The sequence below is a fragment of the Quercus robur genome, chromosome 9, assembly GCF_932294415.1.
Source record: "Quercus robur chromosome 9, dhQueRobu3.1, whole genome shotgun sequence".
Taxonomy (NCBI): Eukaryota; Viridiplantae; Streptophyta; class Magnoliopsida; order Fagales; family Fagaceae; genus Quercus; species Quercus robur.
Genome location: NC_065542.1, coordinates 32,476,428 through 32,542,631, shown reverse-complemented (window position 1 = coordinate 32,542,631; position 66,204 = coordinate 32,476,428). Strand labels below are relative to the sequence as shown.

General features: G+C 36.0%; 5 protein-coding genes across 7 annotated transcripts; 4 read left to right on the top strand and 1 right to left on the bottom strand.

Annotated features, from left to right (window-relative positions):
• The first annotated feature begins 5,649 nt into the window (after window positions 1–5,649).
• Window positions 5,650–17,123, top strand: LOC126701264 (putative wall-associated receptor kinase-like 16). Its single transcript, XM_050399383.1, has 6 exons — window positions 5,650–5,909; window positions 6,415–6,479; window positions 11,146–12,084; window positions 12,177–12,347; window positions 14,495–14,578; window positions 15,848–17,123. Exons 3-6 carry the CDS (start codon window positions 11,232–11,234, stop codon window positions 16,840–16,842), a joined length of 2,103 nt encoding a protein of 700 aa, XP_050255340.1. The 5' UTR covers window positions 5,650–5,909; window positions 6,415–6,479; window positions 11,146–11,231; the 3' UTR covers window positions 16,843–17,123.
• A 13,683-nt stretch (window positions 17,124–30,806) lies between these two features.
• Window positions 30,807–34,704, top strand: LOC126701263 (pentatricopeptide repeat-containing protein At1g77360, mitochondrial). The gene is made up of 3 exons (XM_050399382.1): window positions 30,807–31,005; window positions 32,562–34,160; window positions 34,345–34,704. Exon 2 carries the CDS (start codon window positions 32,594–32,596, stop codon window positions 34,034–34,036), a length of 1,443 nt encoding a protein of 480 aa, XP_050255339.1. The 5' UTR covers window positions 30,807–31,005; window positions 32,562–32,593; the 3' UTR covers window positions 34,037–34,160; window positions 34,345–34,704.
• Window positions 34,705–39,658: 4,954 nt separating this feature from the next.
• LOC126701262 (uncharacterized) lies at window positions 39,659–43,754 on the bottom strand. Its single transcript, XM_050399381.1, has 5 exons — window positions 43,594–43,754; window positions 42,888–43,048; window positions 42,234–42,285; window positions 40,977–41,043; window positions 39,659–40,005 (listed from the first exon to the last, which is right to left on the bottom strand). The coding sequence occupies exons 2-5, from the start codon at window positions 43,041–43,043 to the stop codon at window positions 39,915–39,917; spliced, it is 366 nt and encodes a 121-aa protein (XP_050255338.1). The 5' UTR covers window positions 43,044–43,048; window positions 43,594–43,754; the 3' UTR covers window positions 39,659–39,914.
• A 1,723-nt stretch (window positions 43,755–45,477) lies between these two features.
• On the top strand, window positions 45,478–49,045 carry LOC126701261 (dolichol-phosphate mannose synthase subunit 3-like). 2 transcript variants are annotated; one of them, XM_050399379.1, is made up of 4 exons: window positions 45,478–45,787; window positions 46,390–46,525; window positions 46,628–46,735; window positions 48,723–49,045. In XM_050399379.1, exons 2-4 carry the CDS (start codon window positions 46,427–46,429, stop codon window positions 48,780–48,782), a joined length of 267 nt encoding a protein of 88 aa, XP_050255336.1. In that variant the 5' UTR covers window positions 45,478–45,787; window positions 46,390–46,426; the 3' UTR covers window positions 48,783–49,045. The 2 variants fall into 2 exon arrangements, with proteins under 2 accessions (XP_050255336.1, XP_050255337.1); XM_050399380.1 differs by having other exon boundaries at window positions 45,479–45,711.
• Window positions 49,046–51,454: 2,409 nt separating this feature from the next.
• Window positions 51,455–58,613, top strand: LOC126701260 (uncharacterized). 2 transcript variants are annotated; one of them, XM_050399377.1, is made up of 7 exons: window positions 51,466–53,224; window positions 54,340–54,395; window positions 55,576–55,845; window positions 55,935–56,171; window positions 56,727–56,846; window positions 57,088–57,216; window positions 58,182–58,613. In XM_050399377.1, exons 1-7 carry the CDS (start codon window positions 51,613–51,615, stop codon window positions 58,200–58,202), a joined length of 2,445 nt encoding a protein of 814 aa, XP_050255334.1. In that variant the 5' UTR covers window positions 51,466–51,612; the 3' UTR covers window positions 58,203–58,613. The 2 variants fall into 2 exon arrangements, with proteins under 2 accessions (XP_050255335.1, XP_050255334.1); XM_050399378.1 differs by lacking the exons at window positions 56,727–56,846; window positions 57,088–57,216; window positions 58,182–58,613 and having other exon boundaries at window positions 51,455–53,224; window positions 55,922–56,146.
• The last annotated feature ends 7,591 nt before the right edge of the window (window positions 58,614–66,204 follow it).

The following is a 66,204-nucleotide window of genomic DNA, read 5'->3' as shown; positions in this document are numbered from 1 at the left end:
ACATAATAGTCAATTTACATAAGTTACATTTTCCATCCTCTCCTTTTTCTCTCCAACCAAACAAAAAAGTTTTCCACCCTCCTACTTTTCCACCCCTCTAACCAAACACACATGAGGGAAAACCAAATATTTTCTATCCTCCCACTTTTCCATCCTCCCGCTAATTTTCCATCCTCCCACTTTTTCATTCCTCCAACCAAACAGACCCTTAGTATTTTTCTACTACTACAAAATTCCTTTAACGGTGAATCACAAAAATAAGTTAAAATATATAAAATATGCTTTAAGACTGTTGGATATATTTCAACAATTTACTTTTGTGATTAAGTAAAATGAACAATATACAGATATAAATATAAGCAATAACACAAATACATATGATAGGCAAAAGTAATAAACAAATATTAAATATATATAAGAAGAAATTTGCAAATAATTAAAAATTCACAAACCAAATACGTGAAGGATAAATGATTCAAATCAAGTCTTGTGTTTGACACGGTCTCCTTAAAGTAGATTTTGCCTCTCACACAATCATTGTGGTGCTTTAAAACTCACGGATGTCTGCCTCCCAGGATAAAATGATCCACAACACAAAAACGAAGCACACAAGATCGTGCTCTGCGAAATACTCAATGTCTCTTTCTCTCTCTTTGACACAAAATGAATGTACAAAATATTCTCACTAGTAGAGTTTTCTGAAAAAGTTGTTTTTATGAATGAGGGACTATGAATTATTATACTTACTGAATAGGCATTCTGTTTCAGTAATAACTACTATGTACAGACTAACTGACTCAAAAATTAAAATAATAAGTTGTGCACAGACTAACTGACTCAAAAATTAAAATAATAAAATATTATTATTTGGACAAGTAGGCTTAGTCCACATATGTCAAAAGCCCAACTCAATGTCCAACTCATGAGCATATAAACTCATATATTATCTATTTCCTTTCCTATGTGGGATTCAGAATTTTTACCACTTTTAATAACATCTAAGTGATCATAGAAAACATCAATTTCTTATTCACTCCATGCTATTTTTCCAACAAATAATTTTATTTTTTAGAAATTGCTTGTGTGATGTGATAATTTTTTTTACATAGAAAATGATGATATAATTTTTAAAAAATAGCTATTTATATAAATTTTCAAAAATTGTTTGCATTGCTCCTGTTGCTTGTCTTTATTGCTTTTTTTTTTTTTAACTTTAAAAATAACCTTAATTTAATTAACTTATCATTATTTCTTAAATATAAGTGCTTGTAGGATGTGGGGATGGAGGGTAAGAGCCAGGGTTCAGATCTCTAGAAGAAAGTTTCACACACATATACACTTAGATTATACTAGAGTAGAATTTTCATCTTGTTTCCATAAAAATATATATAAAAAATAGGTTAAAATTGTAAATAGAAAAATTAAAATATAAAAACCTATGCAACAATAATTGAAACAAAAAATTCCCACTGCCCCACGTTCTAAAAGAAACACCATCCCACCCACGTTCTATAAATAAATAAAATAAAAAATCCATTAAAAAAAAAAAAAAAAAAAAAAAAAAAAAAAAACCTACCAACAAAGTTAGTTTCCACTATACACGGTTCCTATCAAGAAAAGACCATCCCATTCGGTTAAAAATAAAAATAAAAAAATAACTACCGACATCATCTATAAAAATAAATAAATAAATAAAAACCAATTACCACTTTTTCGAAATAACTTATCCTTTCACTTCTCTTTTTTTTTTTTTTTTTCAACGTTGTGGAATGCAAAAAATTCTAATTACATTAGATCCCACAAACTCCAAACCCACAATATTCCTTTAGTTTCTCATTTCATCCTATTTCTAACCGACACCATTTTCTTCCCCACTCATTGTTTCATATATTGAATTCTTCACAATGGTCAAGCATTTTCCTGTCAAAATTGGTAAGCCTTTGAACAAAATTTAAATACTACTTTTTCAATTTAATCATATTTGTATCATACTTTCTGAACTACATATTTTGTTAATTTATAACTCTATGACATTCTGTAATACATGAACTATATAAAAGATGTTATGAAAAATTTGATTATGAATTGAAAATTATGACACTAAACCAAAAAAAGAAAAGAGCCTCTTCGATCGCACGCTTATTTATTGTATTAGACTATTAGTTTAGGATTTGGCTTACCTCTAGTATCTTCTAAACTGGAATCTCTTTTAAAAAGTAGAGATTAAAACCCACCACCACATCATTTTATCTTAAATAGAAACTAACTAGATGTCTAGTTGAAAAAGTATTGGAGATAAGTTAAACCCTTTAATTTATTTATGTACATTTGGTGGTAGTAATGATTTGGTTTATCACTCATTCGTCCTAAATGTTGAAATTTTAGATGTTATCCTATATATAATTATAGGACAATGAAGGAACATATAGCACAATTTTATTGTGTATTCCCTTATCTCATCCCTCTTCCCCTATATATATGTGTGTGTGTGTGTTTCTCAAAAAAATAAATAAATAAATAAAGTATTTATTTTAGATTATGATTTTTTTTTTACTCAATACATTTTTGGCAAAAAATATTTTTCGTCCCTACATATTGGCCTCATTTCCATTTTGGTCCATACTTTTTTATTTTACTGCTTTTAGTCCTTAAAATGAAAAAGACATTCTATTTTGGTCCCTATAGTCATCTCACTAACAAAAATTGTCTACGTGGCAGACGAGATGTACTATTGGCACACTAAATGTTAACATGGCCATTAAAATAATAATAATAATAATAATTTTATTTGGCATTTAAAAAGTGCCACGCCAGCATCTAAATTTAAAAAATCATTTTATCAATTTTAACTAAATAAAAAAATTAAAAACAGAATTAAAAACCAAAAATCACATGAATTGAGATTTTAGTGTATCTTGAATAAGAACGCAAACCCAAATTTAAACACAAGAAGAACATTTTCCTATATTTGACTTTTTTGTGTTTTCTTAGAAGACAAACACAAAATTAAGCACACACAAACCCAAAAAATATAAATTAAACCCACACAACACTCCCCCCCCCCCCTCCCCCCAACACACACACACACACACACACACACACACACACACACACACACACTCTCTCTCTCTCTCTCTCTCTCTCTCTCTCTCTCTCTCTCTCAACTACTCAGCCTCTTTCTTTCCTTTTCTTTTCCTCAACCCGATCCCAGCCTCTCTCAATCTCTCTTTTCCTCTCTCAGTCTCTCTTTTCCACTCTCTTGTCCTCTCTCATTCTCATTGAGCCGATCCCAACCATGGTTGAAAGTCATTCACCTTCTCTACCTTGTCCTCTCAAACCCACAACCCAGGCAAACATGAGCAACAAGAAAGCAACAGCGGCAGAGGTGGTTTTATTGTCAAACCTGAGGTTGATTTCCTTTAGGTTTGATAGTTTCAAATCTAAGGTAGGAGGTGATTTGATTGTCAGCTCTAAGGTTTGGATATGAGGTTTGTGTTTGGTTTCTTAAAAAAATATAAGAAAATTTGGGTTTATAGTTTTGTGTTTGGGGGCCAAAAATCTAGGTTTGAGTATAGTGTTTATGTTTGGGCGCCAAAAATCTGCGTTTGAGTTTTGTGTTTGATGCTTTGGTGGTGTAGGGGTTTGATTTTTCGAATTTGTTAATGTTTAATTTTGTATTGATGTGGATTTGATGTTAATTTTTTGAATTTTGAATTTTCTGGGTTTGTGTTCTTGTTTGAACATGTAATGTGTTCATGTTTAATTTCTTGTTCATGTTTTATCTGGGTTTTAATTTATTGTTCAAATTTTCTGGGTTTTGAATTTTATGTTCATATTTAATTTTTTATTCATGTTTAATCTGATGTTTAGTTTTGTGTTCTTATTTTCTGGCTTTGTGATTTTTTATTTTTTATTTTGTGTTCTTAAATCTAGGTTTGTGTTCTTATTGTTCTTGTTAAAGATAAATTTAGATCTTAATTCATGTGATTTTTGGTTTTAATTTTTTTTTTTTTATAGTTAAAATTGATTTTTTTAAAAAATTTAGATGTTGATGTGGCATTTTTTTTAATGTCAAATATAATTTTTATTCTTATTTTAATGACCACATCAGCATTTAGTGTGCCAATAGTGCACTCCATCTGTCATGTAGACAATTTTCTTTAGTGAGATGACGGTAAAAACCAAAATAGAATGCGTTTTTCATTCTAGGGACTAAAACCAGTAGCATAAAAAAGTATGGACCAAAATGGGAACAAGGCCAAAATGTAAGAATAAAAAAGGTGTTTCTGCCTACTTTTTTTATATTTAGCTTGGCCCCTCCTAGAAAAATTTTCTCACTCCACTATTGATTGTATGAATATATTACATTTAGTATGGTAATTTTAAAATCATGATGTTACTTGTCCATTTGTCATTATCTTTTTCTCTAAACTTTTAGCCTTTGTCTTTTATATATAACTTTTTAAAACTTAATATTTTCTCATTTTTTTCAAAATACAAGTATATTTTTAGCAAAAAATTGAATAAGTTAACATCAAACTAATACTACAAATTTGAGGTATTCCGTAGTTTTTTTTTTTAATGTGAAAGATAGAACTTATTGAATTTGAAAATTTGAGGTATACAATATTGTGAGAAATCCAAACTGTTTGATAGAGGAGTTTGAGTAATGTTGTTTATATTTTTTTTGAAATAAATATGAATAAAAAAATATGTAAAAATACATATAATATTATTTAAAAATTAAAAACATATTACTAAGATGCTCTATCAAACGCCCGATTTCCCTCAGCCAAGTTCGTGGGAGTAGCAAAACCCATTGCACGTCTCACCATGCTACAGGCAGCTACATTGACTTTACTCGTGATACGTGCTGAATGATACAGTTTACCGAAACAATTCTTCACCCTCATTTTCTTCTCAAAAAAAAAAAAAAAAAAAAATTATTAACCCTCATTTAGAAGATTGCACCATTAATTAGTTGTTAAGCAAATTTGGAAATAGATTACGAATTATGGCTTTTTATTATGGATTTTGTTAATGTATTTTATTTTTGGATAAGGTTTTTCTTTTAATTAAAAAAATATTGACAGTTTTTTCAATTTTTTAAAAAATATTTCTAAAAATGAATGGGTTGAACTGGAGACTTCAGTTCCTCTCATACCTCAACTACCTGGAAGTAGTTTATCTCCTATGGGAATTTGATTGGTGTGGCTTGCTCAGTCCTATAGACAAGGACTTGATCACACATTCAGCAGATACTTCATGTTCTTCTTTTTCTTTTCTTTTTTTCTTTTTCTTTTTTATTGAAACGATAGAATGTTATTGGTGTGGCTTGCTCAGTCCTATAGACAAGGACTTGACACAAAAAGTAAATACTTCATGTTTTTCTTTTTTATTGAAAACGATATAATATTAATGTTATTGATAAGAACACAATAGACCATCTATGTAGACAAAAATAAATAAATAAATCCGGTACATCTTTTTGACAAAAAAATAAAATTTCTGTTATATCCAATTAAATATTGATAGCACAAAAGAAATTTTAGTTTAAATAAAATTAATTATCTCAAAAATAACATTATTGTCCTCTAAATAAACTAAAATTCAATAAAATAAATTACAAATTCGGTACATTCAATAATCAAAACAAACAAAAAATCTCAAATCTCTAAAATATCTACATTTCTTTTTCTCATTCTTGCTCTACTTTTTTTTCTCAACTCCTGCTCTCCGCCTCTCTCATTCTTTCTCTCCACTCCCACTGTCAGGGCCGGCCCTAGACCAAGTTTCCTCCGATCTCATCTTTTTTTTTTTTTTTTTTTTTTTTTTCCGCTGCTGCGTTTGGGTTTTGATTCTGCAGAACTGAAGAATGGCTGAATTGGTTTTGAGTTTTGACTTTTGAGGTACTTGGATTTCTGATTTTCTGCCTTTCTGCCTTACTGTAGACTCTTCTTTAGATTTGTTAAAGACTTAAGTTTTGTCTGGGCAGTGGGCTGGACGTTTCACCACATCTGGGCCTTCAAGCTTGCTTCTCCTTCTTCTTCTTTTTTGGTTATAGGTGCAATAGGATTTGTTTTACGTTTTTTTGTGGGTGGGATTTGTTCTGGGCAGTGGGCTGGACGTTTCACCACGTCTGGGCCTTCAAGCTTGCTTCTTCTTCTTCTTTTTTTTTTTTTTTTTTTTTTGTTATACGTGCAATAGGATTTGTTTTACGTTTTTTGTGGGTGGGATTTGTTTTATGTTTTTTGTGGGTGCCACCTTGGCTGGGCTGGGGCGATAGGCTTGTACAGTGTTGTGTTTAATTTTTTTTTTTTTTTTAATTTTAAATCTTGTGTTTATATAAATATATATATATATATATATATTTTAGTTATTGGTAATATAATGAATAAATTTTTATTTATGCAGGTTGAGATTGCTAAAAACTTGTTATTATTCGGTGAAACTACAACAATACTTTCTATACAAATCAGGTTCTATTTCTCATTTGCTCTACATTTAAAAGTTATTTTTTATTTTAGTCTTTATTTTAGTCTTTATAAGTTATTTTAGTCTTTAGGCGAAAACATCATTTTAGTCCCTATATTTTGAGGTTACGGTCAATTTCGTCCCTACATTTTAGTAGCAATCAATTTGGTCCCTATTATTTTCAATTTATAGTCAATTTAGTCCCTACTGTTAACTTACTAACGAAAAATGCTTATGTGGCAAACGGTCTGCCTTATTGGCGCACATGTGGTTAACATAATAATATTAAATCAATTAATTAAATATTATAAAAGCCACATCAACATTTTAATAATAAAAGAAATTCATGTCAGATAAAAAAATTCTGAAAAGATTAATTAAAAGAAAAAAAATATAGAAAATGAAATTTTAAAAGAATCTTCACTTTCTTTTATTTTCTTTAGAATTCTTTCACTTTCTTATTTTCCAAACACAATATACCTAGCAACACCCAACCACAAGGATGCCACCTTTGCTATATTGATCTGCCCATCTTTCCTAGTGGTTGGTTCATCCCCTTAGGAGTGTTCCAAGGGCGTATTCGGATATTCCAAAATTCTATATTCCAGTGCCCTTGCTATTGCAGACTTCCAGCTCGTTATTGTCCTTATTGCGTCAGCGATGATATGAATTTTCTGTTTGGGAACTTGGGGATTACGCTAATGCAGGTACATGGTCACTAAAACACAAAGTTTACTTCAGGGACATACTTCCATAATATCCTATTTTCAAAATGAAAGGGGCGGAGCTCCTATGGCCTGTGAAATTCATAGCCTTCCACCCCAAGGATGGCGATATTGTCTTCTTATAGATACTTGAAAATTGCATTGTCTTGTGCAACATTAAGACAAGGGTGATCTGTTCCTTGCCTGGTATTGTGTCTATGGATGTGAAATCTGTAAAAAAAAACCCAGTGTGTAGTGTATATGTCCAAATTCATTCTAGAGTACTTTTTTAGTGCTGATGTCGGTATTGGGATTTTTTTTGGATAAACACTCGGTATTGGGATTTGATTTCATATTGTGGGTGTTGCTGGGTGTTGGGTGTTGTTGGGTATATTGTGTTTGGAAAATAAGAAAGTGCGAGAATTCTAAAGAAAATAAAAGAAAGTGAAGATTCTTTCAAAAATTTATTTTCTTTTAATTAATCGTTTCAAAATTTTTTTGTCTGACATGGATTTCTTTCATTATTAAAATGTTGATGTGGCTTTTATAATAGTTAATTAATTGATTTTATATTATTATGTTAATCACATGTGCACAATAAGGCAGACTATTTGTCACGTAAGCATTTTTTGTTAGTGAGTTAACTGTAGGGACTAAATGAACTGCAAATTAAAAATATCAGGGACCAAATTGACTGCTACTAAAATGTAGGGACCAAATTAATCGTAACCCAAAAATATAGGGACTAAAATAATATTTTTGCCTAGTCTTTATTTTAGTCTTTGTGGGTGGGATTTGTTCTGGGCAGTGGGCTGGACGTTTCACCACGTCTGGGCCTTCAAGCTTTTTTTTTTTTTTTTTTTTTTTTTTTTTTTTTTTTTTTTTTTTTTTTTTGGTTATACGTGCAATAGGATTTGTTTTACGTTTTTTGTGGGTGGGATTTGTTTTATGTTTTTTGTGGGTGCCACCTTGGCTGGGCTGGGGCGATAGGCTTGTACAGTGTTGTGTTTAATTTTTTTTTTTTTTTTAATTTTAAATCTTGTGTTTATATAAATATATATATATATATATATATTTTAGTTATTGGTAATATAATGAATAAATTTTTATTTATGCAGGTTGAGATTGCTAAAAACTTGTTATTATTCGGTGAAACTACAACAATACTTTTTATATAAATCAGGTTCTATTTCTCATTTGCTCTACATTTAAAAGTTATTTTTTATTTTAGTCTTTATAAATATATTGTTTGATTAGAAATGTCTAATAGAAATATGCATCTAGATATAAAAAACTTAAAAAAAGAAAAGAAAATATTAATTGAGTCTCAAAAATGATTAATGGATAAATTTGTTATTAGTAATAAACAAAATATAACACAAAATTTAGATGAAAATATCACAAATGAACAAGAAATTCACCAAAAAGAGTTTGAAGATAATGAAATGATGCAATTGCAAGATAACAATGATGTTCAATTTTGCAATACAACAAATCTTGATAATGAACTTCAAAAGAATTTAGAAGAAAATGAAAATAATGATGAAAATGTCACAAATGAACAAGTTCACTGTAATGATGTTCAACTAGAAGAAAATGAAAAAAATAATGACATGTTGAATTATATTCCGTCAAATATTTATGATCCAAGTAATTAGAAAATTATTGACACAAAATTAAGAGATTTATTAGTAGAAAGAAAAATAGATTTTAAATGAAATATATTATAATATAAAAATATTAAATAAATATTAATCTATATATATATAAAATCGAAACCTTTGAAACTCCAACAATTTTCCACATCATCATTTTAATTTAAAAAAATTTTTAATTTTTAAAACTAAATAGTGAGAGAGTCCTAACAGGAGTCTCTTATATATATATATATATAAGAGACAAAATCTTTGAAAACCCTAAAGCAATCTCCTCTGTCCGTCTCTGCTAAGAGAGAAAACCCTAAGCTTTAATTTCTTTGGTACGCTTGCTATTGATTTTTCTCTTTTTTGTGAATCAGTTTTTTATGCTTTTGTTTTGTGTGTAGTACTTTACAATATATAGTATAACTACAAGTATTGTAGTAAGTTTGCTAACTTTTTGTGTGGTTCAAAGATGCTATATTCTATATTATTTTAGATTATATAACCTTAAGTTTTACCTTATGGAGACGTATGTACAAGTTTTCAATTCCTTTTGTGTGGATATTTTCTCACAGCTGTGGAATAAGGTATATGCATTATATGTTATCTTATGTTTTCTATTATGGTGTCATGCTTCTTTGTTTATTAATTAAAGATTATGTTGGAAGCCTATATTATTTGCACCTTCAAAGTGTTCGACAATGTTTGAACCAAATTTTTCATCAATTAGGAAGAATTGGATAAAAAAAACTTAGAAAAGCTTTCCATCCTTACTGAAATTGTCTCGCAATAATGACTTTTTTTGTTTTGTTTTGTTTTTATAATTTGTAGGTTCTGAATGTTTTGATTTTTAATTTTATTGTCTTTTGAAAGTTTGACCATCTAAATTTTTGGGTTCAATTTTTTGCAATATTTGAAACAATTTAGCAAATTTCAACTTTTATAACTATGGATTATTCTCTTGAAGGTAACCTATCTTTCTCTTATATTTCTCTATTTGGTAGTCATATATATTTTGTTTTGTTTCAATAATTTTTAGGCAGTGCCAGTAAATTTTCTGATTTTTTTTCCCCTTTTGAACGTTTTAACATCAGAACTTTTTAGTTATTTTTTTTTCAATATCTAAATTTGGCTTATTTATCAAATTGTAACTCAAAAAGATAGGAGCAATTCACGCAATAGTATAGTTTCATAATTAATTTAAAATTTTATAAAATTATTTTAGTCTATTATAAATAGATAAGTTCCCGTGCGTTGCACGAGTTTCCGACTAATTTAATTAATACATAAGTATAAAAAATGTCTCATTTTAATTCTTGCCTTAGCCCAAAATGTCTAGAATCGCCCTAAATAGATGGATATCTAATAGGAGCAAAAAAGTTCTCAGGAGAGTCCGTGGCGGAACCTAGAATTGAAGGAGTTGTCACCATCCAAGACAAACTGACCTCAATGTGAATTGTAAAAAGCCAAGGCTGCTAACTCAAACAAGCTGCAAATATGGGAGGAGAGTGAATAGTAATATTCTGAATCAATCAATTTTTTTTTTTTTTTTTTTTTTTTTTTTGAGATTTGAATCGATCAACTCTAGATAATGTGTTGCACACTCACTGACTTTGATTGCAACAAATGCAGAGACACAATGAGCCATTGAATTCTTTCTTGTTGTTTGAGTCCTTTGCCACTTTTACTTTTGCCCCCACTTAATCAGATAGCAACCACTAAACAACAAAATAAGGCTTCCATCACAAATAAAATATCAAAAGGAACAAAAAATTTCACAATAGTTTGGTGGCCAATTGTTAATAGTAATCAGCTAGCCGCTATCTATTAAAGCCTCTTTACCTTGGAACAGTAGACCACTTTACTTTTTCTTTTGAGACTTTCTTTGTACTTATTAAACGATTGGATTCAAACTGAAACTGTTGAGACGTTGTCATGTGATAAACGTGTTAGCATCACAACAGATGAATGCTACTATGCACTGTAAACTACTTCAATGTAAACTGCTCAAAGCCCCTAGCACTAGGTTCACACGTGTACATTTTTATCCTTTTTTGCACATAAAAATTGCTTGGTGTGTTATTTGGGCAAATAATATAACATTGAGTAGACACTTGAATACAAATTAAGACGCAATTGCACGTCTAGCCATGCTACAGGCCGCTATACGTTCATTGTACCTGTGAGTTTGGACAGCAAATTAAAGTGATTCAAAATTCAACTTAAACAAGGATAGTCATAGCATCTTCGATAGTTTGGTTGTGTCCCTTGGTCCCTTCTATATTTTGTTTTCCTACTCCCGCTACAGGATATAATATTTTCCAAAGGTGCAGGACTGCTAGAAAGTTTCAGCACATCCAAACACAAAATAGAAAATAAAAGACTATTTTGCTGAGAAACAAAGTTGGAGGAGATGGACTTACATGGGATGCTCGTCCGGATATCACTGATAAGGCTGATAATATCACCAGTACTGGTGGCAGCAGCATCTCTAGTCAAGCCAGCTGATGGCTGCCCCAACAAGTGTGGAGATGTAGAAATTCCATATCCATTTGGCTTGACCAAAGGTTGTTCCCTGGATGACACATTTCTCATCAATTGCAGCAATAAAGTAGCAAAAACAGATACTCTCACTGTGACAAACATATCCATTGAGGCTCACGACTTGCATATCATGCAATTTGTAGCCCGAGACTGTTACAAAAAGACAGGTGAAGTACAGGAACAGATTAATGCCTCCCTCTCTACAGCCATGTACACCATTTCCAGGTTAAAAAATAAGTTCACCGTTGTTGGATGTGACACTTCTGCATACCTTCATGGGTTCCAGAAAGGAAAACCGTACACGATCGGGTGCACGTCTGTATGTAATAGCCTTCGCAATGTGGTCGATGGGTCATGCTCTGGTGTTGGGTGTTGCGAGGTAGCAATTCCTGATGGATCAGATTCTATATCAGTAGAACTAAAAAGTTTTAACAATCATACAAATGTATCAAACTTCAATCCCTGCGGCTATGCTTTTGTCGTGGAACAAGGAAAGTTCTGTTTCTCCCATCATCACCTCCGTAACCTATCAATTGACAAGCTCCCTATGGTGCTTAAATGGGCAGTTGGGAATGAGACATGCCAAGAAGCAGCTAAAAAAAAAAAGAAAATCGTATGTAAGGGAAATAGCGAATGCACAGACTCCCCTACCTTCTCAGGATACCGATGCAACTGCAAGTCGGGTTACAGAGGGAACCCATACCTTTCCCATGGTTGCCAAGGTTTGTTTTACTCCATAAGTTTGGTTTGGATGTATGTGTCTGCTCTCATGATTATAGTACTATGGGGTTCTTATTTTTGACTTGATTCGCAGACATTGACGAGTGTGAGAATCCAACTCTCAATGATTGCACAAAAGCAAAACATTGTGTCAACACAAAAGGGGGTTATAAATGTGGTTGTCCAAAGTTGTACCATGGGAATGGAAGAAAAAATGGTGAAGGTTGTATTGCGGATCCCCTACTCGTGCTTAAGATTGCCTTTGGTAAGTATATTTATGGAAATTTACTTCTATTGTCTGAGTTGCCCGCTGTGTTGTAATTTTCTTTCCTTGAAATAAAGGTTTTTAGTTCATAATTTTTTTTTTTTTTTAAATATTGTCCAAAATTTTATATATAGACTAAAAAGAAAACTATTTTGTCCCTAAAATTGGTTCAAATTGGATTTTTGTCTAAATTTAAAAAGTTGCAATTTCATCCTTCAAAATTTTAAAGGATATAAATCAACTTTAATTCCATTTGGCATTAAATTTAAAATAAACCTAGGAACACATCTAATTTCACTAGTGATCAACTTAGAGTATTGGACAATTCCAAACTACACTACCACATTTGCACAATTCTTGATGTAAATATTAGAACTTAGAACATTTCAAACGCTGAAAACCATTAAATTTACTATTTGAATTGTTCATTTTGAAATGTTTTGTGCAAAAGTAGAAGCTATAACATCAATTATTATGATTTGGGGCTAGCGGAAGCACGTTATTTATATGAACAAGAAAGTAAAATATTCACAAAAGACAGCAATATTTAATGTGATTCCGCCAACTTAAATAATCTACTATCATGCCTATATCCACAACCAATACCAACCAAAATATTTACTATCAATAATATGTATTACAATAACATTAATCAACACTCACATAACTCATACAAACAACACTCACAAAACGCACAAACCCAAAACTCTAATATACCCAATAGCTCTCTCACACTTACAAAATAAACAAATTCTCAACACGTACCACAAGCAAGGTTGTTAGACCGAGTATAAATCTAGCAAGGTTGTTAGAACTGGGGATTAGTAGGTCAAATACTAATACAATAACCAATAGGCTATGCTCCTTTGATGTGTCATTCTTGGCTTTAATATTTTATTTATTTACAGTTTAGATTATATTTTTCCAATTTATTATATTACCCCCTCTCAATCTATTATTATTTGATAATTTTATTAGAGATCGAAGATTTATGCTTTTTACATGTGAATATACAATTTATATTTATGTTGAAAATGACTTTATTTTAGATAATTTTTTTATTTGAAAGATTATTGAACACAATTTTTTTAAACTTGTTTATGCTTTATTATTTTCTATTAACCTTATAAAAATGGTGAAAATTCATTTGAAAGTTGTTTAATTTTTTAGACACATTTTTAGTAAAAAAATTGTTAATGTTTTCCATTTTAATACCTTTATTTGTATTTTATTATTATTAAATTAATTATGACATCATCATGGTTCGACCTTGGTTGAACCTCAGTCCGATCTTAAAAACCTTGAACCTCTCCATTTTCTGGTTCATTAAACGGTTCGGGTCTGAAAACCATGACTACAAGTAATCTTTCAACTCCAAATAATCTACTAACTACTCTTCAAAGAAACTCACTTATGTTCTTCTAGGAGCGTTTCTCCTCTCCCCATGTGGGAGGAACCATGGACAAAACCAACCAAACACTTTACAACAATGGCTATTTACATAGCATCAAACCTTTTCTTCTGCTTCAAGGAAATTCAAACCAAAACTAATTAGGAATTTAAGGCAATATTTAACAAAATAAATAAGTAACAGATGCCAACAATTTTTTTTTTTTTTTTTGGAAGTAGTGTCCTCTAAAATCATTAAGTATTGTATCTATCCATTATAAAATGAGTTTATTAGATTTTGTCACATTATTAATAATTTAAATAAATATCAATATAATGCTAGACAATTTTCTTTCAAAAAAAAAAAATGCTAGACAATTTTTGGTTAAATGTTGGTGGCATGAAAATTCTAATTTACTCATTTCATAATAAATAATTAAAATTTCATAACACCAATGGTAAAGTTATCCCTAAAAATCCTATCCAAAAATTGTAATATATATGTGTGTGTCTTCCCGTGATAAGCCACCTCAACCAACTAGCATGCTATTAGTATCCTAGACTCCTAGTAGATTTAAAAAAAAACTTTGGTTGAATTATATCTAAAGTTCCAAAAATTAATTTTATTTTTAATTTTTCTCCATCAAATTTAAGAATAATAGAAATTTAAATATTTACCTTATTCTATAAATAGAATTAGTACTTTTGATTTGCAACAAAATGAATAATGGATCAACTTCTTAATTTTATATATGCAGTTGCTGGAATAAGCTTAATTGCTATAGTTGTGGTTTGCTCTTGGTTGTACTTTGTAATCAAGAAAAGAAGGCTAGACAAGCTTATGGCCTGTTTGGAAGTTTAGAGAGGGAGGAGAGTAGAGGGGAGTAGAGGGGAGGAGAGTAGTGGGGAGGAGAGTAGAGGGGAATGGTTATCCTCCACCTTATTTGGATGTTTTTAAAATTAGTAAGGGGGAAGGGAGTAATTAGCCCTTCCTCTTGTTTGGATGTTTTAAAAATTAGGAGGGAGAAGAGAGGAAATGATTTAAATAGACAAATTTACCCCTATTTGAAAATGGACTTGCAACATTGGTCTATGATTAATTTGTTAGATTAAATAATTATGACTATAGTATGCAATACTTTTTTCGATATTTTTTTTTTCTAATGTGAATTAAATAATCAATATTGGTTTATAATTAAATATTTTTTCTACTTTTTTATTATACTAAAAAAAACCCTCCTTAATTGATAATAATTAAAATAAGAAAAAAATGTTTGGTTTGTTTGTTTGCTGAAAAAATCAACAAAATATTGAATTTTGAGTGTTTCTTTGATTTATTATCATTATTTTTAATATTTTTATATAAAATACTCCTCAGCCACCATGCCAACAAAAGACATCAAAAAGGAAAATGAAAACATGCACGGACCCATTCATAGAACCAGGTCTGATACGATTATTTTTTTGTTTTCTTCGTTGTATGGTCCTATACGATCTCGATTGGCTGAGCACAATAAAAAATTCGAACTCGAAAAGTCCATACAATCCAAACTCTTTTCTCCAGTACGTATGTTTTCTCAATCTCCACTAAGCTCTGTTTTGTTTTGAAAAATTCAGAGTATTCTCAAAAAATAGTCTTTCAGGTTAATAATGTTGTGTTGTTATGATTGGCTTGAATTTTGTTACGTTATTTTATTGTGATGAATTTTTTGACTGTTAATGCGTGAAGAATGAGTGTAATTTGAGGTTTATAATCTGTTTGGTTGTTGAGAAAATTGGTAGGAAAATATTAGGATTATATTTTGGATGATCATGTTTGATGCATTTTGATGCTTGAAGAAGTTGTGTGAGAGAGTTTGTAATTTTGTTAATTTAGAAAGGATAAATTGGGGAATTCATTTTGTGAACAATTTATCTACTCTACTCTTCCTCCAAATCTCTCCAATTTGGGGGAATTAAAAATGAGGGGTTAGAGGTAGTTGAAACCCCTCCAAACCCCTCCAAATCCCTCCCCCTCCTTCCTTAAAAAACTTCCAAACAAGGTAATTAAATTACTCTCCCTCCCTCTACTCTACTCCCCTTCCTTTTTTTAACATCCAAACATGCCATTAAAGAAAAATATTTTCGACAAAATGGAGGATTGATTTTGCAACAACAACTATCTATTGAAGAAGGATCTAGTAAAACATTCAAAGTCTTCACTGCTAAAGAGCTAAAAAAGGCTACTAGCTACTATGATAAGAGCAAGATCATTGGCAGAGGAGGTTATGGCACAGTTTATAAAGGATTTTTTCCAGATAATAGGATTGTTGCAATTAAGAAGCCCAAAACCGTAGATGAAAACCAAATAGAGCAGTTCATTAACGAAGTGGTTGTTCTCTCCCAAATCAACCATAGGAATGTAGTCAAATTATTAGGTTGTTGTTTAGAGACACGAGTTCCTTTATTAGTCTATGAATATGTCTCTAATGGTGCCCTCTTCAATCACATACATAAAGAAAGCATCGCATACACCATATCATTATCATGGAAAACTCGTTTGAGGATAGCTGTAGAAATAGCAGACGCACTATCGTATTTGCACTCCGCAGCTTCTATACCTATAATTCATAGAGATGTCAAGACTACAAACATACTGCTCGATGAAGATTTTATTGCAAAAGTCTCTGACTTTGGAACTTCAAGGTTGGTTCCCCAAGATCAAAAGCAATTAGTTACTATAGTACAAGGAACTCTTGGATATTTGGATCCTGAATACATGCAAACAAATCAATTGACGGAAAAAAGTGATGTTTATAGCTTTGGAGTGGTCCTTGTGGAGCTACTAACAGGACAGAAGGCACTTTCATTTGCTAGGCCTGAAGAACAAAGAAGTCTAGCTATGTACTTTCTTTACTCATTGAAAGAGAATCAATTATTTGAAATTCTTGAAAATGGTATAGTGGAACAGAGTAACATGGAGCAAGTCAAGGAATTTGCGAAGCTTGCAGCGAAGTGCTTAGAGGTAAAAGGAGATGAGAGGCCTACTATGAAGGAAGTTGCAATTGAGTTAGATGGACTGAGAAAGATGGAGAAGCATCCGTGGGATAATGTTGAATCAAATTGAATGGAGGAGACCGGGCCCTTGATTGGTGAATGTTGAACGGTGAGACATTTGGCGATTAAAAATATCGTGATCAACTCTATCATAGTATAATGAAACTATTGGGATTGATAGCATGTAATCCTATGTATAATTAGTGAGCTTTGAGAGGTAGATGAACATCTCCCACGATGTCATGCAACTATCTTTTATTATCGTTTTTTGATAACCTTAGTGTTCTCTTTATTATTGGTCCATGTAGAAATCTGGTATTGGTTTATGCCATCATGCCAAGCTTTGCATTATTTCCGTTGTTGAACATCCCTGATCCTTACATGGTGAAAATGACATACCAACACACTCAATGCAATCACATGATATAAGAAATTATGTGATTTGGCAATTTGCCTATGTCACAAAGTTGCAGTAATTTCACTATTTTCAAGGAAAAAACATACAAGATGTAATAATATAGTTTTTCTCTTTCAAAACAAAACAACAAATCCTAATTTGAAACAACAGCATATATATCCCACACAAAGGATTCTCAATGGCCAAAAAACAGGCCAAAAAATTTTCATCATGCATGGACCAAGCCTTAGAAAATCTCTCCTTTAAAACTAAAACACTTTTATATCAGGTCGAGTTATAATCTGGATCAAACACAAACTAGGTTCCATATAGCCCAACACCTTTTTAAGTTCTTTTATCTTGTTTTGATTCTTTTTCTTTTTATAAATATCCAAAACTCACCCTTAAAACATGGAACTTTTTTAGATTTTGAGTGTAATACTTAGGGCAAAACTTAAGCATATATTACATTCTTCAATCAAATTCAAACACGTTTTTGCATCATAAAGCAAAATAGTGTTCATTTTTCAAGGAAAATTAAATTCAATATAACTGTGTGTTTAAATATAATTGGGGAATCTAATGTATTGTACTTAAGGGCCTATTTAGTAACGTTGTTCTAGTAACGTTGTTTATATTTTTTGAAAATACGTGTGAGTGAAAAATTGTGTGGAAATACATATAATGTTATTTACAAACTGAAAACTGTTGCATAAAATGCCATACTAAACGGCCCCTAAGTTTTATCCAACGCTTTAACTCTTATGTTTTACTATTTTATAGGTAACTTGTTAATGCAACACTTAACCCCTAAGGTTTTTTGAGTGTAATATAAAACTAGGTTGTATGCGAGATGAGTATTAAAAGTTAGGACTTGTTTATTTAATTTTATTTTGAACACGAGCCAAGCTCAAGTTTATTACCAAACAAGGTTACATGTTTATGCCTAGTTCATTTTATAGGTAACTCATTAATTATAAAACACTTAACCCTTAAGGTTTTTTAGTGTAATATAAAACTAGTTTGAATATGAGTCGAGTATTAAAAGTTCAGACTTATTCATTTTATTGTATTTTGAACATGAGCCATGCTCGAGTTTATTACCGAACAAGATTATATTTTTATGCCTAGTTCATTTTATTATTGAATAAGCTTGAATTGTTCACGAGTTACTTAATTCATTTATTCTTTTCCTATATATAGTAAAAACATGACAAAATTGTTTTACCCCTTTACAAATCCATGAACTTCTGCTATGAATATATTGTTTATATTATCAATAAATTACAAATAATAATTTGATATTACATGAAGCTATTTACAAACTTATATAACACAATCTTAAGTCTATATAAATATATGGATAAAATGGAAACTACATCCTCTAAGTTTGACTGAAATTCATTTTAGTCATCTAACTTTACTTTATTTCAATTGAATCTTCTAAGTTTCAAATGTATTCAATTCAGGCATTTTATCCCATTTTGTTTAAAAAAATTGCAATTAAGCATACAATTAACTAATGAAAAAAATTGAATAAAAAATTCGTACATAAAAAATCTATAAAATATTTTTATTAATTTTATAGATGTTTTTTGTGGGGGTGAAGTTCGCCAGTAAACTGTGGGCTATGGTACTCGTACAAAGCCCAACCATAATAGGAAGCAAAAACACGGACAGAGGACCCCCAGCCCAACCATGTTGGGCCGGGCTTGTTTAAGGGGCGTCCAAGGAGGCACTCCTCCTCGGACGCACCAAACGGGAGTCCAATTCACACCCTTTACATGGTGAAAGGCCATCCAAAATCAAAGGAAAATGCTAGACGTTTAGGGGGCAACCACAACTGCAGCATTAAATGCAAGGAAGCTACTTTTCCAGCCGCATTAATGTGGAGAGGACAGGAGAACAGTATTATCTTGGCCAGTGCAACTCACAGAAAAGGAGGAGGATGTCCTATGGGACAGGCACTCAAGTAGAGGCCTAGATGATCAACAAGTGTAGGGTCATTATCATTCGAAGGATGCTATATAAGAGAAGAAAACCCCCATGATCAAGGGATCGGAGGGGGGAGAGCAAAAAGGAAGGAAAGGAAGAGAGAGAAAGAAAGGAATTCTGTAAACGAAACTTTGGGGTACAGCCCCCACGAACTGTTATCCCAGGAAACTTAATGAAGTATTCCCACGTTCAAATGGTTGCATGGCTTACTAACAATTACGTTTACTCTATCAAGACCTAGTTCTACGACCCACTCTCTACAAATTCATTGTTGAGGGTTTTTTGGGCCAGAATCGCTCGCTTGTTGGGCTTGGGCTTCAAAATCGGCTCTTACAATTGGCGCCGTCTGTGGGAAGAATTTGTGTCTTGACAAGTGAACAGTAAGAAATGGAAGGATCAGGCCCGCGCCAAACCGGACGTGCAGATTCTCAACGGCAGGACAATTTTTTAAATGTCGAACGAGGGAACGACCAAGATAACCAACGAGAGGGAAGCGTAAACACCTCTTACACGAGTAAAAGCCGTTCAAAGGGGAAGGATCATGCATCCCATGAGCAAAACGATCAAAAGGCTTTACGAAAAGAGATTGATGATTTGAAGAAAAAGCTGCGCCGAGCACAGCAGAAACGTCCTTCGCCCGGCTGGGCTCTAGCAGTGATGAGGATAACGAATATCGGCGAAGATCAAGAACCCCTCCGAGCGAGACCTTTTCCTATGAGGAAGAGAGGCCTCGTAAACGCCGCCACAAAAGCCCATCTTACCAAGGCCTGGCCAACGATGCCATGAGTAAGGCCCTGGATCGCATCTCCCAGTCGCCGTTTACACGTAGAATAGAGAGGGCAGTGCTTCCTCGGCGGTTCCATCAACCAACGTTTGCTATATACAATGGTCGGACCGACCCAGTGGAGCATGTGAGCCAATTCAATCAGAGGATGGCCGTCCACACCAGGGATGAGGCGTTAATGTGTAGGATATTCCCATCTAGCTTGGGACCCATGGTGATGAGATGGTTCGATTCCCTCCAGCCGAATTCCATAGATTCCTTTAAACAGCTGACGCAGGCTTTTGGTTCCCGTTTCATCACCAGCACTAGAGTCCCTCGGCCCCTCGATTCCCTCCTATCCTTGTCCATGCGGGAAGGAGAGACGCTGAAGGCCTACTCGGATAGATACTGGGAAATGTATAACGAGATCGAAGGGAAATATGATGACGTCGCCATCAGTACGTTCAAAAGGGGCTTGCCGACAGAACATGGCTTGAGAAAGTCCCTCACTGGAAAGCCAGTCACCAGCGTGCGCCAACTCATGGACCGAATTGACAAGTACAAAAGGGTCGAGGAGGACCAGCAGATAGGGAAGGGTAAAGCGAAGGTCGTCCCTCAGGAGAGGAGGGACTTCAGGTCGGAACGATTTAACAACAGTAATAGGCCGAGAAGGGACTATGTAGAGCAGTCCGGATCTACTGGGGCTCAGGCAGTCCATGCTGTGTTCCGAGAACCTCTTCACAAAATCCTAGAGAATGTGAAGTATGAGCCTTTCTTTCAGTGGCCGAACAAGATGGCTGGCGACCCTTTGAAGCGTAATCAGAACCTGTATTGCGCGTACCATCAGGAGTCAGGTCACACTACTGATGATTGCAGGAACTTGAAGAACTATTTAGACCGACTCATCCGAGAAGGGAAGCTGAGACATCTGCTACATCACCCTGAAGGATAGCAAGAACCGTCAAACAATGAAACCAGATAAAGTACGTTGAGGCCACCCATTGGCACAATTAATGTCATTCTCGCCGCACCTGGAAGAACAGGCTCTGTCCCCTTCAGGGTAATGTCAGTGAGCAGTTTCCCAACTAAGCCAGACGACAGGGAATCCAAGAGAGCTAGAATAAGCGCCACGCCATTAATCGGGTTCACGGAGGAAGACAAACAAGGAACTATCCAACCCCACGACGATGCCTTAGTTGTTACGCTCAGAATAGGAGGTTATGGCGTGAAAATGGTGTTAGTTGATCAAGGCAGCGCCGCGGAGATAATGTACCTTGATTTGTATAAGGGACTGAACTTGAAGCAGGAAGACCTGTCGCCATACGATTCCCCCCTGGTTAGCTTTGACCGAAAGGTCGTCATCCCGAGAGGCATGATTAGGTTGCCTGTGCAAACAGACTCAGATGTAGTAGAAGTGAACTTCATCGTCGTAGATGCATACTCCCCTTACACAGCTATCGTGGCCCGGCCATGGCTTCATGCACTAGGGGCTGTGTCGTCAACCTTGCACCAAAAGGTGAAATATCCGTCAGGAGGTCAGATCAAAGAGATAATAGGGAACCAGGGAATAGCTAGGCAATGCATGGTGTCGGCAATCTTGCGACAGCAGGATTGCATAACTGCCACTTCGACCGAGAACGGCTTATAGCAATTAATGACTACGGTCCCAACTGCAGGCAGTGGAGGGCCAGCCACGAAGGTGAACTGTGAGGAGTTGGAGAAAGTACTGGTCGGATCTGACCCTGAGAGATTTTTTCAAATTGGTTCGGAATTGCCGCCCCAAGAGAAGTCAGCACTGACAGCTTTCCTCTGACAGAATATAGACGTGTTTGCTTGGGACCCCTATGAGGCCCCCGGGGTCGACCCGGATTTCATCTGCCATCACCTTAATGTGAATCCGGCTATAACCCCTAAGCGACAGGCTCCTCGACAACCATCGAAAGAACACGCCGACGCCGTGAGAGAAGAGGTCGCAAGACTGAAGAAAGCTGGGGCTATCAAAGAGGTCTTCTATCCTGAGTAGGTAGTCAACACGGTAGTGGTGAAGAAAAAGAGCGGGAAATGGCGGGTCTGCATAGACTTCACAGACCTAAACAAGGCGTGTCCAAAGGATCCCTTCCCAATGCCCAGGATAGACCGGCTGGTAGATTCAACTGTCGGACACCCAAGGATGAGTTTTCTAGACGCCTTTCAGGGCTACCATCAGATACCCTTGGCTGCCGGAGACCAGGAGAAGACGGCTTTTGTCACCCCAGTTGGAAATTATCATTATAAGGTGATGCCCTTTGGCCTAAAAAATGCCGGGTCAACCTATCAAAGGATGATGACCAAGATGTTTGAACAGCAGATGGGTAAAAGCGTTGAAGTGTACATAGACGACATGGTGGTTAAAAGCAAAGTAGTTCCAGACCATCTTGAAGACCTCGGCAATGTTTTTCAAATACTGAGAAAGTATAAGCTACGACTGAACGCAGCCAAGTGTTCGTTTGGAGTGGGATCAGGAAAATTCTTAGGTTATATGGTGACTCACAGAGGCATAGAGGTTAACCCTGACCAGATAAGAGCCATCCGTAGCTTGCGGCCTCCTCGGAACCCTAAAGAGGTCCAGAAGCTTACTGGCATGATAGCTGCTTTAAACCGTTTCATCTCACGTTCAGCAGACAGATGCAGGCCATTTTTTCTCCTATTACACAAGTGGAAGGGATTTGAGTGGAATGAAGACTGCGCTGTAGCTTTCCAATAATTAAAGGAGTACCTCGCCCGACCACCAATTATGTCCAGTCCAGATGCCAACGAGGTTTTGTTTGCCTACATTGCGGTAGCCCTGCATGCGGTGAGCTTGGTGCTAATCCGAGAAGACAACGGCACACAGCGACCAGTCTATTACGTTAGTAAATCACTACAAGAGGCAGAAACCCGTTATCTTCCCCTCGAAAAGGCTATCTTGGCTGTCGTGCAGGCTACGCGAAAGCTTCCGCACTACTTTCAAGCACACACTGTGGTGGTGCTAACACAACTCCCCATAAAGTCTGTCCTACGCAGCGCCGATTACACAAGCAGAATTGCAAAGTGGGGAACGATCCTGGGCGCTTTCGATATTAGGTACATGCCTCGTACTGCTGTAAAGGGTCAAGTCCTTGCCGACCTAATAGCAGAGTTTGCGGAGCCCACGCTAGAGGAACAAAACGTGGCGGGATCACTAGGGGCTGATGAGAAGATGATCAGCACAGTCTCCCAGCATGAAAGCACTTGGTGGAAAGCGCACGTCGATGGCGCAGCGAACCAAAGGGGCTCAGGGTTAGGACTTGTCCTGCTCTCACCTGAAGGGATAACTATAGAGAAGTCATTGAGACTCGGGTTTTCAGCCACGAATAACGAAGCTGAATATGAGGCGCTATTGGAGGGAATGGGAATGATCCGGAAATTGGGGGGGAAATCCGTAGACATGTTCTCAGATTCAAGACTTATTGTGGGGCAGGTAAACGGAGAGATGGAGGCAAAGGATGAAAGAATGCAAGAGTATCTAGTTCGGGTTAAGCACCTACAGACCCAATTTCATCACTTCCGCTTGACACACGTACCCAGAAGTGGGAACACTCATGCTGATTCTCTCGCGACGTTGGCTACCTCCTCGACTCAACCCCTACCTCGAGTCATTCTGGTAGAAGAGATCCTCCGTCCACTAGCAGAGAAGGCCAATGGGATTGGAATACATAACATCAGGGCAGGACCGAGCTGGATGGACCCTATCGTTCTGTACTTAAAGCATGACACCTTGCCAGATGATAAGGTTGAGGCTGGCAAAATCAGGAGAAAAGCTACTCGATTCTGGTTGTCGGAGGACTCCAAGCTTTACAGACGCTCGTTCTCAGGGCCGTATTTGCTGTGTGTGCACCCAGAGGCTGCAGAACTCATCCTGGAAGAGTTGCACGAAGGAATTTGCGGAAGTCACACGGGGGGTAGGTCTTTGTCTCACAAAGCCTTAACGCTGGGTTATTGGTGGCCGAGCATGCATAAGGAAGCCCTGGATTATGTGAAGAAGTGCGACCAATGCCAGAGATTCGCTCTGAACATACACCAGCCTGGTGGAGAGCTAAACCCATTGTCCAGTCCCTGGCCATTTGCGCAATGGGGCCTAGATATACTTGGTCCATTCCCCAAGGCAACAGGGAACAGAAAATTTCTTCTCGTCGGCACCAACTACTTCACCAAATGGGTGGAGGCTGAGGCGCTGGCAAACATTAGGGACGTCAATGTCAAGAAATTTCTATGGAAAAATATAGTCACCAGGTTCGGCACCCCGCACACCCTGGTGTCGGACAACGGGCTCCAGTTTGACAGCAAAGCCTTCAAAAGATACTGCAGTGAGCTAGGAATTGTTAACCGGTACTCCACGCCAGCTTACCCCCAGAGTAATGGACAAGCGGAAGCCGTCAATAAAACCATAATGAACGGACTGAAAAAGAGACTAGATGACGCAAAAGGAAGATGGGTAGAGGAGTTAGCCCATGTCTTGTGGACATACCGTACCACGCCTCGTAGGTCCACAGGGGAAACCCCTTTCTCAATGACCTATGGGGCCGAGGCTGTCATTCCACTGGAGGTGAACTTCCCAACCCAGAGGACCACCACCTTCTGCCCCGCTACCAATAACGAACTTCTGAAGAAGAGCTTGGACCTCATCGACGAAAGAAGGGAGGGCGCGATAGTCCACCTAGCTAACTATCAGCAGAAACTCAAGCAAGGTTACGACGCCAAGGTGAAGTCCAGACCATTAGCGCCTGGGGATCTAGTACTGAGGAAGGTCTTAGGCACTGCGAGGCACCCCGCATGGGGAAAACTCGGACCAAATTGGGAGGGACCGTACCGCATCACTTCTGTAACCGGCATAGGAGCCTACTTTTTGGAAGACTTGGATGAACGTGTAGTGCCACGCCCTTGGAATGTAAACAACCTAAAAAGGTACTGTTATTAATGAAAGACATAATTTTTAAATGCCGTATTACTGTGCAGTTACTTACGTAAGTGTTAAACAGAACCCAAGTCCTGCATGGCTCCTCAGCCACAGACTTGGGGGAAATTAACCGCAATACTATTCTCACAAAGAGTTAAACAAAACCCAAGTCCTGCATGGCTTCTCGGCCACAAACTTGGAAAATTTACCGCAAAATGATTCTCGCTAAGTGTTAAACAGAACCCAAGTCCTGCATGGCTCCTCGGCCACAGACTTGGGGGAAATTAACTGCGAAGCGATTCTCACCAAGTGTTAAACAGAACCCAAGTCCTGCATGGCTCTCTGGACCACAGACTTGGGAGAAATTAACAATTAAGCTATTCTCGCTAAGTGTTAAACAGAACTCAAGTCCTGCATGGCTCCTCGGCCACAGACTTGGGGGAAATTAACCGCGAAGCGATTCTCACCAAGTGTTAAACAGAACCCAAGTCCTACATGGCTCTCTGGACCACAGACTTGGGGGAAATTAACAATTAAGCTATTCTTACCAAGTGTTAAACAGAACCCAAGTCTTGCATGGCTCTCTGGACCACAGACTTGGGGGAAATTAACAATTAAGCTATTCTTACCAAGCGTTAAACAGAACCCAAGTCCTGTATGGTTCCTCGGCCACAGACTTGGGGGAAATTAACCGCGATGCAATTCTTATTAAGTGTTAAACAGAACCCCAGTCCTGCACGGCTCCTCGGCCACAGACTTGGGGGAAATTAACCGCGGTACAATTCTCCCTAAGTGTTAAATAGGGCCCAAATCCTGTCTGGCTCTTCGGACCAGGGACTTGGGGAAAATAAGGTTCGCAGCCAGTTTGCCTAATTATTAACTATCGTTCTATTCACGTATTCATTCGCTTACGCTCGGTTATCAACAGTTAGTGATGGAATAGACACCCATTCATGATGAAAACAAAAAAAAAAAAAAAAGAAAGGGAAAAGAAGAAGACAATAATATTTGAAAGAGAATAACCTTTATCATTAAAATCCAAAAGCAGTTCTGTTTACAAACACTAGCAAGGCAAAACAAAACAAAATATAAAAGATAAGACAAATAAATCCTACACTAGTCTCCTAAGAGCCCTGAGCAGGAGTGGGCTGATCATCAGCTGCTTGGGTCCCCGGGGCAACCTCCTTGGCCTGTGCGACGATCTCGTTGATGGAAAGGTTGTCCTCGGGTAACTTGTCCTGCGCGGCCTGCTCATTGCCCCCAGCCTCGGGAAGGGAGGAGTCTGTTGGAAGAGGCTCTGCGGAGGCAACTTCGTCAGGAATTTCACGCACGTCCTCCGGGAAAAAGATGTTCTCAGCCTTCCTGAGATCGGAGTCTACCGGGACAGCTGCGCGATCCAGGGCCACACCCCAGGACGTGGTGATGTACTCCCTGCAAACGATGGCCACTTCTTCGGCCAGCCTGACCTCAGTATCATGGACTCCACGATCATACGAGGCCGCCACAGCCTTCTCAGCAGCCTCCCTGGCCAAGCGGGCCTCCTCTTTGGTTCTAGCAAGCTCAGCCTTGAGCGTTGAAACCGCCTGCTGCTCCGCCGTAAGTTTCTCCTCAGATTGGCGGAGCTTTACGCGCAGATCGTCAGCTTGCTTTTCGGCATTCTTGAGGCCGGCTTCCGCGCTCGCATGAGCCTTCTTCACCTCCTTTATTTCATTATTCTGACGATCAAAATCCTGTTTGAGATCGCCAGCGGCCTTCTCGGCGGCATAGCGGGACTGAGCCTCCCTATGCAAGTCCTCGCGAGCCTTCTTGGCCTATTCCTCCGCAACAAAAATTTGTTGAGTGACCTGCGCTCGGAAGTAAATAAAAACCCTATTAAAACATGACGATAATAGGGTACACAATATAGAGACGAGATAGAAGATTCCACTTACCATGGCCATGTCCCTCTTCAATGACATGAAAAGTTCTGGCTGACGAGTCTTTCTGAGCCCCTCCATATCACGAGGCAAGAGAAAAGGCTGCTGCAGGGCCTCGGCCAAGAATGATGCCTGCTCTCGTTGGGATTCCCATAGGGTCGCATCCCAGGGGATCGGGGCACCGTCTAATTCGATCCGCGGCGACCATGTTCGTTGTTCCCTACGAATGGCTGCCTCATCTCGGGTATCAGTGGACGTAGTCCTCTTCTCTCGGGGCTCTTTCGCCTCCTTGCCCTTCTTCTGGGGCCTGGCCTTTTCACGGCCAATCTCTCCCTCCTCCGTTTCTTCTATAGGCCTTTTTCGCCTTAAGTTAGGCATAGGCTGCAGCGCCGCGTCCGACGAGGGAGGAAGAGGAGGAGCAGGAGCCTTAGGGGCAGTTTGTTCCTTCGAGACGTCTTTAGAGGACTGCCCTTTGCTCCTGTTAGATAAAAGGCCCCTGAGGCCAGTCCTTGGCTTCAAGTCCATTCCTTCTTCTTCAGTTTCTTCGCTGATATCAACTTGTGCGATGACTAAACCAGTATCAGGAGCCGCTGAGGCACGGTCTAAATCGGCGTCGGAGTCCGAGAGCTCTACTACCCTGGCCGACACCTCTCCTTCCTCGGTAAATTGGAACTGGTCTATTTGTTCCTCTAAGGATGAATGCGAAGAACCAGCCTCATCCTCCGAGATAACCACTGCGGGAAAGGCACGTTAGGGAGGCAGCTGAATAGGAGGTAAGTCTGTTGAAGCAAGGAACCCCGGTATGGATACGTCAATACGTGCCAATCTTGGACTGCCAGCCCTTATAGCTTGGCCGGGGTCTACCAAGGATCGAGTGAGGGGAACGTAGTCCAAAATCAAAGGAGCCGACCGTAATTGTCCGTCCTCGCTTACGAAAATCTCAGATCTCAGGAGGTAATTTAGAGCCGGGACATTGACCAAGCTCAGCCGAGGGGATGTTCGCTCCTTGTCTGCAAAGGCCGTTAAAGGGTTTACGTTAGTCCGAGGACGCGTGCAACCAAACCAACAAGTTTAAAATAAAAAGAAAAAAAAAAAGAAAGAAAGAAAAAGGGGGGGGGGGGGGGAGAGCTCAAAACTAAGGTCCTCCCCACGGAATCTAGTTCTATGACACCCCACCTGGCGTTCCCGCCCTAGTCGGACAGTGAAGGCCGTCATGCCATGGTCTGGAGACGATCAGATGGTCATCCTTTAAGCCTTTGCTGGACTTGGGAAGGCAGGATATCAACCTCACTTCGTCAGTCCTGGACTTTAGGTAGTATGAGTCGCCGAGCTTATGGCATTCATAAAGATGAACCACGTCGTGCCATGAAAGGCCGAGGTTCATCTGGTCATTTAAGGCGTCGGCACACCCCAGGATCCGGAACAGGTTCGCGGTGCACTGGTGGGGGGCCAATCTATGACCACGTAGGTAGTCCCTAGTTATTCTCCCCATTGGAATCGTCATTCCTCCTTCCACAAAGGCTATCATTGGAATTGCGACTTCCCCCGTTCTTCTCTTGAACAAAATTTCCTCCTGGTGGCAATACTCTAAACCTACCTCCGGTGGAATACGATACTTCGCCCTGAAGCCCGCCATACCGGCCGGAGAGTCTACCATTTTTTCAAGCCTACCCATCCCCTCTAATCCTAGACAACGTGAAGGCAGTTTGTCTAATGAAGAGTAACGAAGAAGAAGCGCGCACTTACGGGTAAGAAACTTGACGGAATCTTCAAGAGAACGGCGGCGAAGGTAAGAACGTGCTGAAGGAGAAGGCTCTAAGATGTTCTGAATACTGGAGTGTTCGTCAAAAGCGAGGAATGAACGCCTTCAAAACTTTATATACTCAGAGGGAGTTGGACAGACACACTCCCGCCTAGAGCAAATGAAACGTTGTCCACCGTTGATCCGGTCTCCAACCGTTGGATTGAAAGAGCGTAAAACTCCAAAAGCTGCAATTACTTCCCCCAGGGTCAATAAATGCCTACAGCATTAATGAGGCACATGAGGGCACGCCCCCGCACGTGTAAAGCAGGAATCCACAACGAGCTGTCCAGTAGGCATCAAAATCCCGCCTCTCCTCCTCGGATCAAGAAGGAAGAGCCGAAATTTTGAGGGGCTATTGTGGGGGTGAAGTTCGCCAATAAACTGTGGGCTATGGTACTCGTACAAAGCTCAATTTATAATAGGAAGCGAAAACACGGATAGAGGACCCCCAGCCAACCATGTTGGGCCGGGCTTGTTTAAGGGGCGTCCGAGGAGGAGTGCCTCCTCGGACGCACCAAACGGGAGTCCAATTCACACCCTTTACATGGTGAAAGGCCATCCAAAATCAAAGGAAAATGCTAGACGTTCAGGGGGCAACCACAACTGCCGCATTAAATGCAAGAAAGCTACTTTTCCAGCCGCATTAATGTGGAGAGGACAGGAGAACGGTATTATCTTGGCCAGTGCAACTCACAGAAAAGGAGGAGGATGTCCTATGGGACAGGCACTCAAGTAGAGGCCTAGATGATCAACAAGTGTAGGGTCATTATCATTCGAAGGATGCTATATAAGAGAAGAAAACCCCCATGATCAAGAGATCGGAGGGGGGAGAGCAAAAAGGAAGGAAAGGAAGAGAGAGAAAGAAAGGAATTCTGTAAACGAAACTTTGGGGTACAGCCCCCACGAACTGTTATCCCAGGAAACTTAATGAAGTATTCCCACGTTCAAATGGTTGCATGGCTTACTAACAATTACGTTTACTCTGTCAAGACCTAGTTCTACGACCCACTCTCTACAAATTCATTGTTGAGGGTCTTTTGGGCCAGAATCGCTCGCTTGTTGGACTTGGGCTTCAAAATCGGCTCTTACATTTTTCATGTGAGAAAAAAAAAATTCAATGGTAATTTTTTAACGAGACTTAGAAAATTCAATTAAATGAAAGTAAAGTTAGAGAATTGAAATGAATTTTAGTCAAACTTAGAGAGTATAATTTGCACTTTTTGCCTAAATATATTTATAGACAACCATACGTATGAAAATATAATATTATACATAGTTAAATCTAGTGTCATGCTTACAAGCTTGTTCACATTCACATTATTAAATTTGAGTTTGGCTTGTAATTTTTATTTATTATTATTTTTTAATGTTTTAGGATTTTGATATCATGTAGAAGTAAAAAAATGTGTTTGTTTTAATTAGATTTTCAAATAGTAGACTAGAGCCTAGACTCCTTTGTGTTTGTTCTATTTTATTTTGGTTAGCAATGTTGGCATTTGAATAAATTTATAATTATTTGAACAAGTATCAATTTATTGAGCACTTTCTTGATATGGGTGGTGATTTCGGGTTTGGTTTACCTCTAATACTTTTTAAACTGGAATCTCTTTTTATTTTAATAAGAGGCTGTTATGTCACCCATTAACTAAATAAAATGTGGAGATTAAAACCTACTACCACTTGTTATTGTATATTTAAAATAAAAGGACATGTCCAGTTAAAAAGGTACTGCAGATAAGCAAAATCCGATGATTTCAAAGTAATGCATTTTACAACAAGTAATTTACTACATGACTTACCAAGTGACAAATATATGTTTAAAAAATAATCATGTGAGAAAATACGTGTCAACTCGACCCTACTCAACTAACCCAACTTGTTTTTAACCTGTATAGAAACAATTTATAGGAAAAAAAAAAAAAACAATAACGACAACAACAACAACACCTTTTTTTTTTCTTTTTTATATATAGGTTTCTTCATTTTCAATAAAATTTGCATCAAAATTTCTCTAAAATCATTTATCAACAAATACCCCCCTAACCAATCTATTAATCGGACTCTTTATTATTTTGTATGTATGATCTGCCCATGTGAGAGGAATGTTCCATGAAAAAATCCAGCCACATCAAAGTCTCAACCATTGTTTCTCACCCAAAAAAAAAAAAAGGTCTTAACCATTAAAAGGTAAAAACGACATGTCATTTTAGCTCACACGTGAGAAACATGATGCATCATCCTTGGTGCCCAAAACGCACGCTTGACAGTAGACAGTCAGGGACACTAAAGTCTACACCCCGAAGAGGAATATCGTGGCATCCCATTTCCACCACCAACACGGTTGAATTTGAAGGAACGAAATTGAAAAATCTTTGCCCCATTTCGTGGTTTCATTGCCAGAGAGGTGTGTATAAATATTCATAGTCATATCCGTAATCTGTGTTGATTTTTTTCAATGACATTTGGGCTGTGGTTTTTGGGTTTTCCTTCTTGGCTGTTAAAATTGAATTCATATTATTTGGGAAGATGTTTTTTGTTTATATGGGTGGTAAATTATCTGAAACTTAGTACTTTCTGTGATAGTTTATAGTCATGCACGATAGGTGTTTGTGAAAATGTTTTTGCTGGTCTGTAGTGATAACTGTACAGTCAAAGCAATACTAATTGCTTTGGTTTTATTGCAAAATTAACTTGAAGAAAGATAGAAAATTGAGTTTAATTTTATCTTCATTGCTGAATGATATCTTGGAACCATCATAAACCCAAAAAAAAAAAAAATTTGAACTAGTATAAAAATTATTTTTGCAGAATATTTGTACCCTTTTTATAGCTCCAGTTTACAACGGGTTTTGTAAACTACAGGAATAAATTTAAGGGATCAACTATTTTGTACTAGGTAAACTTATAGTTATGGAGCTAGCTAGAGTCTTAGGATCACATTATTTATTCATAACATTCTAACTACATACCGACACCTTTTTTTTTGAAATGTCTGTTGGCATTGCATGGAAAATGTAGACAACCCCTACTTTCTTTCTCTGCCACACAGCTACTTTTGTGTCGAGTTATGGTTGTTGATTTACCAACTTTGAATTACTATTGTATATCGTCTTATGATTGTGTTGGGTTGGTTGTTATTTATTTATATTTGGGCATTAAACACTATTGTTTATGTTGTTCTGTTGATTTTCTGAAATCAAACAATGGAAACATGGTGGTTGTTTTGTCTGAATTTGATTGGTTTATGAATATTCAAATTTAAGGTCCAGAATATAATGCTAAGAAGTAGCTTTCATTTTCCTTAACTGACTTTGCGCTCGTGTTTCTATAAAGTTTAAATGAATGTAATCTGTTTGTTGTGTCATTGGAAATTAATTTCTTCTTCAATTGTAGCAGAGGCTAGACTTATTTTAAATCAGTTATACTTTTCAATTGCTTCGGAAGTAGTTTTGTCACATTGTGGAGAAAGAGAGAGAGAGAGAGAACTTTCAATCACAATAAAAACATGAGTTATGATAGTGTTCATAGTGAATTGAAGATATCAATACTAACCATGTGTCTTTTCCCACAGCTCATCATCCCAAATAGCCTAGTCAAAACTTGCATATGATATTGATAGTTGATGGGGAATTATATGTTGCTGGCTTGAACGTGTTATTCTCTTAAGTGGTTTAGAATGATTCTTTCTGTTTGAGAGACCAATAATGTGGTTTAGAATGATTCTTTCAGAGTAGGATTGCTTCCCAATCTATATAATAATAGAGTATTTTAGTGTTTGGGATGTGAGTCCTTTTTCTTCAAATAATTAGCAATATCAAAATCTCAACTTGTTATTCTATAATGATTTAAGATATTTCCTCTATTCTGTTGTAATGCACATAATGGTAAAAAAATGTCCCAAGATGGTGAGGGTCATTCAACAGTGATATTCAATATGATTTATTTTATCTTCTGTGTCAGGTAAATTGTGATTCTCTGTTCACTTCAACAATATGATTAGAATTTGCAACCACCGCAACAAATTATTTTTTAAAGGGATGATGTTTGTTAGGATGTACAGTTCTAGTGAACTAACAACAGAGGTTTTAGATCCAAGGAAAAGAATTTGTGAAATAATGATATCTCGCCCAGCATTAGCTCTTGATACTGCTCTTAACCAAAGTGGAATAAGAGTTTCTCCAGATGTAGTTGAGGATGTGCTCAAGAGATTCGAGAATGCTGGTATGTTGGCATATCGATTCTTTGAATGGGCTGGAAAACAACGAAATTACATGCACAGTGTCAGGGCTTATCACAGCATGATTGAGTCTCTGGCAAAGATTAGGCAATATCAGATCATGTGGGATCTTGTGAATTCTATGAGGAACAAGAGCATGCTTAATGTTGAGACATTTTGCATTATAATGAGAAAGTATTCCCGGGCTCAGAAGGTGGAGGAGGCAATTTACACATTTAACATCATGGAGAAATATGATACCACCCCAAATCTAGCAGCATTCAATGGTCTTCTAAGTGCTTTGTGCAAGTCCAGGAATGTGAGGAAGGCTCAGGAGATCTTTGACAGTATGAAGGATAGGTTTGTTCCTGACCCAAAGACTTACAGTATATTGCTTGAGGGATGGGGAAAGTCTCCAAATCTGCCCAGGGCAAGGGAGATTTTCCGAGAAATGGTTGACATGGGTTGCAATCCTGATATAGTGACCTATGGCATTATGGTTGACATCCTTTGCAAGGCAGGGAGAGTTGATGAAGCTCTTGGAATTGTTAAGAACATGGATACTAGGACATGCAAGCCAACATCTTTCATTTATAGTGTTTTGGTTCATACGTATGGGATAGAAAACCGGATTGAAGATGCTGTAGATACATTCTTAGAGATGGAAAGAAATGGAATCAAGCCTGATGTGGCAGTGTATAATGCCTTGATTAGTGCTTTCTGTAAAACAAACAAGTTAAAGAATGTGTATAGGGTCTTAAATGACATGGATTCCAAGGGTGTTACACCGAATTCAAGGACCTGCAACATTATTCTAAACAGCTTGATTCTCCGTGGAGAGACTGATGAGGCATTTAGAATCTTTCGCAGGATGATCAAGGTATGTGAACCAGATGCAGACACGTATACAATGATGATAAAGATGTTTTGTGAAAGGGACGAGCTAGAGATGGCTCTTAAAGTGTGGAAGTATATGAGGTTGAAGCGGTTTATCCCAAGCATGCACACATTTTCAGTCCTTATAAATGGATTGTGTGAGAAGGGGAATGTTTCCAAAGCTTGTGTCTTATTGGAAGAGATGATAGAGAAGGGTATTCGACCATCGGGTGTGACATTTGGGAGGTTACGACAGTTGCTTCTAAAGGAAGGAAGAGAAGATGTACTCAAATTTCTTCAAGAGAAAATGATTCTCCTGGTCAAGGAGCCGTTATGTGATTGAGAAGCCATGGCTAGCAACATATCAACACTAGAGCTGCTTATATTGTTGATTAGCAAGTACGTGATTTGGTGTTGTAATCCTCGATACTGCATGGTGTAATAAGAGCAAAGATCATCCTTTGCAGGTCAGTTGTCTTCCCTTTTTATTCAAGCCACACTCTGAATTTTTTAATCAATTTCATTAGATTCCTTATTTTAATGCTTTTTTTTTTTCTTTAATTTAAAAATTGACTTGAAGTTCGTTTTGTGTAATCTATGTTTTGAGTAATGAAATTTATCCTTACTAACAATATATGCTTCCTTGAGCAGATCTTTGTTGATGGCACCAAGTAATTACAGAAATCTAATCAATTTGAAAGGGGCAGTCAGTCATATCTTCGACTAGGTTGCTAGAAGTACAGCAGCTTCTGAAAAATGTTCGGAAAGAGAAAAAATGAATTTCAAACTGCCTTTGGGTTGGTTCTTGACAAAAGGAAGGTGACAAGTAACTCACACAAACTTGGTATGTATTTGTATGAACTATGTAAATCCATACTTTTGATGAAACAATCAAATGAAATAAACCAGTAGATAGCCTTAACTAAGCACTATCATATTTTTCTTGTCTATAATGCCTCTGAAACTATGTCTCCCCATATGTAATCAAACAAATGGAGTTGATTTTTCATATTTGCTGCCTCTATTTTCAATTGAAATTAGGTACCAAATTTATTTCTTCATGCGAAATGAAATGAGGAAAATTCATTGAGGAATATGTAACTTTCAAAATAGGGAAAATGAAATTATGGACTATGATGACGCCACATTCATGTGTATTGAGCTATAAATCTGGTGGCAAGGCCTAATTGAAAATTAACACAAGGAGGGCCTGAATGAATCTAGTAAGTTAGAGCTTCTGCTTGTCTCCCACAACCAACCCCCCCCCCCCCCCCCCCCCCCACCAAAAAAAAAACACCATGTTCAAACACTTAGTTGGCAATGAATTAACAAAATAGTATTAATAACAATTATATTATTAGGATTAGGATACAAGATCTTACAGTGGCGTGTTTTACTTGCGAAAAAAAAAAAAAAAAAAACAAAACAAAACAAAAACAAGATGTTTAATTCCTTCTATAGCATAGCAATTTAATGTGATATCAAAATAAATTGTTTTATTAGTAAGAATTTATTAAAGAAAAAGAAAGGGATTAGGGGACACCAAAGGTAGATAGACTATGTATCCATTTGGCAAGAAGCTTAGCCTTTGCTTGCCCTAAAACTTGATTCTTGTCACCCTCTAACCATAAACTTACTTCACATAAACATATCTAAAAACATCTAAAAAATGAGAATGATTGTTTGTACTTTTCAAATCCAAGCGACAACTCAACTCATTGATTATGTCAACCACAAGTTCATCCAACCACTATGTAGCAAGTTAAATGAGTATCCACATACACTTTTAGTTATTTGACTTACTTAATAGTCATGTTACTTATTTAAATAATTTAATGAATTATGTAATTACCACATGTACATGGTCTTATGAATTGCCAAAGGATCGATTGCAGGAGATTCTTTCAACCTGGTTTGGAGTAAAAGTTTTTTTTGTGAAAAAAAAAAATGTGGTTTTTGTTTTTCCCTTCCCCAAATCGCTTATTAAATTTAAGGTAAAAATACATTATTGGTCCCTAAAGTTTACTTACTGAGTATTATTAGTCCCTGAAGTTTCAAATGAGCGATTTTAGTCTCTAAAGTTTTAAAAGTGAGAAATATTGGTCTCTCCATTAAGATCTGTTAATTTGTTGTCTATGTGTCTAACGAAATAATGATATGTCAATTTTTTAAAGTTGTGGCAGCGTAGTTGTTATGTCTAATTAATTCTAGTCATTTTAAAATAAAAAATATAAAATTCACAATCATAATAACCATCACCACCGTCATCCCTCCCATACTCTTGCATTTCTCAACACACCAGCAAAAGAACCGACAACCCAAGACCACATCGCCCATACTTGTGCCACACTATATATATAGGTCTAGAGTCTTTAGATCAATCAGCTATTTTGTTTGAGTTTTGAAATTACTTAATTAGAAAAATAGAAAAGTGAGCTTGAAGAAAAGTTATGGGCTTATATGGTTATGACTGTCATTGTTGTACCTTACTAATCTTTGTGCCAATCACTTTTCATTTTTTGTCAATTTGATTTGTAAGCCACAAAGATAGTGCCTTTGATTGAAATTTTGCATTGGGTGTGATAGTATGAGTTTTGTTCTTCCTCTGCAGTGGATCCGAGTCCACTCCTGAACTATCTCCTCCAACTTCAACCCAATGAGGATCAACTCTTCCTTCCAAGATTTTCACCAAAGATCTTGTTAACAGTGATACTGGGTCTGAGTCATCTACCTCAATGGCAAGCCTTTTTGTTTGTTATGACTTATGAACAATGTGGTCATTCTAGTGTGGTGAGAAACGGTGACATTTAGGAGACGGTACTAGTGTTGACTGCTGATAGCTTAGCTAGCAACATGATGGTTTTTTTTTTTTTTTTTTAATTTTTATTTATTTTTTTTTTTTTTTTTAAAATAGGACTAGGATTGTGATTAGACCTACAACTAAGTTGTCATGTCATTAAAAAATTTCCCATATCATAATTTCGTTAGACACATAGACAATCTAGGAAGCACGGGTGCGGCTCTAGGGCCGCCACACCTGCACCCGACTTGTTTCGACGCGCCGATTCACCACTTCTTTTCTTTTTCTTTTTTTTTGTCACTGATTGGGAGCCAATTTGGGCCGAAACCAGCCAAAGTCCATAGAAATTCCCCATAGCTGGCCGAGAAACTGGCTGAAACAACCCCAGTTTGGCCTAATTCTGTCTAAATAAGAAGATGAAGAAGAAAGATCTACTACCAAAAGATTTGTGAGGAAAAAAAAAATCCGCACACATTTGTTTATTTATTATAAAACCCCCAAATTTGAATATCTGTATTATGATTTTTTAAACACTATATTAAATTCAACAATTTATATCATTTAGCTTAATAATAGCCAAATAATTTAGTAATTATATCAAATTAAATTGATCCCAAAGGTTTTTTTTTTTTTTTTTAATCTACTATTGCTCTTAAATTGGTAAATGTTTACAATTATATGAAAAAATATGCTTAACAATATGTAGAAAATATAAATAAAAATATATTTAATAATTTATTAATAAACGTATCCTGCCGCACCTGCACCCGTACCCTACTTTTTCAAAAATTTCCAAGTCACTGCACCCACACCCTCACCCAAACCTGAATCAACACTTGTGTTTCTTAGTAGACAACAAATTAACAGAACTTAACAAAGGGACCAATAATGCTTAAATTTTAAACTTTAGGGACTAAAAATGCTCATTTGAAACTTTAGGGACTAATTGCACTCAGCATATAAACTTTAAGGACCAACTGTGTAATTTTATATTTTAATACTATTGCTTGGGATATGTGCCCCTGATTTGTTATCCAATGACCAATCTCATGGTGTGATATATAGTGGTGGACTAGGAATGCTGGCAACATTTAGAGCATTCTCATTAAAAATACTATAAAATATAGCATTTAGCATCTCAAAAAATTCATTATTCATTTTAATAACTCACTTTATAATACACCCAACATCAAAGACTCTATTATTTTACCACTTAATTTAAATAATCTTTTTTTATTCTTTCTTTATGTTTTCAATTAACTACCATGTACCTGTTTGATTAAACAATTTTTTTTTTTTTTTAAGGGTTGGTAGAAGATGTCAAAATTTATAGCATATAGCACTTTTAATGTAGTGTGCTTTTCCAGAATTAGATGTTAAAAAATAGCATATTTAGCATTTGAAACCTTTGATGAGAATACTCTAATAGAGCTGCTGAAGTTGAAAAGGAACGGTTCAACATGAGAATGGGGTGACTAGGAAGGGCAATGGGTTAAGTTCACAACATATTTTTAATGAAAAAGAGACTGTTAATTTAAATGAAGTTGATGAGAAAGATAATAAGGGTTACACAAATTAAGATGACAATGACGATAGTTTTATGCTTAAAGACAATGCTCCTTATATACTAAAGAAGTGGATTTCATTCCTTATGTTAGGCATAAAAGTGACTATTTACCAATTTAATGTGTTTTGCTCTTTACCTTTTTAGTTATACTTTGATTGAACTATATATTTCATGTTGATCAAGGTTGTGAATATTTTGTAAAGTGCAAGAAAAGTTTTTTTTTTTTTTTTTAATGATGATCTTTTTTTTTAATTTTCAAATTTACTAGAGGGACCAGAATTGAGACCAATGACCAAGAGCCAAGTTGAATGGGATTTAGGTTGAGATGACAACGTCAAGTGTTTAACCCTTTCTAATAGAACATTCACATTGAGAATGGCATATGCCATATGTAAGTAAAATTTAGCATGAAAGCCCAAAACCCCCTATACATCTGAACTTGTAAAAACCAATTATTGCAAAAAAAAATTTGCAATAGTGCTACAGTGCAATTCTAAAGGTAAAATTGCACTATAGCTCAATTCTAAAAAAAAAAAAAAAAAAAACTTAATATTTTATTCCCTTACTTTATCAATTCCTCTCTCTTTCACCGGGTTTTGGGTTTTGGGTTTTTGTTTTTATTTGGGTTTTGAGATATATTATTTTATTGTGTAAAAATATTATTTTAATGTGTTATATTGTAAAATAAAAGTTGGGATACCGAGAATATTGTAAAATGATATGGTATAATTGATAAAGTAACTTTTTAGGATGGTAAAATAAAATAATATAGAATTTTGAAATGTGAATGCCATAAGAGAAGTTGCTGGGTCGGCCACAGGAAGAAGTTGGTGCAAAATCTTGAAAAAACTATCCAATTTGAGTGTCTGACATGCTAAAGTCTAATCCCCATTAAATTAGCACCCACTATTGTCTGTTTCCAGTGAAAGAATAGGGAAATTATGATGTACTTCCGGAGTACCATAAATGCGTACTCCCTCCTCTCACATGAATGGTGAGTCACACTAATTAAATTCATGGTTGGACCCACCCATTTATGCAAGAAGGAAGAGTATGCATTTATAGTACTCCGGGAGTATCTAATAATTTTCCGGAAGAATAACCTCAAACTAAAAGCAGCACCATGTTCCAAACCTTATTGTTTTCAGATTCTGTAATATGCAGTAGGCAGTATTAAACTTGTGTCTTCTGCTGATACATCCTTGGATCATTCCAACCGCATCTTGCGTCATTTTGAGCTGAAATTAGTCGTATCTTTTAACGAGACAAGCAAGATGCTTCTACCATGCTCCATCCAGGTTCCAAGTATTGATGTGAAGCTGCTTGTCCTTTTTGGTTACTCATGATTTATTGAGAAAATTACTCGTACGAATGTGAATTTCAGGTTCATTGGCATATTTTAACCAAGCACTATCATATTTTTCTCATTTATTGATTGAAATGGAAGAGGTGAAGAGCAGCTTCCCATAACTACAAATTGTAGCAATGAATGCACAATTAACTACCTTATCAATGATTAATCTCCCACCCCTATTGTAGCTATTGAATTATAAAAATAAAAAAACTCACATGTCAAGCATGTTGGTTACAAAGGTTAATTAAGTTATTAATAAGCCTATAATAAGTAACTCCATTATCAACCTCATCAAACGATCTATACTTCTACCACCAATGGTAAAGTTTTGTCCCAAAATCTCTTGGCAGCAATGAGCCAATAACAATCATTGTTGACAAATATCTCATACAACTCTAAATAATACTCATTTGTCCTTTTGGGCAATGTCTATATGATACTTAAAAACGAAGAGTAACAACAAGCTCAAATGGCAGCTCATAATAAGTTTATTTCCCCACTCAGAGCCTCTTCGTTTTAGAATCACTTTTCAATAGTATCATCCCAGAAAGCTTGTTGAGCTCATATAGCAATCCAACTGAGAACAGGAAACTGCATCCGAAATATAAGATCACAAAAAATGTCATTATTATATAAAATCTCAAGACACTTGAAAGATAAAAGTGAGCAATCAATTGATTGGATCCAAAATTATATATTTTCTATTATTAAAAAGTCTTGTTTTTTTTTTTTTTTTTATAAGTAATAAGTTATATTGATATAAAAAAGGAACACCCTAGTACACAGGGAGTGAACAAGGTATAAGAAATCAAATACATGTTCCATTGCAAATCAAATACTTACATGTTAAAAAGTCTTGTAAATCTGCCGGTCAAAAAGTTTCTACAGTTCCATTGCAATTGCATTGCCATTGGGCCCAAAAATTATTATAAAAAAAATAAATAAATAAAAGAAAAAGAAAGAAAGATTATAGTTCAATTGAGGATCCTATCCCAAACTACCACTCCAACTTGTTTTAATACAGTATATACATGCCCTAATTTTTTCCAATTCACATACCATGGATATTATATTTATAAGGAATTGATTATCTCTATGTCCAATACATTCATAATGAGTCCTGTTTTTCAATCTCCAGAAAGAAAAATGAATCTTTCTATTATGCATACAAATGCATGTAAATCGCATAAGTGGGAGCCTTGTGAACTAGTTACAACCTACGACAAATACAACACATATAAATTGTGATTATGACAATCGCCAATCAATACTTTTCCTAGTCATTTAAACATTGATTTTACTTCTTCGCAAGGGCTCTTTCATTCTTTTTGAAAATAACTTAAGTCTTCATGATACATTTGTGGCCTTAGTGTCTGTTGATGCCCCATTCCAAACAACTTGACAATCGTTAATGGCACTTTACCAGAAAGATTTCTAACAAATACAGAAGTCATTTCAAACTAACTGGTGTTGCTAATGCTTTCAACTATATCCCTTGTAGCATGCACTCATGTGAACTACAGAAAAAAAGTAATAAAATTCAAATCATTATTATTGCATACCATGTCGTTATACAAACTCGATGGACCGTGCTAGCAGCAATCAGAGCCACTGCTTCTGCTATTATGACTGCAAAAGAGATGTAAACAATACTGCTTCAAAAAAATAATGTAGCAATTTATGAGAAGCCTACAATCACAATCGTTTTACACAATGAAACTTAAATAGGAAGCCTAGAGTTCCAATGTCCCCTTGAATCTTTACTTGATTATTAAAGTTGCGAAAAGCCAAAGTCCTATATGTTTCTGAAGCTATTAAGTACACAAATACAGCATTTTCAATCATAAAATCCCTATAATTTTCATCTTCCATTTCAGAAGACATCCAGTTGCTACTGAATGTCAATGTGCAATGCATATTAGAAAAAAGACCATTAATTACAAATCAATATGTTTTTTATTGGTAAATTGAACACACTTGGTGGGTTTTGAATCCATGACTCACCCTCCACCTTGCCCTTACAACAAAAAAGTTGCTATTTGAGATAGAGCTCATTCTTAACTACAAAATCAATATTAAAAAGGGATGACAACACTGGTTGTCAGCCTTTTTCAGCTATGGACAAATTTTAATCCTGCAACATGTATCCTCTATTTGCTTTCCTCTTTTTATAAAGTGGGTCAAACTTGAAAACCCTAATATAAAAGCATTTCATCCTTTTGAAAAATCTTAGTAGTCTATATCTCTTCTTCTTCTTCTTTAACACCCCGCCCAACCCCCCAAAAAAAAAAAAAAAAAAAAAAATCCTCCATAAGAAACATTTGCATTTAATGACAATGAAGGCTCTTATTTAGCCTTAATGCAAGTGCACAAAAGTTAATAGGATGGTGAAGGCGGACTAAATGAGCGTCACAAATGCTCATGCTAAACATAAACATAAGAGAGTGAGCTTGGTTTCATTGACCAGATAGGTAGACCTATGCACAAAGGCGCTTAAAAGCAAGCTTATGGATGGTGGCCTCACTGTGTATATACAAGCATTAAAAATTGGCGTCTAATCGAGCTGTGGGCTTCGCAGATTTGGTAACACCACGCAAGCAGACAAGCATGGGTGATGCTCCACAGATGAGCAGATTAAGATCCTTACTTGAGCAATGCCATGTGCACTGCACATAATGCCTTTGATTGGAGACAATATAGTGTAAAGAGTAGGAATACTGAAAAGAGTTTTAATCTATATCGTTCAGATGGACTTTAATAATATTCTTTTTAATAACAATAAGTAAGCAAACAAAATATGAATCTAAAGGCACACTCACCAGCACCCCACCCAGTCCTCATGCCACATGTTTCCTGGAAATTTCCAATGAACTGCAAGAAAAGCACCAATCAAATGCAAATAAAGATGTTCCACCAATTGTACGAGTCATGCACCATAAAGGATAAAACCAAATGCAATCTTAGCTTGTCGATTTGTGGCAGATTATAAAGAAACCGCTTTTCTGACTTGTATATATTTTGTGTATGTGAAGTCCCCCACCCCCCCTTCTTTACATATTTTAATTACTCATGACAGAAGAAGCTTCAGGTTCGAAATGCAAAAATGCTGTGAACTACACAGAATAATTCTTATGTAATAACATGTACAAGATGCTGCATTACAGCTATTCTCAGAGAGATACATTAAGAAAGATACACATCATAACATAAAATATATTCGGAATTGCAGAAAAAAGCACTACAAAATAATTATGTGAATGGTGGAAAGCACCATGTTAACATTGATAAAAGTGAATGAATTTCCCTTTTTCTCTTGAGATTATATAAAGTTGGTTTCATTTGGATATTAGTATACTACCATATTATACTATATAATAGAAGAAACAATAAACGTGGCACGAGAGAGACTCACATATCAATGTGATTGTCACACAAGAAAATTAAAACATCAATGCAAAGCTATTAGAACTCACTGTCAGCAGCACAAGAAATATAAGAGAACTGGTGAACCCCCCGAGTATGGTGAATAGCTCCGACGATGCTAACTTCCCTCTATACACTTCTTGAAGCGAGAGGATGACTATGAATAGAAGAAAAGAATAAAGCATGGAACTCCCTGGCCCTGCCATCGACACTTCAAGTTGCAAAGACAAGTAAAAAAAAAAAAAAAAATCAGACATACATTGGAAAGAACAATCCAAAATTTCACAAACAACAAATCCCATTAAAATAAAAACACCAAATAGAAAATAAAACCAACATTAGTCTATTTGGCAACAATTTTTATTTTTCTTATAGCTTTTTGGCTTTTGCAGCAAATAAGAATATAATCTTTTAACAAAAAAAGCTACATTCAAATGCATATTAAGAGCCAAAGACACGAAATTGAAATACAAATGGACACAGATTTGAGAAGCATTATGCAATATTTTTTTTCACATTCAAAATCAAAAAGGCACGCCTAAATCTGATTGAGAGAGAGAGAAAAAAACAATTGTAGTCATCCTAAATTTGACTGCGATAATAGATTTACTGGATTCATCAAATCATAGTAAAAATTCATTTACCCTAATTATTTACTTGATCTAAAGATCCAACACACTCATTTATTTTTTCTTCCTATTCGATTCTTCAATTCGTAAATTGAGAGAGAGAGAGAGAGAGAGAGAGAGAGAGTACCTGAGACTCGTAGCAAGCTTAGCTGTAGATCCCCTTCTCTTCCAACTACCAAGTTGAAAGTCCGTTCGTTTCGTCAGTCAGACTAAGTACTAGGGTACTCCCCGACCCGACTCGCCCCAGGCCGCGACTTTAATAATAAGAAGGCTGTTTCGACATTATAGCAATCTGCTAGGGGCAAACCCGTCTTTTTCGTAAAAACAAATTGACTAATATAACTTACACTACAGACACTGTCACAATATCTTTGCAACAAATCATTTTTAAGATAAAAAATAGAAAACGTCCCCTCAAAAAATATATATATATAAAAAAAATAGAATTCAGAATTTTTTTTCTAAATAACCTTAAATATCAAATAATTTCATTAATTGTAACGTTTCAAAACAATGTGAAAAACTAGTATCTCGAGTTCCAAGATAAAACTCGAGTTTCTAAGTCTCGATTTGTAAGCGGTAGCATTTAAGGTGGAAAAATATCCACATGGAACTCGAGTTTCACCGTTTTATTTTTTCCTAAGCGTTCTTCTTCCCTGCGTTTTATTTTTTCATTCTTCTTCTTCGTTCTTCAACACTGTAGATCTGAAGACCAGATCATCCAATCACTCACTCAGCGTTCAATCGTCAAATCAACTAGATTGGCTCACCTAGCATTCAATCGTCCAATCGACCATATCGTCTCTTCGTTCTTCCTTTGTTCTTCAAAGCTCTAGATCGTGCCTCTTCAGATCTGTTCTTCCTCTATTCTTCTTCAGATCTTATGTTCTTCAAGTACAAAAATTGAGTCTTAAAGACTCGGTTTTGCTTTTTGGAACTCGAGTCTCTAACACTTGAGATCTATGTGGCATCATACTACCAACTCACCAAGTGAGAATCGAGTCTTTAACCCTTGAGTTTTAGATTGAAATCGAGTCTATAAAACTCGAGATGCTAGTTTGTTATATTCTTTCAAATACATCTTAACTTATGATATTATTTCTTCTCACTATTTTAGTCTGCACATTCTCTCATAGAATTCGCAACAAATCTTAGATAACACGTTATTGGTGACAACTGATAGTATACCACCTAAGATTCATTGTAAAAATATTGTGAAAGTGTTGTGGAAACAACATCATTTATAGATAGAAATTAGACAAAATTGCAATTTGAACCTTATAGTTTGGGATAATTTTGAAATTTTATTGACTGTCTCTTAAAATTTCAAAATTTAAATTCATACCCTAAAATTTATTTATAGTTTTGATTCTTTTGAAGTTTGAACCCTATTAGAGCATCCGTAGCAAATGTTCCAAAAATTATGTCATTTTACCACATCAAATGCCTACTTTATTATTTTACCACATCATTTTACAACATCTCATTTATCAGATGTTTTATAATTCAATTATATACATTAAAATAATATTTACTACACATTAAAATAATATTTACTACTCATCAACACAATAAACAAACAACAAATAATATACCACATATCTTCCGTATCGTGGCAAACTGTTCAATGTTGCAAAAAAAAAAAACAATATCCCACATCTGCTAAATGGGCTAAAATTGAGTTTAGTGTGGGATATGTGCCAAATATTTAGCATTTGGCACATATTCCACATCTAGTGTGGGTGCTGTCAAGAAAGATATTATTTTCACTCCATTGTAATTTACATGAATTATCAATTTGGGACAATTTTAATATTTCTACAAGTTTCAAATTTTAGATCATAAAATAAAACTACATTACAGACAACTCTTTTTTTTTTTAATGGTTTACAGACAACTCTTTAGAACTTAAGTGCAAATAATGTAGAGGTACGGATGTAAATTTTAAAACTTTAAGCACAGAATCAAAATTACTCGGGTGTAACTTGCAATTTTTTTTAGGAACTTAAATTGCAATTAACTAGTAAGAAAAATTTTCTCTCTTCAACTCTCTCTCTCTCTTTGATATTCTGTCTCAAATTGGGGGCATAGCGGTTCTTTTACCGATTGTCCAATCTCTCTCTCTCTCTCTCTCTCTCTGTGGCCGATATTGGTCGTTGATTCAGTCCAACTCCACACCACATTCCAATCCCGATTTCAAAGCTTAATAGCTAATACCAGACGGCGCCGAATTCTTTTCACAAAGATAAATACCTCTTTTGCTTCTTCTTTTTTTCCTTGGAACTTGGAACCCAATTCTTTTCAAGGTTGCTTCAGTTCAGGTATAGCTGACTCCTGACTTTTTGTTATGATTGTTGCATTGTATTTGTGGGTATGTAATTTAACAACAAAACAACTTTTTAAGATATGAATTGTGTTTTGTCCTTAGATATATGTTCAATGAGATACTATCTTGTACTGCTTATGCTCAAGGAAATTAGTTAAAAGAATTGAAATTCACACTTTTCTTCTCTATAAATACAGTTTGAGCTAAAACCCTTAAACTGAAATAATGCCTTAACCATTAGTTTGGGTTAAGAGTTTCATTTTCTCTATAAGCCCTATTCTGAATGATGGATTGCAACTTCAGAACTAGGATGACAAGACACAGTACAGGTACAACACGCTGACACGAGTAATTTCTGAAAAATTATAACATGACATAATAGGTACGACACCCCAAACGTAGTTTCCGTGCTTCTATGTGACATAATGTAATACATAGGCACTTGGCATCTTGGGTTACCTATCTATGTAACACATAAGCTGATATGGCTATCAAACTTAAAACATATATTCACCTGCCCTGTTTTTCATAAATTATGGAAATATGCAATTTTTTTTTTTTTTTTTTCCATTTACTGTATGGTATTGTTTCATATAGGGAGGAATTAAGAAGCATTGTCTAATTGAACATCCATATGAAGCACATTGTGAAGCTTCTGATATTGCTGGTGGCAGTATCTGCCTTTTGGATCGTTCTTCTTGAGACCGTGGTCCCATGTTCTTATGCTTGGTTGGTGAGAATTTCATCCTTTATGATCTGTCTAGTGGCTGAAGGCATGTGGTATTTCTCACCTTTGCTTAGTTTTGATTATATGTCTCATCTTGTTACTTTCCAGTTGCCGGTATATTTCATTGTGTCACTTGGGTGCTATGGTCTTTTGATGGTTGGGGTTGGTCTGATGCAATTTCCAACATGTCCTCAGGAAGCAGTGTTGCTACAAAAGGTTCTCAATCCTTTTCCCTAGTAAATTATTTGACTTTTTGTTATTAGTAAATTTATGTCAGTCAATTATATTTGTGCAAGAAACAAAACCTCATGTGAATGTAATGACTGCTTAATGTTTAAAAAAAAAAACTCATGGGCAATAGTGCACTTTAATGGTCATCTATATAGCTAGATGATTTCCACCTTTCTTTGGGCATAGTATCTGAAATATCTTTGATGAATTGGATTTCCAAATTCATTAAGACTGTCCAGACTGTTGGAAAAGAAATCTAATGTGCCTTCTCCCAAATTTCTTTGTGGTTGCAATTGTTCAAAAGGTAGGACTACACTGTATGTACTTGACTTTCAATTTATACAGTCCCCACCAATGGATATTAAGTTCCTAGAGAGTCTTGTTGTATTTGAATATGCTTTGCTTTGAATGCCGATGCTGTGATTATCAGACCATAAAATTCAAGGCATACTTTCCAACCATGTTCTTTTCTTTGGACTGGTTAAGCAAATAATGGTCGGCAGTGTGGATACCGATGTGTTAATAGTATTTACTATGATATAATTCCATTATACATTAAGAAAACCCTTATATTGTTTTCAATGATGATTTTTTCTATATAACTTAAATAATTATGGTTATTTTATTATGAAAATTTTAAAATTTTGGCAACAACCTTTCCACTATTCTCCACTTCCAATACTCTTTTTCCTCTCCCCTTCCTGGAAATAGCTCTCATTCTCTCTCTTGTAATTGGCTAGTTGTTTTTTCTTTGATTGTCTAAGGAAATTTTTATTTGTGTATATACACTGCATGTGTCAAGAGCTAGCTTAAATAGTGGAACCGTGGAAGATTTGCATTAGAATAATTTTTTTTTTATAAGTAATATGCATTAAAATCTTAAATGTCTTCTAATTGTTAATTTCTAGTTTTTACTTAGCAAACAATCTGATCTAATTTAGCCTACCTATTTAATTTTATCTATAATGTCAAACTCTTGTCTGTTTACAGAATCACATGGCACAGAAGTTACAATCCTCATCAACAAAGTCATTTTTTTCCATTTAAATAGTATTTAGAATTTTCTCTTTTTGTATTGGCTGATGTTTCCAATTATTCAAAATCTATGTTTATTGTAAAAATCCTAAAAGAGCTATTACAAAATTGTGGAAATAATTGAGGAAAAAAAATTTTGATATTGGGGGGAAGAGGATTCTTCTTTTTGGGGGAAGGATAAGCCTTTTTGGAGGGGTAAAGGAGGCAATTGCCCCTCCTTACCCATTTTCAAGTGGAAAAAAAAAGCTCTCTTAGTCAATTTGAACGAGGCTATCAAAGTTGAGTTTATTTTTTCTCCTTGCAGTGAACCAGCTCAATTGCCCTGGTTTTTGTTCTGTTATGTTTCCCTGATACTTAATTGGCTTACTTACTGACTTATAAGTGACTCTAAAGCGTGTTGGATCACTATGTTGTGGAACATAAGTGTGTCAAGCTTAGGATTTTACATTACTTAAACTGTGGATCTCTAGCATTGTTAGGATTTTTGGTCAGAGGATAAGGCAACAAAGTGATGGTTAGGATTTCTAGTTTGAAAACTAATCAAAGTGTATCCTAATGTTTGTCCGTATCAAGATTTGAAAAATGTGCTGTTCAGTAATATATCTCTAATGCTACGTGTATTTGGTGATGGATTTAACTATTTTGTATAGTCTTAGTTTCTTGGTCCATAATAATGCTCTTTTAATTGTAATATTTGAAAAATAGAATTTGGAACCGACTGGATTCTTATCATTATCTGTGCACAACTCAGCATTTTCACCCATTTTCACCCCTGGGCAGAAACTCTTTTCTTTTGTTCTGTGTTCTCTGTCACTCTACCCTTAATTTTCTCCTATTATATTTGTGCAATATATTAGGTGGAATGGCACTTGTATTGGGTTAAATCTGTTCTAGGAAGTTCCGGTTTGCATAACCATCGTAAATTCTTTTTGCACAGGACATTGTAGAGGCCAAAGAATTCTTGAAGCAAAGAGGAATTGATGTGGACTATGATTGAAGGCTCTCTCTTATGGCGCTTTTGAAGAACCAAGGTGATTTTAAGACAGTTTCAATTCTATATGATCACAGCTTGAGGTACAAATTGGATGATAAGTTGTGGGGGAGTGTTGAATTCAATGAGGTAGAGTTTGCTTACAGCTCTCTAAAATTGGTTCGGTATTTGAAACTATAGATGCAGAATATGTTGGATGAGCATATGTAAAAGTATTATAACTTGCATATGATGTTCATTAAAGAGAAATTTATGACGAATTTGTTTTACTTGTTTCGGTAAAGAAGAAAATGGTGGACATTATTAGTTGTGACCCACTGATATGGGCATCATCAAAGAATAAGTTGCTCTGTTCAACAAGTAGCTGGAATCTAATGAGATGGACTCATGAGACCTCATAGCATCCACACATGCTGTGAGAGAAGTCTCATTAAATCGTCTCATAAGATATTTTTTCCTCTTGAGGACCTGCTGAAGTAGTATGTGATCTAAGATCCAACACACTCAAATTTGTTAATTTCTTTTACGCTCCGTTTGTTTCGATATAAAATATTTTCAGGAAAATATTTTCAAATTTTACCGTTTTTGTTTTAAAGTAAAATATTTGGCTAAAAGTAAAATATTTTCAGTCAATTAAAACAACTAAGGCAAACAAGTGCAAAATCTTTAACTCTTGAAATATTGGTAAAATATTTTACATTTGCACTCTCAATCCTTCCAATACACACATCTGCCTCTTTCTCCCTCTCATGCTCTCTCAATCTTGCACCCACAAATCTAGTCCACCATTAATCCTTCTCTCCCACCCACCATTGGCTCCACCTTCTTCAACATTACTTATCACTGGCTCAACCCTTCGTTGGCGCCACCCATCATCGGCTCCACTTGAGTTTCTGTTTTTTGTTTTTGTTATTCTTAATTGTTGTTATCAACTCCACCGATTCTTGGCCACCTATATAGTCGTTGGCTCATCAATAGGTTCTTAGTTTTGGGGGTTCTTTTTAGCTTTTATTGTCGTGTGGTTTACAGATTTGGGTTTTTGGATGGTTTATGGGTCATGGGTGGTTGGGTTTGTGAGTGGTGGTGGATGGCTAGGATGGTTTGTGGGTCATCGTGGTGGCTAGGTTGAGGGTTGCGATGGGTAGCTGAAATAGTTTATGGGTTATGGTGGGTAGCTGAAATGGTTTATGGGTTGTGGTGGTGGCTATATTGTGGTGGCTATGTTGTGGGTTGTAGTGGTGGTTGTGTTGTGGTTGTGGTTAAGTTGTGGTGGTGGCTGTGTTGTGGGTTTGAGTGGTTAGTGGATGTGGGTTTAAGTGGTTAGTGGAGAGTTGTGGTGATGGCTGTGTTGTGGGTTTAAGTGGTCAGTGGAGTAGTGGTGGTTGAGATTGTGCCAATATGGTGGTGGTTGCCTGGATTTGATTAATCGTGAGATTATGATTTTTTTTTTTTTTTTTTCATTTTACCATGAAATAAATATTTGCAACTAATTTCTTGCCATTTATGTAGACAACCAAACACAGTAAAATGAAAATATTTTCAATAACATTTGAAAATATTTTACATCAAAACATACGGAGTGTTAATTCAATTGATTTCATATATTTTCACGTAAATCAAATTATGAGAGAGAGAGAGAGACTATATTTATAATCAAACCTCAGATTTGTAGTTGTCCCCTTTAAGATAGATGATAGATTCCCTTCTCTTTTAACACTTCCTTAATTAGACTTTTTACTACTTGTTACTCTCAAGGTCCGATTTGGCCATTTTTGAAACCTTAAAAACTCATAATTACTAGGTTGTTTTCATATTACACAAAATGTTGGAGAGAGAGAAACTATATTTACAATCAAACCTCAGACTTGTAGTTGTCCCCCTTAAGATAGATGATAGATCCCCTTCTCTTTTAACACTTCCTTAGACTTTTACGACTTGTTACTCTCGATATCTGATTTGGCCATTTTTGAAACCTTAAAAACCCATATTAAGTAGGTTGTTTTGATATTACACAAAATGTTGGAGGTAAAGATTCTTTTAAACATTATATAGGGATTGTGATGAAAAAAAAAAAAAGTAGTGCGCACAATGTGTTTTAAACACTGTAAGATTACACTGAAAATGAAAACTTTTAAAGTGTTTTTAACGAAGAGAATGGGCATTTGCCCCTAATTTACAAATTATGTAGCAAAATACTCATATTTTGAAATTATATAGCAAAATGTACTTATTTTTGAAACTCGATTTTAACAAAATCAGGTTACAAGTGAAACTTGACATTAGCAATGTTGAGTTCTATGCATATTTTGCTCGACATTGCTAATATCAAGCTCCACTTAAAAATATACATATAACTCGATTTTAAAGATATCAAATTTTACACATAAGATATCAAATTTTACACATAACTCAATTTTGTTAAAATAAAATTTAAAAAACATGAGTATTTTGTTAAATAATTTCAAAACATTAACATTTTATTGCATAATTTATAAATTAAGGACAAATACCAATTTTTCCGTATTTTTTTAGTGTATTTGGGAATTGCCTGTAATAAACTATCTCCTGTGCTCACTCCAATCCACGTTTCAACTTTAAAAAACAATGTGTTTTACTGTTTTTTAACAAAATTTTTAATTTTAGAGGACACAACCACTTTCAAATCAAAATTTTTTCTCTTTCGTTACCAAAACGTTGCGTTCAATTTATCAAAAAAAAGAAAAAAAAAAACGTTGCGTTCAAGAAGAAGGAAGTTAAACAACGGAACGGAGCGCCATGTAACGAAAAACAAAAACATTGAAACTGGTTTTTGAATAATAATAATAATATTTGGGTGATGGAGATAGAGTCGCCGGAGTGCCCGGTGTGCCTCCAGAACTACGACGGCGACACCGTAATCCCCCGCGTACTCGCTTGTGGTCACACCGCCTGCGAAGCCTGCCTCCTAAACCTTCCCCAACGGTATTCTCACACCATTCGCTGCCCCGAATGTAACCAACTTGTCAACTACCCTTCACAAGGCCCCACCGCTCTCCCCAAAAACATCGACCTCCTCCGCCTCACCGGAAATTCCCATAAGCCCGATAAAACTCCTCCGAATTACGACCCTTGCCATTCCCAATCCCACCATTTCTTGCCTCACTTCTGGTCTCACGAGTTCTTCTCTGTCTGGAAACAATGGGTTCTACCCAACGATGCTGTTTTGATTGAAGGAGAAGGAGAGGAAGCTGAGATGATTCGTGTTGGCTTTTATGAGAACCAAAGGGTGAGTGTTTTACGCCTTGTTTCTTTACATGATGATGATGATGATGATTCTTCTGTGTTTCGTTATAGCTATGTTGTGAAGGTTATGAATTGTTTGAGTGGGATGAGAGAGGAGGAGAGAGAGGAACTGGGTTTGATTCTGAGAGCTCAGAAGAAGTTTGTGTGTGAAGTTTTTGGCTTGTGGGGTGATTTGGAAGGTGGGTTTTTGAGTTTAGTGTGTGAGAGGCAGAATGGGAGTTTGTTGGAGAAATTTGGTGATTTGGGAGATAGGTTTTTTGGTGAAGATGAAGAGGGTTTGAGTAAAGATGGGATTTCTGGTTTTGCGATGATCGGTGCGGGAATTTGTGAGGCTGTGATTACTTTGCATTTTGAAGGATTGGTTATTGGGTGTTTGGATCTTTCGTGCTTTAGTTTTGATGATTTTGGTCGTGTTTGTGTTGATTTGAGTGCGGTATTGGTGGCTGGAAGGAAGCTTCGAAAGCATGTTGTGGAAGCTGTTTCTGGTAAGTTAAGAATTGATGACAATGAGATGGGAGTGATTTTCAGTGGTTTATTGAAAAATGAGGCTCTTTTGAGCCCTCAGCTTTTGCTTGAGTTGTTGCAGAAAGAGGGGATTGCTGTGGAATGTGGAAGTTCAAGATGTTCGGTTGATTGTAGCTCGGATGTTTGGTCATTAGCTTGTGTGCTAATGAGGCTTCTTATTGGAAAAACATTCACTGAGGAGACTTTGGAAATATGTGAAGAAAAAGGTTCTGATTATTCTACTTTGTATACGGGTTGGGCGGAGAAAGTTCGTTCTTTATTGGAAACTAACTTGGGTTCAGAATATGCTTCATTGAATCAGATTCTCTGCAAATGTTTGAATTTTGATCAGGGAAGTCGCCCGCTTGCAACTGATGTGTGGAGATGCATAAGGGAGTTGTTAATCAAACCTAAGTTTGATATCACAGGTGGTTTTAAGCGGGAAATTAAGGAGAATAACTTATATCATTGCTTGATTTTTGGGAAGCTGTGTCAGTTGCCCATTGAAAGTGCAGAAAAACAGGGAGAAGATGGTGGAACAGATTTTGATCAAGTTGATAAAAGGGTTGACAAAAGCTTTGTTGAAGGCCTCTCTGAGGGAGTGATCAAATGTAAAGATCTTCAGGGCCATCTTGATTGTATTACAGAATTAGCAGTTGGAGGTATGATTCCAAATATGGTGTGATGTCAATAATTGTTTACTATACTAAATAATAATCCATGCATGGCCATTTGGTTATTTAGGTGTAAGACCGTCAAAATGCCAAACTTGAAGATTAAGATGTCTACTAATGAGAATTGTTTAAACCTTATCATGATCCAGCTCTCTTTGATTGGGCACATATGAACAGCTTGTAACTTGTAAGTTGGCCAATGAGCTATAGCTCAACTGGCACTTCCTCCTCCCATCATAATTGCATGGAGGTCAGGTTGTGGGTTCAAGACCCACTGAGTGCATGTAGAATTTATCAATAATATAATTGAAAAAAAAAAACAAAACTGAGGCTTGTAAGTTGGAGATTATGCTCTGTTCTTTATTGATTATTATGTATTCAGAGCTTTGAAACTTCTATGGTATTCACTGTCACATGGCTTCGTATGCAAGCTGTGAGATTGGTTTTTGAGCATAATCAGAATATTCTTCTTTTAACCCATATAAATATTCCTATTAAAGTGTAGAAATTCTGATTTGCAGTTTGCACAACTTTTATGCTCCCCAAGATGAAGGAACATGATTAAAATAAAATGTTGTTACCCCACAGCCCATGGGGTAACAATCGACTGGGGACCACACATTAGAAATGGAGGTCACTAGTTCAAGTCTCCTCTTGTTCCTCCCCTTATATAAAAAATATAATACGTTTTTGGGGAGCTTTGGTTCTTTTAGCTTATGAGTATGTTGCTTTCAAATGCCAATTAGCTCTAGCTTAAATGGCACTTCCTCTTCCAATAAGAATGGTTGGAGGGTAACGTCATGAGTTGAAAACCCATTGGCTGAGTGCGTAACTTTTCTTATTAGTAAGATACATTCGGATCCTTTCTTGGGGGATTTCACCTGCAATGCAGAGCTTATGGTTGACTGATATTGCTCATCATCGTTTAGTTATTGCAATGGGTTTTGAACCCATGATCTCACCCTCCACCTTAATCCTATAAGGGAAGGAAGTGGCAATTAAACTAGAACTCATTGGCTATTGGGTGTGTGTAACTTACATTGTTTTAAATTTTTTTAAAAGGCATATTGCTTTCAAATGACAGCGTTTCTTTTTTCTTGTAGGGGGTTTCCTGTTTAGCTCCTCATTTGATAAAACTGTTCAAGTTTGGTCATTGCAGGTACACACTCTAAAGTCACAATTTATTGGAGTTATATGTTTTACAACTAGTTCAATTAGTAAGGAGTTAAGTAATTTAATGCCAACAAAATATGAAGAGGAATATGTTAAGCAATTCAATTTTTCACAAGTCTTTTGCTTCCATCATTGCTGATGATAATTTCAAACTGATGAAGTGCACCAATCTGAGTAGTTTCAACTTACATCTTCTATTGAGCAAATTTTTTGAAATGCCTTAGACATGCACAATTTCACATCCCTCTGTGTAGTTGATTCAGTTAGTATAACTCTATAAAAGAAAATTTTTAAGAAAATGATGTATAAAAGTAATGCATGAAGCATGCACACCTTAATTGTTATGTTTGTATACTTGCATGCTGTGATATATTCATGCACACACAAGTGTATTGATAGGCATATTGCCTCTCCAGAATGTAAGAGGGAGTTGCTATCTGGGATATCAGAACAGAACAGTGTAGCTTTTAGGACCAGCCAATGGCGTTTAGGCCAAATGGCACTTCACTTCCAACCCCTCCCCCTCCCCATAGGTACAGGATGGTGGATGAGGGTATGGGAGTGAATTCCCTTGGATGAGTGAGTATTTACCTAGCAAAAAATGTGACTTTTATAACCATTCTTTCCTGGATAGTTTTTTGTAGTACCAGAATGGGCCTGAACCTGGCCAAAAGCCTTAATACATCAGTGTTGATTGCTTTTTTATTTATAATTTGAAAGATTGCTTGAACATTTCAGTGAGATCCTTTTGCAGTGAGTTGCAATTGTTGTCATTAGCTTTTTGGAAACCTTGTATAATAGCAGGATTACATGTAGTAAAGATTGATAAAGATTGCTTGTAGTAATGATAATTTATTCTGTATTGTTCTGCATTCTTAACAATCATCCCTGAAATGTATTAGTAAGCCTTGTTGTGTGTACCTGTTTGCTGTCATCTATAGTATGCATATTGTTCCACTACAGCATTTGTAATTTTGCATTAGCATGATTAGAACACTGAAGATAGATAGAAACTGATTGTATGATGTCATAAAGTTTCCTTGAAGATAATCTGAAGGTCTAGCGATTTACTCTCATTTTATTTATTTATTTTGCTTATTTTTGGGATCATATGGTTTCTCTGATAACCCTTTCCAATTAGTTTCTTTGGTGCTTATATCATGCAGGACTTCTCTCACGCACACACTTTTAGAGGTCATGAGCATAGAGTCACGGCTCTAGTTTATGTGGATGAAGAACAGCTGTGCATAAGTGGTGATAATAGTGGTGGCATATTTGTTTGGGCCATTAGGGTCCCTTTTGGGCAAGATCCTATAAAGAAATGGTATGAAGAGAAAGATTGGCGCTATAGTGGTATCCATGCCCTGACTATTTCAGGAAATGGCTATCTCTATACAGGCAGTGGAGACAAATCAATAAAAGCATGGTCATTGAAGGTAATTGCTATTATTATCACAGTGATGTTATTTTTTCTCACATATTTTCCAATTTTATGGATGATACATAGACTAGATTTTTTTCCCAGGATGGGGCACTTTATTGCACAATGAATGGACATAAATCAGTAGTTTCCACTCTAGCAGTATGTGATGGGGTTCTTTACAGCGGCAGCTGGGATGGAACTATTCGATTATGGAGTCTTAATGATCATAGTGCATTGGCGGTTTTGGGGGAGGACATGCCTGGAAATGTGACATCTGTCTTGTCCCTTACTGCTGATGGGGATATGCTCATTGCATCTTTTGAAAATGGATGTATCAAGGTATTATATTCTTTTACCTTGCTTGAGCTTGGTTCAATTAGTCAAGGGGTTTTGACACCACTTAGATGTGAAATGATAAGATACTCTCAAGTTAGTGATATTAATAGCCTGCCAAACTATTTTAAAAAAAAATGCCGAAAATAATTTTGTCATGTTAGGTTGAGCATTTACCATTATGTGAATGCAAGAGCAGAATTCCTTCCATTTATCAACATCCTGAGCCTTATTATTTATACTATATGTATATATATATATATTGAAACTGCTTTGCACACATTCAAAAGAAGGCAGCCTCATTTAAATGCTATAAGGTGTTCAAAATCATAGCTGAACAGCGAGACAAAGTAGAAGCTTTCTTCTTTGAACTGCCCAAACAGAAATGAACAGACAGCAACTTCCTAGAACCTAAAATATAAGAAGCGTTTTGTTCATTTGGTCATGCTTAACATTCCATGCACATTTAAGTTTCAAAGCCAATTAGGATTGCCCGTTTGTTATTGTTTTTTATGATGGACTTCATTTTAAGTAACCATATACTTTTCCCACTTCTTTCAGGTCTGGAGGAATGACGTGTTAATGAAATCCATGAAATTGCATCAAGGTGCCATTTTTACTACTGGTATGGAGGGTAAATGGCTATTTACTGGAGGTTGGGACAAAATTCTCAAAGTACAGGTACACATGCAAAATATGGTATTTGTTTGTGTGTGAACAATGAGAATTAGGAAATTTTCATGTTAGCCCATTTGAAAGTTCATGCTGTATTGCTTAGTGGCTTCTGGAATGTCTTTTCAGCTCTGAATCTAATTTAAACTTCGATGAATGGATGACCCATTGTTTAGTTGATGTTTTTTCCCCTCAATTTGAGTTGTTTCCCACTTTTTATTGACTCGTTAACTGAGCTTTTGACTTGTAGGAGTTGATAGATGACGAGTTCCAAATAGATGTCACACCAACTGGATCAATCCCTTGTGGTTCTGTCGTAACAGCTTTGTTGTGTTGGCAAGGAAAGCTTATAGTTGGCTATGCTGATAGGTCTATCAAGGTATGATTCTCAATATGCTATATAAATTGGTGAGAGATTCACATCATAGGCTTCCTTTCAATCTTGGTGTGGGTGATGCTATGACGTTTGTGTGAAAATGAACCCTAATCTTCTGTTGTCATTAAGCACTTTTTGTTATGGTTGACATCACTTCCACTTGAATCTCTTTCCTTGTTTGATAAAGATACATCATATATCTGAAACTGATTTTATATACCTTCCTATTTATATTTATTCATTTCATTTGCATGCATGCTTGTTTGCCCTATTTATATTTCTGGCAGCTTGGATCCTTATACACAAGGTATTGCTTACATAATCAATCTGAACCATCCATTTTATGGGTCCCATCCAGAAGATCTTGAATTGGGGAAGTTGGGTCGCTTTTATGTGTGTATTTTTTCCTAGATGACTATACATACTAGGAATGAGTTTTTTAGAAAATGGTTAATATGTTACATTATCTGATCAAGCTCATGACATGACTGACCGGTTGAAGTTTGAACTCAACTATATACACTTTGAAGTTTTCTTGTTCTTTTTATTGCTTATGTCTGGTTTTTATTCTGCTAAAGTACAGTGGCTTTGATACAGCAGAAACAGAATCTTTCCATTTTGATTAATTATATGTTCAAAATGAAGTCTTTAGAAACTTCAACCTTCCGAAGAAAACAGGAGGGAGGGGGGATGAAGGTTTTACTAGATATGATAATAGAGATGAAAATGGCATACCTTGAGCATGTATTCTTAGTTCATATCTTCATGGTAGGAAACTGATTCATTCCACATCTAAGTTCTGATAGTTTAAGGGGAAAATAAATTAAAAAGAAAAATGTTTAAAGCTTTTTCATTCCAAGAACTTTTAGTTGATTGGTAAACATTCCAACAGCCATTCTATTGTCTTTTTACTTTTGTTTTTACTAGTATATATTAGATGCTGAGTAATAATGACTTGATTGCACCAGGTGTATTTTTATGGAAAGTGATCCTTGTGTCTCTTGGTGTGCTGCTGTTTCATTTCTTTTTATGTGGATCAAGTGCTTTGGAAGCTCCAGGCCTTAACTGCTTGTTGAATTGTGCGATGTCAAAGTTATGCTAAATTTGTGAATCCTTTCATATCACTTCAAACTTGAAAGAAGTTGCTGAAAGCTGACCGAGGGAACTGGTGTTTTTTTGGCATAATACCCTATGTTGAAATGCCACAAGCGAAATACATATTAAAAAAAAAAAAAAAAAAAAAAAAACTCATTTTGCAGATAGGATGTAAAACATAAAAATAATTGTTCATACAACACAAAATTTATGTTGAATATAATACTATAGTGTAAATACTGATGTATGCTTAAAGACTGATACCAAACTAAATTGCAAATAAGATGATTGGATATCTTTGTACATTGAGGGTTTGTTTGGTTGGATGGGTGAAAAAGTGAGAGGATAAAAAATGAGAAATAGATAGAAAAGTGAGAGGATAAAAAATATTTAGTGTAAATACTGATGTATGCTTAAAGGCTGATACCAAACTAAATTGCAAATAAGATGATTGGATATCTTTGTATATTGAGGGTTTGTTTGGTTGGAGGGGTGGAAAAGTGGAAAAATAGAAAATATTTTTGGTTTTCTCTTGTATGTTTTTGGTTGGGAGAATGGAAAAGTGGAGAGATAAAAAACTCATTTATTTGTCTGTGAAGAAAAATGAGAGTATGAAAAATAAAGTTGGTATAAATTTACTTATATGCCCCTACTATATAATATAACAAAAATAATTTTTTTTTTTTTTTTTTTTGTAATCATTAAATTATTAAAAAAAAAAAAAAAAACCCACTGTTTTATTTGACAACACGTTGACAGAAACCAAAAAAAAAAAAAAAAAAGTTTCTGTTTGATTCAACAAACAAACAAAAGAAACAGAAAAAGGAAAAAGAAAAAAAACAATAGTAACAAAAACAAACAAACTGAAACAAATGACCTTGAAAAAGACAAAAAATGAAATAGCAAAAGATTTTTTTGTCCTTATCTTTTTATCTAGTTTCCTCTTTAGTTTTCTTCCCAATTTGGGAAGAAAACATTTTGGTGGACCCGAAGAAAAAACACCCGAACCCTACCAGTTTTCCACCCATAAATATTAAATACTCTCAACCAAACATGCTAAGAAATTTTTTTCCTCCCTTGTTTTCTCTTTTTTTTTTTTTTTTTTTTTTTTTCATCCTCCCTAAAATCAGGGGTGGCTTTAGGATTTTTGTCCAAGGGATCAATAGGATTAAATCAACGCATAAGTCCAATTTTTGTTTGAGGAAAATCATGTTCATGAAGTTGAAAAGGTTTTTTTTTTTTTTTTTTTTTTTTTTTTTTTGTAAATAATATCTTCTTATTTCATCTCGATCATTAGGATGATAAAATGAAATCTTTTTTCGTTTCCCCGGGTCTGAAGGAAGATTGTTCACATTAACACAACCATGCTTAGAAGATGAATCTTGAGTAGGAGATGAATTTTGAGTAAGAGATGAATCTTGGGTAGTAGATTAATCTTGTGGCTTACGGGGTTTCCTTATTACAAATTTGTCTATAGTACTAGCAAAAGAATAAAAAATAAACTATAAGTTCATTTAACATATTTTTGCAATGCTTTAATTTGTTTACAATTCTTTAATTTATAAGTTTACAATTCTTTAAATGTTTTATATTTTTATTGTCCTTTAGTGTTAATGTGCTGACCCACTCACATAGCCAATAACCACTCCCACTCACAAGTCCCAAATTCAATCAAATAGTCAAAGTGCAAAAGACAAACTCAAAATATCAAAATAGTACAAACACTATTATAGTAACAGAAAATATTAAAAAAAAAAAAAAAAAAAAGGTCAATTTGTCAAAGACTTAATACTCAAAAAAAAAAAAAAAAAAAAAAAAGGTAAATTCCACGGACCTACCCTGAGGTTTGGCATAATACCAATCAAGTCCAAAGGATTTAAAAACTGACCAATTCAGTCCTTAAACCCAAATGGCCTATAACATCGTTACCTATTTTTAATTCTATTCCAAAACCCTCCTCTTTCTCTCATTTGTCTCCTTCAGTCTCTTTCCTCTTTTTCTCCGACTCTTAGAGCTTTCCCAGTAAACAAACAACAACAACAAGAAGAAATTGTAGAACACGTTCCCAGTAAAAAAAATAATAAATAAAAAATAAATAAAAACCTTGAATGGAACCAACAATCAAAACAAATTTTCATTTAATGAGAGTAAAACACAACAAATCAATTCATTTTGAATATTTAAATCCAAATCAACGAACCTGCCGTCAAGAACCATACCAAAAATCAACGTCAACACAAAATCAAAAACCAATCTCAACTTCAAATCCAAAACCAAACCCAACAAATCAAAACCCCAAAAAAAAAATCTTCTCAAATTCACAAAAATGTCAAACCCCAGCACAAGCAACTCACTCTTTTGATTCATGATCTCATCCACTTGCATGCAATTGCAACTCTCTAGCCTCTGCTTTCAGTGAGTGACCTATCGAGTGTGAAGGTTGGAAATGTCTAGATCACGACTTGGTCGAGACCGTGGCGGCGCGTGTGTTTGACTGTAACTGTGGAGGATGAATCAACATGAGAAATTCTAGGGGCGATAGCCATACGCCTCCGCCAATCCAAACCAAAAAACCTGCAAAATATTCAAACTAAAACCCACAAAACTCCAAAGCCAATCCACAAAAAAAACCCAAATCTTCCAACACAGATCTAACCAAAACTCACAAACCACCGCAACTCCACCACTGCGGTGCACCACAAAGACAAAGAGAGGTTAGAGAAAGGGACGAGGAAGCCATATGAAGAGAAGAGAAAGAAAAGCTCTGGGACAAAGAGAGATTTAGAGAGGTCTGACATAGAGAGAGTAAAACAAGCCCTTCCTCCCTTTTACATTGATCATAAAAACCCTTCCTCCCTATTACTGGGATCGAGTTCTTCAATTTCTTCTTCTAATATGAGTTAGAGAAAAAGAGAAGAAAGACTAAAGGAGACAGGTGAGAGAAAGAGGAGAGTTTTGGAATAGAATTAAAAATAGGTAACAGCGTTATAAGCCGTTTGGGTTTAAGGACTGAAGTGGTCAGTTTTTAAATCCTTTGGACTTGATTGGTATTATGCCAAACCTCAGGGAATTTACCCAAAAAAAAAAAAATCAAATCAAATCACTATAACACCCCCCCCCCCCTCCCACACACACAAACAGTCAAAGACTCAAAACTTAACAACAAAAATCAAAACAACAAAAATCAAAACACTATAACCACCCCCCCCCCCCCCCACACACACACAGAGTCAGAGACTCAAAAATCAACAAAAATTTCAAAAGACTATAACCCCACATGCACACACAGTGATTCAATGAAAGAGTATATCAAAAAACTATAAACACACATTCTCACAGTGAAAGAAAGAGAGAGAGAGAGCTGAAAAACCAAATCAAGTAGTAGCAGATCAAGTGGCAGTAGATTAAGTGATGGCAACAGAAAATTAGGGACAGTCCAGGCAGCGGCAGATCTTGCAGCCACGCAGTGGCAGATTGTTTGTTTGTGTGTGAAGCAGAGCTGGCCTTTTTCCTTTGAGTTTGGAGAGTGAAGAAGGATGGTGGGAGATTCTGGAGGCTACACAGCAGCAGATTCTTAAGTTTTATTTGGCCATTTTTTTATGGGTCGTATTAACGAATGCCCTTAGGGTAATGATTAACAATTTATTTTAGAAAAGTTTTGACACCACTTTTATGAAAAATAGAAAAAGTTGTCAAAACATCAATTGCTATTTTTTTTTTTCTTTTCCCATAAAAACTTTCTTTAAATGAATTATTAATCATTACCCTTATGGCATCCATTAGCATTTCCCTTTTTTTATTTATGATTTTTCAAAAATTGATTTATGGGCTTTTTATTCTGAGATTAAAGACCAAAAATTTTATGTTGGACTTTTTTTTTTTTTCAAAGTTTAAGCTAGGCTTTAAAAAAAAGGGGTCAGGTTCAAGATGAGGGTGTGCAGATTTGTGTTGCCGAGGTTCAAAATAAATTTTTTTTTTTTAAATATTATATATAAAAAAAATTTCAAGTCAGGGGTTCATTTGAACCCCCTGACTACAACGTAGCGCCTCTGCCTAAAATCCACCTAACCAAACACACCCTGAATGTAGTTTTCTAACCTTCGGAAAATGCCAGGCTTAGAAATACTCAAAAGTCACAAGGGTTCCAACTCCTCATTAATATTTAATACATTGAAGATAAAAGTCGATCATGTTGATTTTGGTGTACCATAAAGTTTAGAGACACAAAAAATTTGACATTGTTGATGCGGAGATTGTTAGTAATAGGTAAAAAAGTGATGTCAGTGATGAGTGAGAACCAGTCAAAGCTTGCCAACTTAACAAATAAACAAGTGTGAAAAAAAATTGTCAAATTTTTTGTGTATGTAGTATTACTCTTTTTTGTACGCTTACCCAACAAAATAGGTCACCAATTCAAAGTCCTATTTTTGATAGGAGTAGGACCATCAAATACTTCACTAAGGGTAAGGATTGGGTCCAATGTTCATTGCACTGGACTCATTTAGATGATAACACATAAAACAACCATCCAGATGATGACACGTGTTTTATGTCTCATCATTTAGATGGATCTGGTGCAACAGATGCTGGATGCAATCCAAGTCCCTTGAAGGGTAAGGATTGAAAGCAAGACATACCTAATTGGAACTTGGAAGTCGCATTTTTGTTAAAAGTCTTTTCTTAATACTTTCAAGTGGTCACTAAGCTCCAGTTCCAATTTCCCGTTTCCTTCATTCGTCAAAAAAAAAAAGTTTGGTAGTTGATCCACCTGTAAGCCATGGAGAAGTATGCTTGAGCTTGGTTCCATTGGCCAAGGGTTTTTGACACCACTTAGATATGAAATGATAAGATACTCTCAAGTTAGTAATATTAATACTCTCAAGACACTCGCTGACCTGTGCAGTCAATACACTCTCTTAAGGGAGGGTGAGGCAAGTTATATTACATACAACACACATAGATGTAATTTCTTAAAAAAAAAAACACACACACACACACACACACACAGACAGATGTAGGAGCTCCTAATTCATTCCTTTACGCCATAGCCCGCCATACAGGAGAGAGAGAGAGAGAGAGAGAGAGAGAGAGAGAGAGAGAGAGAGAGAGAGAGTTGAATAAGAGGAGAAAGAAAGATAGCAAAATGTATTTTTGACATATATTTTCCAAGTGTAATAAAAATGGGAAAGAATGAGAGAGTTTTAAATAGGATAACAACCTTAAGAGCACTCATATCAAAGAAGCTAAATATTTTAGTTTTTAGCTCCTCAAAAATCTACTTTATTTATTTTAACACCTTACTTTACAAAACAGGCACTATCAATAGTTTTATTTTAGCATTCATCACATTAAAATAATATAATTATCACAATAAAATATAATATCTGTTGAGGGTCATTTGTGAGAATCCAAGTAGGAAGAAGGAAGCCCAATGACAAGGGCAGCAAAGAATTGGCAAAACCATTAGGCTTAAACGGCAGGGATAATGGATTACAGATCCATGAAATAAACAGATGGGCCTTGAAGAAGCAAGTGGACTTAAAGAAGCCTGGAAAGAGAGAAATAGCATAACTATGGGCAGTATATGATGTAGAAAAGTGAGAAAGGGCCACCGTAGACCCAAAGTAATGCAAACAAAGAAAGTAAGGGGTTAATGGCAAGCCCATGAACCCCAAGGATGAGAATAAGGTAATTAGGCTAGGGAAGCCCAATGAAGTTAGTAAAAGTCCATGGGAATGCAGAGTTAGTAAAAAGGTCAAGGAAGCCCAAAGAAAGCAAGTGGGCCAAGGATGCCTAAAGGGACACAGCAGCCCATAAGTATGAAAACCACTGACCATACCAAGCCACTGGGGGAAAGAGTAAACGGCTGGCCTAGAGAGGCCCAGCAAGAGTGATAAAGTAATATGGCAGGAAATGAGGGTAATCAAGAAATGGGTCGAAAGAAATGTAAAGTCCAGCATCAAATAAAGCCCAGCTCCTTATGGGAGCGGGAAATCAAAAAGTAGCTCACATAAAAGGTCAAAAGGAATGGGCAGCAGACTATGCAGGCAAGCCTCCAGCCTACGGCAGGCAAATGACCAGCAGGCCGATTTTGGATAGACATGGAAGGGAGGCACGCGCAAGGCCTAGGCACCACCAGGTTGAACCCAGCCAATACACGACATGTTGAGGTCGTGGGTCAGAGATTCAGAGGGCATGGTTTGGTGGTGGGGAGAGGGGAAAAATCTATTTTAAGGTTCCGACTCAAGTTCTTTCGGGGAAGTGTCCTGCTAGGATGACATACTACCCAAAAGAAGCAAGTTGAGTTGGAACCACTAGGTGCATACCATGAGGGATAGGGAGAGAGAAAGAACCCAGACCGTAGCAGGAAAGGGTGCCACGACAGACAAACAAACAAAATACCCTTCTTTGTCTGGTGATGAGGGGGTGACACACAAACGGATCAGTGGTGGTCGGCTAGTACACTCAGACCAGATAAAGGAGGTTAAGGGCTAAAATAGTAAAATCCGGTCACGGCAGGCACTATAAAAAGAGAACCTTGACGTGAACAAAAGACGAAGCAACAACGGGAACCATAACTACGAAATAGGAATTCGAAAAGAGAGACCAGAAAATAGAAAAGAAACAAGTGGGAGGGAAAGAAAGAAAACAACCAGAAAGAAAATAAAGTGAGAATTAGAACGGTAGGCATGCACCGGTAGATTGATTCCCTTTCTCCCTCACGAAATCCTGCTCTCTGTTAAGACCAAAAGGGGCCTCTGTGCATCAACCATTCAGGTCCGTTTCCCTCAGGGTAGTTAATCTCCATAGTAGGACTTTTCCTGAGAGATTAATTGCATTGAGAAGGAACGTTCTTTCCTCTCTAGTTTTGCTCCTTCGGACCGAATTTAAGTCGATTTCTTCATCTTCTGATTAACCCATACATATTACTATTTGCTCCCTTTTGTTATGTTTTTTTCTTTCTGTAAAAATGATTATTATTACTGTGACTGTGTTTGGGGATCATTTGGTCATTTCCCACTAAGTAGCCAGATATATATATATATATATATATTTATTATTATTATCTCTATCTGCCACAACTTGTTTGAAACAGCTCTGCCTGCCGCAAGCATGTTCCTGGTAAACCAGGCATAGTTTGCGCACAAATCGGACCAAATTGAGTTGTAGCTGAACCGGTCCCAACTCCCTTATTCAAAAAACTTGGGCCTAGTGCAGCAGGAAGCAACCCAACACTACTAGCACAGCCTACTACTTTACAATATCCAACATAATAAACATCAACCACAACCCCATCCACAACCACAACCACCACCACCTTCAACCATAACACCTAACCATCACAATCCCTCCAAATTGCAACCCACCAAACCCAAAAAAAAAACCACCCAAAACCACCATCACCACCACCCACATGGGCACAACCCCTACAAATCAAAACCCCAACCACCCAAAATCAAATTTCAAACCCACCAAAACCCACTATGAGACCCACGAGATGAGCCACTTATGAACCACGAAGTCGACCCATAACATTGACCCATGACTACAACTTGTGCCACCACCATCACAAAGATGCTGGAGTGAAAAAGAAAGGCAAGAGGGGAGGAGAAGAAAAAAAGAAGAAGAAGAAGAAAGTGAGAGACATAGGGATGCAAAAGAGAAAAAGAAAGGCAAGATAGAAGGATGAGAAGAAGAGGGAGATGAGAGTAAAAAAAAAATAAAGAAGAAGAGAAGAAAGGGTGAGAGATAGTAACAGAGACGGTGAAGAGAAAAAGAAAGAAAGAGGAGTGACAGAAATGGTGAAAGAAAGAGAAAAAATATTTTAAAGGAAATATAAGATGTGGGGGCCAGTTAGTCAGGAGGTACTATTAAGGATATACGAATTGGGCCTAT

What these genes read in the sequence shown, in the direction of transcription:
- LOC126701260 (XM_050399377.1), top strand. Translation starts at nt 51,613, where the DNA reads ATGGAGATAGAGTCGCCGGAGTGCCCGGTGTGCCTCCAGAACTACGAC. An exon ending in ACAAAATTCTCAAAGTACAG is followed by an intron (nt 56,847 to 57,087) that starts GTACACATGCAA and finishes TTTGACTTGTAG; the next exon opens with GAGTTGATAGATGACGAGTT. An exon ending in ATGCTGATAGGTCTATCAAG is followed by an intron (nt 57,217 to 58,181) that starts GTATGATTCTCA and finishes TGATTGCACCAG; the next exon opens with GTGTATTTTTATGGAAAGTG.
- LOC126701262 (XM_050399381.1), bottom strand. Translation starts at nt 43,043, where the DNA reads ATGGCAGGGCCAGGGAGTTCCATGCTTTATTCTTTTCTTCTATTCATA. An exon ending in TATTTCTTGTGCTGCTGACA is followed by an intron (nt 42,286 to 42,887) that starts GTGAGTTCTAAT and finishes CTTTTCTTGCAG; the next exon opens with TTCATTGGAAATTTCCAGGA. An exon ending in CGAGTTTGTATAACGACATG is followed by an intron (nt 40,006 to 40,976) that starts GTATGCAATAAT and finishes TTTCGGATGCAG; the next exon opens with TTTCCTGTTCTCAGTTGGAT.
- LOC126701263 (XM_050399382.1), top strand. Translation starts at nt 32,594, where the DNA reads ATGATTAGAATTTGCAACCACCGCAACAAATTATTTTTTAAAGGGATG.
- LOC126701261 (XM_050399379.1), top strand. Translation starts at nt 46,427, where the DNA reads ATGAAGCACATTGTGAAGCTTCTGATATTGCTGGTGGCAGTATCTGCC. An exon ending in CATGTTCTTATGCTTGGTTG is followed by an intron (nt 46,526 to 46,627) that starts GTGAGAATTTCA and finishes GTTACTTTCCAG; the next exon opens with TTGCCGGTATATTTCATTGT. An exon ending in AAGCAGTGTTGCTACAAAAG is followed by an intron (nt 46,736 to 48,722) that starts GTTCTCAATCCT and finishes CTTTTTGCACAG; the next exon opens with GACATTGTAGAGGCCAAAGA.
- LOC126701264 (XM_050399383.1), top strand. Translation starts at nt 11,232, where the DNA reads ATGGACTTACATGGGATGCTCGTCCGGATATCACTGATAAGGCTGATA. An exon ending in CCTTTCCCATGGTTGCCAAG is followed by an intron (nt 12,085 to 12,176) that starts GTTTGTTTTACT and finishes CTTGATTCGCAG; the next exon opens with ACATTGACGAGTGTGAGAAT. An exon ending in CGTGCTTAAGATTGCCTTTG is followed by an intron (nt 12,348 to 14,494) that starts GTAAGTATATTT and finishes TTATATATGCAG; the next exon opens with TTGCTGGAATAAGCTTAATT.